Source organism: Cajanus cajan, chromosome 6, assembly GCF_000230855.2.
Source record: "Cajanus cajan strain Asha chromosome 6, NIPB_CcT2T_4, whole genome shotgun sequence".
NCBI classification, from domain to species: Eukaryota; Viridiplantae; Streptophyta; class Magnoliopsida; order Fabales; family Fabaceae; genus Cajanus; species Cajanus cajan.
The window spans coordinates 53,985,412-54,046,359 of record NC_138522.1 but is presented as its reverse complement, the minus strand read 5'-3'; the positions used below and the strand labels follow the sequence as shown (position 1 = coordinate 54,046,359).

Here is a 60,948-nt window from a genome sequence, read left to right as displayed (position 1 = left end):
TTATTAACTATAACTATCATCTATGTTATTTAATTCCATGGATATTTTTATAAAAAAGAATTAAAATTATGATATTATTAATTAAAACTAACTAATTTAACTAATTTCATTAATATTGAAGAATTAAATATTTATTTCTTACATATAGGAATAAAGTTAGTACACTCATATTGTATTTTTAGTTGTTATTGTTCTTTAACAATAAATTTATTTTTTATAACTTTGTTTTTATATTTTCTAATAAATTTTAAAGTCATTTTTTAAAATAAAAGGATAGATAAAAAACAACACCATCATAATTACTATATAAGGGAGTTATATATAGAGAGAGGAAAAAGAGAGAGAGAGAGCCACAATAAACATAAAATATTGATAATCAAGGTTATCAAAATTGTCACCAACTTTAATACAATTAGTGTTACCTTCATGCTTTATAGATAACTTCAAAATAAAGAGTCTTTTAGCACGTTTAAGAAAAAATAAATAAATGAAAAACGAAAATAAATTACTTTCGAAAAAACTGAATTATCAATACTTTTTATTTCTTGTCAACCCTTAATCCATTATCATTATTTTCGCTATGTGTGTGGTATGTGAAAACTAGGGGTGACAACGAAGAGGAGGAAAATTAACAACGAAAAATTAAGAGAAGAAAACTCCCAGAATCGCAATTATTTTACTGACAGATGTTATCTAGTATCTGGATTAGTTGAGCACAAATTTGAGATATATTTTCCTCCAATCCAATCAATTTTAATTAGTTCAAATTGACTTGATTTTACTATTTTTCGGTCATCAATCCAATCCAATCATCATTTGATTTAGTTTAAATCATATCATTAGATATATTATTAAAATGATAAAAAAATTATTAGACAATTTGTAATGCACACTTGTAATTGAGTTTAATCTGATACAAGTCATTTGAGTTCCAAACCATAATGATTAAATTTGCAATTTTCTAATCTGAACCGATCTAGAATTTTACTTTTTAAGTTTGGTTGAGATTCATTGGATTGGGTCGAATCTGTGTCCACCCATAATTCAGACTACCATGTCCTCGGTTCTTTGCCTACTATTATCGTGAGATACGATAAATACACCAAAACCGTCTCTACAAAGTGATATAATTTTAACACAACCACATCAAAGAGCAATTTTTGCCGCAAAAATCTATCTCAGCATTAATATATTTTGAACACTACGTAATTTTTTACCCGGGTACAAGAGGAAAAAGAAACAAAATTTGTTAGACCGCCCTGTTGACCAGTTGAGGCAATAAATTCCAGTATAAAGGACGATCAAAATTTAGTATGGAGTGTGAAACTGGGTGGGTACCCTTGGTATGACTACGGTATAGCTCAAATGCTATAGAAGTAAATCATCGATCATTATCCTGCAAAAATAGAACAGATCAAATCAAATTACTACCAAAAAATTAATCACACGCCTTCTAGTACACAATTGAAGCTTTGAAGTATAAACATCAAACTATAAGACATCCACTAACATCAGATAATAGGCCCTACCAAATTGATGATAGTTGAGTTCTCTGATAAGCATTTGGCATGAATGATGGGGCCCACATTTCTACTTTCCATCTCACTATTGATATCTGAGTAGTTCATGTAAACGGCCCCTTTGAACATCCACTCGTTCCTTTCCTGACAGTACACATCTTCAAATAGCTCGCCACACAAAACACACAAGCATTGGTTTTCATCTGTTACAATCATCGTATCAAATTCACTGCTGTCTGTTTCCTTGTCATATACACCAACAGAGTCGGTAAACTCAAGCTCGGGTGAATATTCTGCCTTGCCAGAAATCCAAACACTTGACTTTGGATACCAACTTCTTGATGCATTAATTAGACCATGTTGTTCTCTTGAGGCATGCCACTCCAAGTGTCTATTTAACTGTTCTTCTAGTTTAAGCCTAATACCGCAAATTTGGCAGTGATGAGGGAAATCATCCAATAATTCACTAATTACAAGTGGATGGAAATCTCTAATTACATTAGGTCTAAAATCAAAGCCAATGAGATTTCTGATTTCCATGCTAGTTGATTGAGGTAATGCAAGAGGGGGTTTTGTAGCAGCGGCTACCTCATCTATGGAAGAAGATACCAGGCCAGCTACAGAACCAGAAACTGATGTAACTGGTAAAGAGCTACAGGTGGTACTGATTTCAGTTTGATCTTTGGAACCCAGCGGCACCTCACTTCGTACCACAGTTGGCGATTCTGTTTCGGCAGATATCAAACCCTTTGCAACCAATGAGCTTAAGAGGTTTTTAAATGGATTTAAGTTATTATTATTGGTAGCATTTAAGCTCGGAGCTGAGGAACTGCTCACATTAGAGGACGCAGGTGGTTGAGTAGAAAGCCTTCGTGGTGGTTGCCCAGCCTTTCCTTGAAGTTTTTTTGGCAGTGCAGATGATTCGTTATGCAGAGGATCTATTGAAGATGGTGATGCAACTGCAGATCCTGAAGAAATTAATGGGGTAGAAGACCTACCAGACCGAGTAGGCTGAACCCCAGACTGAGATGGAAGATTCCTTGGATCCAGATTACTGGTAATTGATTTCTTGGGGATAATTCCACTCTTGTTAGCTGCAGCTGGCAAATTAACTGTGGTCAACTGTTCTGAAGTTTCTCTGGCTAAAGAAATTTTAGACTGGGGCAACTTAGTTTTAGCAGTAACTTCAGTCGGAGAAGGGCCCAGCTTTTGTTGCTGAAGCTTTGGTCGAATAGAAGTTACAGAAGATAATGAGCCCTGCGAGTCCTTTTCCTGTGATCTTCGCAAGTTACTAACCTGAACAATGGGACGAAGGGTAGGTGATGGATCTCTAATATGTTGACTTCTTGGACCTCCCAAAAATTGAGATGTTTTGAGATTCTGGGGCATTTCTTGCTCAACCAAATTTTGCATTGAATGATGGTGTACTGTTGCCGACAGTGATGGAGACTGTTGTCGCAAAGGTGACTGCCCAGAAGGGGATTCAGTATCCCCCGAATCAGATTGTTGTCCCACAATTTTGGCCGTTCCTACTACTGCATTCGGCATAAAAGATTGGTTTCCCTTTTTGGCAGCCAATGAACTTGCATTGGTAGGTAAACCACTGAGAGTAGACACAAATCCTTCTGAGTAACCTGGCTTCAGATTCAGCTTATCAACCGAGTGTTGCCTCTGCAATTGCCATGATGACGGTGGATGGCCACCAAAACCAGGTACTTGTTTCTTAGCGGTGGGTATTTCTCTATCAACCTTTGCCCCAAAAGGGCGTGTAATTTGGATCTGATCTTCACCTTCCTGCACATGGTAAAAATAAATCAATCAAGTATATCCAACAAAATATACATGTAATTTCAAATTATTGAATCAATTTATGATGCATTTACAATTTAAGGCTTTGTAATTACAGATGAAGTGTTTTAATTATTAGGGTTTGAATGTTTGGGAACTGGGGGATATCTTACGCCAAATTAAATTAGGATTTTAATCCTTAGTTTACATTAGGAAGTTTCGATTGCTTGGCTTTGATAAATTAGCCTGTTTAAATAAAAAAATAAAATAAATAAATATATATATATATATATATAAATAGAAGAGGGATTTGTTTATTTCAGGAGTAAGTTTACTTAAACTTACTCCATTCAATAACTCATGTTGTACATCAAATTTTAACGATTCAACCGTTGAATTTAAGATTTTTAATGCATAAATCAAGTCTATAAATTTCATTAAAAAATTGAAAATCATTTGATACTTCATTTTATTAATTCGTATATATTATCCATCTTACAGAATACATCCCTATAACTCATTATTCAAAGAACATTTGTTTCCAAACAATGTTCCTTTAATATGATTTTCTTTAATGTCCCCATCTTTCAAGATAAGGATTGACTAACAAAATTAGAAGAAGCTTACACAAAAATGACTTTTTAAGGGGGAAAACAAGGGCTTTATATGAAGTTCTAATTGTGAAAAAAAGTGATAAGCATTTATTGTAAGTGGAGTTTTATCAAAATTAGACCTGGTTAACTGCTCTTTAATTTTTGTCAAAAAATTACTTGCGGGAGAAATGCTTTCAAAATTAGCAAGAGTCACTAATTTGGAGGGGACATGAGGCACCATTTCAAGGAAAATCATGTTAAATCAAAGTGCAACTGGTCATTTTAGCAAGCTTACCAAATTTTCGTCATCAGCCATCCACGAGTCTGTGCTCAAATTGCTTGACACATTGGGACCATGATCAGTCAAACCAGAGTTCATTTCATCCCACGTGAATTCCTCCTCTTCAGAATTTTTCCAGTTACCTGACGTCACATTGCTCTGTATGTTAGTTATGTCTTGTCTTGGCTGACGATGTGCATCCAAATTAATGGACTTCGGTGCTTCATGATTTGAAAAACTGCGCTTGAGACCGATACCATTTCCTTGCCCAGATATGGTTTCTACATCATCACCTGTTTTGAACCATGGTTTTTCATTTCCTAAATCAACGAGCCTACTTCCAGTTCTTCCAGCCCCTGAAATCAAATTACTTGAAATGCCAGAACTATATTCACTGCCCCCACATGATCCACCAATGGTCTTTCCGAGAACAGAATCACTAAATCCATCTCTATGGGTGTGCTGATTATTCTGCAATATTCACTGCTACATTAAAATATGACCACTGGTGGACTGAATAGTATAAAGAGGAAAAGAAAAGCTACCTAACCTACCTGCATGTTGATCCTAGGATCCAACCATGGTCGTGACGGACCCAAGGCTCTATCTGGCCTCTCTGAATCCTCATTTGAGCTTAAAATAGCTCCAGTCATATCATTAACTCCTTTACTCTTTATGACATAAAAAAAGACACGGCAAATAACTAATAAGTACAAGAAATGTGACATAGAAAAGGCAAATATTGGTATCAGTTAAGTATGGAAGATTAAAAGAATTGAATTGTGAATCAGACTTTAACATACAATAACAAAGTCAAAGCAGACATCTCAAATATGTATATGCATATAAAAACAATATAAAGATGGCATTCAAAATATTACTTTTAAGTTTTAACTAGAGTCTAACAAGGTTAATCACACATATACCAGATGTCAAACCATAAAACAAAACCACAAAATCAGGATAATTCATTATTAAGAAGAATAAAAAAAAATCAAGTTAGTTTAATGGAAAATTCCAATTCAAATACACTTATTGCAAGAATATATATAGTGTCTCATAATCAACATGTCTTCCAGTCCTGTTTCATCATCCAAGGAACACATGACTGCCAAATTTAAATTCATCACACAAAAATTCTGTAACACTGTCCAGCCTTGATTGATTCCTATCAAAATCGAACACTTCAAACCTTTAAAGGACAACTTTTCAGTGCAATGGTTTCACCTACCCCACTTGACTGCTGAAGACGCTGCCTTTCTAAATACTTGGGATTCACATGGATACTATGTGGCGGGCGTTGTGACTGTAAATCACTCCTGACTGTAGTAGCAGATACCGAAGCTGAACCATTGACGGCAGGTGCAAAGCCAAGTTCCTTCTCAATCATCTGAAGGGATTGAGGAGGAAAGACTCCTTTCCAAGTTCCAAAAAGATGTCTCATACTTGAATGGACAGAAGGATCAACCTGTCTGTATGCCTTGCAGAATACCTAAAATGTAAAGTAGTAGTACCTAGTTAAAAATAGGTGTATAAAATTAGAAAACATATAACACAGGAAAAATGCAAAGGGAATTTCTTTTTCAATTTCTGAATAATTAGATTTTACTCATTTTTTAAGGGAAATGCAAGAATTCTTGCAATCTCATGATTCATGTAACCAACTTCTATCAACCGGAACAGTTCAGTATAAAATAGCATAGCTTCAAAATCTGAAGGATTCATCATATACAACAAGAAGTATATCAAAATAAAGGCATGAAAGTAAATGGATAAAGATAATAAATATCTAACCTCAGGCAGTCTGGCAGCAAAATATTTTATATAATCCCACCCGATATTCTTAACAATACTGTCCAAGAGATAAAGAGATGGCAGTTTTTGGTCACTTGGAACCTGGAAAGACATTAAATCATTTCAATTAAACAAGACCTTTTTTTCATAATACAAAGACACAACGAGATAAATAAGACTTCCTTGGAAGATGTAAAAAAAAGGAAAACAGCTGAAATCAACAACATATAATCCAATCAGAAGTTAGCATCAAATTTCACAAAACATGGACTCAAGTACTGATTGACATTGGAAATTGTTTAGTGTCCACTTCTCTCCCCATGTCGTAAATGAAAAAAATAAAAAATAAACATGTTTAACAAATTGTGGATTACCACTCCCCAATGGCACTGATTATTAGTTGCAAATATAGTCAAAATTGACCAACTACAGTCATTTGGCAAAAGGATAGTTTTTTTTTTTCTTTGTAACTCAGGTTGGATAACTAAATATGTTTTACATTCTCTTAATAACCAACCTACATATACAGGACCGTGAAACGAGATTAAATTCAACAAACTATGGATGCCCTTTTTCGAATACAAACTAATTCAATTCATCAACACGTAGCATGATAAACAATAATACCTCATCACAAATCAGACAAATTAAGTGGAATTGTTCTTTCTTTATTCCAAATCCATTAAAACTGTGGCTCACCTCTAGAATGTTAGCACAAACAATTGCAGCAATTGCCTTGGCAGCAGATTGATTCTCTCCGGCAATAATAGTCAAATTGGTAATTATGGGCTTCGAATTGAAAGTTAGCTCAGCAAGAGCGGTCCTGTACTGAGCCACAAGTTCCTGGTGTGGCGGAGGCTGAGGGTGGTAGCCGCCAACGCCACCGCCACGACCCAAATCGCTGTTTTCTGAGTCTCTGTCATTGGTTCGAAATCTCGCAGACGCCAACGTGGCAACTGCCCCAGACCCTTGTTGGCGTTGAGGTAACTGTCGTGAGCTGAGTTCGTCGATCAATCTTGGCTTCTTGGGACCCGGTTCTCTCGATCTGTCCAAGGATCTGCGCGTACTCTCCATGTTCTTTCAAATAAAATGCAAAAGAATTTAAAACCCTAACCCTAATGCGTTCTCAATTTATTGTGAGAAACCGGATTAGCAGCACGAAAAATAGCTTCCCTATTATTGCCACAGCGGGGAGAGGGAAATGAATAAGAAAATAATTTCTGGTTTAAAATTGTACAGGGCGAATTGAGAAAAACCCTAATCTTGATTTACATGAAATAATAAAAGAGAGAAGGTGGAAGGATGTAGAGTGTTTATAAGCTGAGATTGCGATTATATGTGTGAATGAAGGCCAGCAGTGACGAATGAAGCTCCCTTCCCGCATTCAACTGTAATCTTTGTTGAAACTTAAAAAGTTAAATGGAGTTTGGTTTTACTGTAAATGATACTAAAATAAATATTTTTAATAAAAAAAAGTATCACCTTTTTTGTCTACAGAATTTATCGCATTTAAATGTTTTAAATTAACATTAAAAATTAATGTTATTTTTTAGAACTGTATTGATTCAATTCAGAGTTGTTTGTATATAATTTAGGATAGGAGTAAAATTTAGATTCAATTCAAAAAAATTTACATAGGATTTAGGATAAAAGTAAGATTTGAATTCATCATATTTAATTAAATTATTTTAATTCACAATTTTAATATACTAATATTTTAACATGTGTAATGCATAGATATATATTATATATAATTAAAATTTATAGTAATTACATATATATATATATATATATATAATATTATATTTAAACATATGTATTAGGTTTAAATGTATTTTTAATCTTTCAAATTTATAATAAATTTATTTTTAGTCTCTTAAATTTAAAATTAATCTTTTTAATCTCAATAATTTCAAAAAAAATTATTTTAGCCTTTATACTCATTTTAAAAAAATATATTATTACACAAAATCTAAGTGTCACTGTTAATAAAAACATAATGTTAAACATAGTTAATGTTGCATGATTGTCTAAATTTATCACTTTTATGTGTTATTGATAATTTAAAAAACTAAAATAAGATTTTTAAAAATTATAAGGACTAAAAAATAATTTTAAATTTAAGAGATTAAAAACAAATTTATATTAAATTTGAGAGATCTAAAATATATTTAAATATATAAATTATATTAAAATAATTATAAATAAACAATTTTAAACTTATTTTTAGATTTATGATAAATAGTTTATATTATATGAGAAAAAATATTTTTATTTATTAATAATTTATTTAAAGTATAACATTTAATTCATAAATAATTATAATAAAAAAAATTGAATTTAATAAAAAGTTAAAAAAAATTCATAAAAACTCTCTCATCAAAAAAAGTCACTAAGTATTTTTCAGACAATGTAAAATAAATAAATAAATAAATGTAATAAAAAATAATATTAAGTCAATCTGGTTTTTTAGGTTACACATGCATGAATATTATCTGATTATGTCAGAAATTAATCTCTTTGGAGATCTTTAAGTTCGAACGCGTACCACAGTAATCAAGGAACGTTGATAGAACCATATCATTTGAATTATTGAAATAATTTAATATAATTTTTTAGGAAGAGATATCAATTGACACCGGTGTTTTAGTTTGTACATTTGATAGGATAAATGTTTATCGTATATAATTAAGATTTATAATAAAGTAGTATTTTAGTTTATGCAAATATTTATTATATAAAAATTGAAATTTATAATAAATATACAAATAAATAAAATGTTTGAATATATAAATTATATTTAAAATTTAGATAAATAGATATTTTAAACATATAAATTATATTTTTTATTTATGATAAGAAATTTATATTGTGGTTAGCGATGAAAATAAGTCGTGTGACTTTGAACATATAAATTAAACTTATTTTATAAAATTAAAGTCTAAATCATATGTATTATTTATGATAAAAACTTTTTAAATATTTTATATATTTCATTTGAAATATTCTAAATAAAAATAATCAACTATGAAAATGAAGGAAAACAATAGATAAAGATGTGATTGTTAGAATTTTTATTTTTTATTTATTGATTTGATACGAAATATTTAAGTATAGTGAAAATATCAAAAATAGAGTTTAATTTTTTTAGTTAAAATTTTATTTATTTGATTATATTGTTGATATTTTGATTTAATTTGTATATTAATATTTATTATATTATATAATCAAATATGTAACGATCCACTATAACCATCATTTATGTATCGTAACTACTAACAGTATAATTATCTCATACTAAAGGGTTTATATTTGAAATAATTAGATACGCACATTATAATATGTGTATAAATGCAAACAACTAAAAATAATTATACAATTATATATGGTATATGTACATTTAGTATAAAAATAATATAAAATCTTAAGCGTCAATCAAGTACAACTATACAAGCTCTCTAAAGGTAGGTGTTGACTACATCGCCACCTGTGTGACCCACACTCACTCCAAGAGCTCGCACTAGTTAACTCAACCCTACTCTCATGAAAAATCATGATCATCGTAGTTCATATTACATGAAAAACACGTAAGGGTAAGTTAGATTTCAAAAACATACAAAGCATGGAAGGAACATCTATATTACTCCCCCAACATATAAATCAACTAAAACACGCCACATGATTTACAACATACAACAATCGACATGTTTGAAAGTAAAGCACCTAAGTAATTCAAACATTCACCATAATTATACCATACAACAAGGTATTTATTTAGTGCATATAAAACAAATATCAACTCACACCACATCACGTGCACACACTACAACTAATGCATTGTCACGCATTCACCTATGAAGATCTCTTAATATACATGTGCAGTCTAAGTGGTTTAATCTCGTTGAATTGGCTCAATCACTTTCATGCCCAATGTGCCCATTGGATTGACAGCTAAAATGAGATATTAATCTCTACCTCTGATTTTTTGGGTGTCGTTATTTATGCTAGGAAAATTCAGTTTCATTGTCGGGGCTAGTATAGTTAGGTATAGGCGTACCACGACCTTAACATGAATTACCAAGTCACATATAAAACTAGTCCACTGACTATTCGTAAGGAACCACACAATTAAGGGTCATGACTCTCTACTTCATATTTTACTCCACATTTACTAAGGATCTAAAGGAGACTCAACAAAATCTACTCTAAGAGTTTCACACCTACGTAAGAAAGGTTTTCAACAATTGGCCTCCTATAACATCAAAACAAAAAATTTTGTATAGGATCTTCAACTTTCAAACAACACTTTCTCCTTTAGTCCTAAGTCAACCAGCATACTTTAATACCTACAACATTCCCAACATCAACGCCTCAACATGCATCATCTATATGCATTATCATAAGTCAACGCTTATAAAGATCAAATAACACCAACCATAATTAGCATACCAATGTTATACACCTCATGCGAGACCAACATATCAATGTCAATTTAACACTCCGATCATGCAATTTATAGCATATTGATCCTATATATAAAACATATCAATGTTCGTCATCGTAATATATCATATCACATATACATATATTATCACATATCAATATATATAGACTCAACATTTATCATACATCATACAACATGCAATATATTTAAATGTTTTATTCATGTTCACCAATTCACCCATCAACACAATTCATGTTCATCAATTCATCCATCAACCACATGTATCATTAACACAACTTATGCCTAGTGCAACTTACCTCACGCTCGCGTCATTAAAGCAAGGAGTTTTTTGTCTCATCCATGCTTAACACCACTCAAGCTGTGCCCAATGTGATTAAGGTAGGGAACCCCTAAGACCTCACGCTCGACCTCATATCAGTTAGAGTCTCTACCTCACTCACATCTGGAGTCACCTCACCAATGCCTGACATTGTCTAGGCATAAAATCTCTATCTTAATCACTCTTAGCGCCACCATATTTGGGGTCCAATGTCACCAGGTCAAAGACTTTCAAATGCTTTCATGTCTGACACCATTCAAACTACACTCGACGTCATCCCAATCTAAGACAAGTTTCTCTCCTTACACTCGACGTCATTGATCTTGTGTCTCGCATGAATAAGACAAAGACTCCTGGTTGGAACTACAACCGACACGATATTAGAAATATGCAAATGAAGATTTCAAATTTTGCCCAAAACCACCTGAAAATCAAAAGACTTCCCAACATAAAATGTATCAAACATGAATATACACAGTGACGGATCTAGAAAATGTATTAAGTGGGGGCAATAAAATATTTTATAATAATTTTTTAGAAAAGTATATTTTTGTGACAAAAAATTTAATATATTATTTTTTATAAATTAAAATTTTCATGAATAGAGTAATAATTCATCCTTTTTCTATTTTTTTGTCTGATATTATATTTAAGTGTGATTTTATAATTTTTAGTGACTTATTTAATATTAGAAGAACAAAATGGTATAAATTATTAAGATAAATATGATATAGTTACTATTTTTTTTTTTTGTATCTCTCATCAATTTCCACGTTCATTTAAACCAAAAATATTTTATGAGAATAATGCCTATTTTTATAAAAGAGTGAATTTATTTTTTATTAAAGATGTTTAAATAAAAAAAAATTATGCAGTAATTACTCTCATTCTTCTTAATTTGGATCTTCTCCTACTAACACACAATATATATATATAAGATTAAGACAATTATGACATCTTTAATGAATAAAGTAATAAATCTTTCGGTCTAAAAATAAAGTATATTATAATAATAAAAATTAAGACAATTTTATCATAAAATGAAAGAAAATACACAATAAAATAAAATATTAATATATTTTAACATATTAGATATAAAAAATAATCATTACAATAAACGTTATATATAATCACATATAAAAAGTGTTACCATAATTTATATTTACTTTTTAACAACATATCAACATATTATATCTATAGTATATATGACAAATATCATGTCTCTATAAAATGTGTGTCATTATTTAATAACTTTTTTAATAAAATAATATATAATTAATATATATATTTTATAAAAATAATATATATATATATATATATAAATGAAAAATAGAAAAATTTTAGTGGGGGCAAGTGCCCCCACTCACTTAGTCGTGGATCCGTCCCTGAATATACATCAATCTCATCTCATTTCACACCAAAAATTCAACATGCAACAAAATTTGTAATCAACCCATTAAATTGCACTCAAGTACTCAAAACCCACTCATTTTCATCCAAGCATCCAAAAATCCATCAACATGCATACAATACAAGTGAAAGAAACTAACATAAAATACAAATAATCCAACACCAATCATTCATAGTTTCCCTTATCTTTAGAACTCAAAAATTAAAAAACAAGAGGAAGGAACAAGGAAAGACATTGCTATGAGCTTCGAGTACAAGAACTCCACACCAAACACTTTGATTCAACTCACTAGGGACCCAAATCAAAGTACACAAACACATTAGTGATTTCGGAAAAATAAAAGAATCATCCAACTAAGAGAAAGTATAGTGAAGAAGGAAACACACGGGCCCAAAGCACCTATCTATAGTTTATCTCTCTAAAATTTGCAGAACATTAACTTGTGAGACTCAATTCTCAATAGAAACCTTATATACTTCCTCCCCTCAAGGTCAACTGAATCTCTGATTAGAGACTCTCAAAACTAACTAGACTCATAAGGGTTCATCAACTCTCAAAGCCCCACAACACACTTCAAACACCATATAGATAAGTAATTTTTTTTTAAAAGACAATAATTAAAAACTTACAATGACCAAAATAGGTTGGGAAATTCTTTTATAAACCTATGTCCAACCTTTTCAAATAAATAGGTTTATTTAAAAGTCCAAACCCGATATTTTTATTAAATAAGTTAGGGTAGGTTAAGCTTTAAACAAGTTATGCCATAGATCCCTATTTAAGCTTTGACCTATTTTCATTCTTAATTGTAGTATAAGATTATTTTTATTTATTGATAAATTTATTTTAAATATTAAAATTTAATTCACAAATAATTATGATAACTAAAAATTAAATTAAATAAAAATTTGAAAAATCCTAAAAAATTATTTTGTCGAAGAAAAACTCGTAAAAATATTCTCACACCAAGATAGTTGTTTGTGTTTAATATATAAGAGCTGATTACTAGAAATAGTAATCAAAAGATAATAATCCTTTACAACGATCAAAAAGATAATATTTTACAATGATTAAAATCAAAATTTATTCATTTTATAAGAGTCAAAAACAATGTTTATAAACATTAGAATGATGAAAAATAAATAATTTTTTTCTAGGAATCAAAATCAAAATTTACTTATATTATAAAACTAAAAATATTTTTTAAGCATAGTATTAATATAAAATATCAATTACAAAAAATAATGATTAATCTCTGTCGAAGACCGTAAACACATATAAGCTAAATATTTTCAATATAATATATTTTATACCAAAATTAAATATGACTTTTATTAATCCAAATGTTAAATACTTGAAATATAGCGGCTTATCAAAAAAAAAAAAACTTGAAATATAGCTATATGTTATCTTAATTTTCTCATCAATTCTAGCTTAAAGAAAATAATAATAATAATAATAATAATAATACAATTATTTTCATGTTTAAAAAAATTAATAGGTTTTGTACGAATATGGACATAACAACTAAAAGTAGGGGTGTGCAAAAAATCCAAATTTATTCGAATCGATCCATAACTGATCTGATCCATTTTGAAAAAAAATCCGAACCGAACCACTTTATAAAACCGGTTCAGTTATCCGATTCATTTTTACAAAGTGGATCGGTTCGGTTCGATTTGATTTTCTAAAAAAATCGATCCATATATGAGTAAAAAAGTGGATAACTGCACCGCACCGAACCGATCCAATTTAAAAAAATCGATCCATATTTTAAGAAAACCAAACCGATCTACTTTATAAAAAATAGATCGATTAACCGATCCACTTTTATAAAATGGTTCGGTTCGGTTTAGATCAGTTTTTTGAAAAAACCGATTCATGAACACCCCTAACTAAAAGACCTATAGTTAGTCAGGCTAGTATTATGAAGCGGCCTATGCTTATTTTTCATTAATTTTCTTATATTGGTCATGGGGTCAACTTGTCTAGTTGGCCAACCAAAGTCAATTTTATTTGGGCCTATGATTTTAAGGTACGTCTTAGTCTTATTTCGTAGGTTGCTAATTCTAAATATAAATAAACTATTTTAAATTATAAAATATTTATAAGCTTTGTTTTAATGACGGTCATTGAGTACATAAAGGGGATGCCTTTTGCCGCTCATACAGCAAGTGTTATTCAACAGTAATAGATGAAGACATGCAAACGAGCATAAGACATGATAAAAAAAAAGTTAAATATAATATTTTAAAATTTTAATTTAGTCTCACTTTAATTTTTAATTTTAATTTGGTCCTTAATAATTTAAATTACTGCAATGTTGGATTTTCTATTAAAATTTCTTAAACGGAATTTACTGTTGGCCACGTGGATGTCAAGTAGATGCATAGGTGGATGCCAAATACAAGCGATTAATGATTATAGTTCACGCCTGTGATAAATCACGTTTGTGAATCGTGCAAGGAAAAAAAACCAAGGTACAAGACATTTCAAACACTGGATTTGACAATATTGTCAATGGGGGATTTATAACTTTAATTGCTAAACATTTGGGCTATACACCATTTTTGGACCAATTGCAAGATATAGGAGTTCCTATAAGTATTAATTATAATACTTGTTATGCAATGCAGTGTATCACTAAAGACAATGGTGACAATTTTTATTTCATTATTAGTCAAACTGGAGTGAACTACTTACTACCAAATCGGCACTATACAGTTAAGGATGAAACGGCATAGTGTTTCCCCTTGGAATCATTGACTGATGTACCCCAACAACAAAAATATTTCAGTCTTTGAATTTTTATTTTCAGTCTCTGAACCATATTTCAGTCTTTGAATTTATGTTATGTTATGAATTTTTGTTTTCAATCTTTGAACCACACTGTTGCATTTTGTTGAACACACATATGTGGTTGACATTTTGGAACGACTCATTCTGAATTCAGAACAGCTCGTTCTGCTACACTCGTTTGTGTGTTAACTAATGCATCTGGAACGGGCCGTTCCAGATGCAAAATTAACACACCACGAGTGCAAGCAGAACATGCCGTTTTGGTTCCAGATGCATTAAAGAAATTTGGCATCCACTTATGCATCTATGTGACATTCACGTGGCCAACCGTTAACTCCGTTTAAAAAATTTAGACGGAAGGTCCAACATTGCAGTAATTTAAATTATTAGAGATCAAATTAAAATAAAAAATTAAAGTGAAACTAAATTAAAATATTATAAGAAATCAAATTAGGTATTTAACTTAAAAAAAATTATCTCGAGAGATGCGACAATAAGGAAATGATATATTATTAATTTTTTTTTACGAGATGTAACATTTATGCCATAATGAATATAGATTTCTAAAAAAAATGTGTAGAACTAAAACATTGAAAAGATTTTTTAAAAAATAAATAAGTGAAAAATTTGATTAAAATAATATATTATTATGATTCAAGAAAAAAATAAGAGTAATTACTCGAAAATTACGATGGAAGTGTGTTGAATAGAAAATAGATAATAAACACTTTATTCTATCTCTACTTATAAAAAGTCAAGCCAATATAATAGACTTTGTAATGCGAATTCCTTTATTTTCTTTTGGGTTATACCATGATTATTTGTGAGTAGAACTCTTTGGTCTATTGCTTTTGCTTGAATTAATTAAATTGATTTTATGTTCATTTGACTTATTTTTTTATCATTTTATTGGTAATCTTATTTATGTGAAATATCTACAACTATTTTACATAATTCTAAACATTTATTGGCTATTTGATATACATAAAGTTTTTACTTTTCTAAAAATCTAAGGTTGGAAATATTAGGAGTTGTGTTGGTTTTCATTGAAAATATATATAAAAAAATAGTGTTGAGAATATGTTTATTTAAATTTTAGAAAATATTTCCTTAAAAAAACATTTCATAAAAGAAGCTTAAAACTGATAAATAAGAAAAGTCATTTTTACTTTTCTTTTTTATAATGAAAATACAGTGACATTAGGTAATTATAATCATTTTTGGATTTTGTTGTTTTTTTTACCAAGTTGGTTAAACTACTCTGGATATTATATTGCAATTTAGGGACCAAAAGTTTCTACCAAAACTTTGTTTGCGGTCTAGGATGGAGGCTCTGATATTTTGTCGAAACTGAATGTTGTTTATGATCATTTAGTTTCGAATGTTAATAGTAATTTGGCTCATTTAATCTTCTAATTAAGGTTTACTATTATACGCAATATTTTGTACAACACGTTGTTGTGGGAATGGAGTTGGCTGCACATTACCCTGCGTAAGACTTTAATGATGATTTATTCCGTCATACCTATACCTCTTAAAGTACGGATTATAATATTGATGTTATGGAAGATTATACCTATCAAAATATGAATCATAATATTATTATTGTGTAGCTTCATATTGATGATCAAAATATAAATCATAATATTATAATGTTGTTGATAGTATATATTCTAATAACATTAGTACTAATGACTAATTGTTTTTATAAACCATTTTTTTAAAACTGAAAAATGAATTAGACAAGTATGAGCTCATGCACATGAAATTGAGTCAAATGGATATCATCAAGTGTAAAATGACTTTTTTTTTTTCTTTCTCTCGTGTGCCCAATAATAGACCCTGTAGACTTATTATATTTGTATTAATTATTTTAAAATTAATTTTGAATTTGTATATTCGCATTAGAAATTTTCAAATTTTAATATTAAAATATAAATTTAAGCTTTGTTACATTTTTTAACTTGGCCTTTTGTAAAGGAAAAAATGAGTTTTGAGTGTGTCCGCGTGTGGGATAAGTTTGTGTTATAAAAAAATGAATTTATAAGTTTGTGTGGGATAACCAAATTGCCTCATGACCCTATCAGGCTGATGCCATTCACAAATACACAGAGAAAGTAACGGGATTATAGAACCCCAAATACGAATCCCCTGTACAGTCCTCGGGCATCTGTTCCAAAGGCGGATATGGTTGCCAAATAATCTGTAAATAAAAAATTGTAATTAGTTTATATTAAAATACTAATAACTTACATAATGAAAACCGTTAACCCTTCAATTTTATTTACTTACAGATTTTCTGGTCAACCGATCAAAGAATTTGCGATAAAATTTAATATCACCGCTCATGCTTATTTTAGTGGCTGTGTTGGACCACCTGAAATCAAAATGTAAACAATTAATTTCTGTAACATTTATTCAATAATTTTAACAATGTTAATATTTTGAATTTCATCATACCTTAAACCAACAGGGCAAGCAGGAGGAATAGGTAGAAATGGAGAAGACAGAATGGTTGGGAATCGTTCCCATGCCCATAACTGCAATAAAAGTGTAAATCCACCACAACTTGGCGTTTTGTAATCTGTAGAGGTGCATAAATTGCGATACAAATATCCAAGCACAGCAGCACCCCATGCATACGTCTTAATGGTCTGAAAGTCACCTAAGAACGCCAACCACCTCAATGAGACATAGCTGGAAGATCTATCAGGAAACAGAAGCCCTCCTATAAAGCGTAGTATCCAGGCTCGAGCATAAGGAAGCAACTAATGTACCTCCTGTAGATCATCTGCAATGTCATTAAAATATGTTGCCAACCAAGATAATTTCATCCGATGTCCTTTAATTTGTGACTCAGGTGGAACAACACCTAAAAGATCATGAGCTGCAAAAAATAAAACAAATCATTTACCGATTTTTAATATTATAAAACACAATTACTTAAACAAAAAAATACAACTTAAAGTATAATTATTTTAGTACCTAATTCGAATATATTACCACTGCCTCGACTTAACAGTGCTTCACCGTCAACTAGAAGACCAACAATCATACCAACATCTTGGAGAGTAATTGTGCATTCTCCAAATGGCATATGAAATGTGTGTGTTTCTGGTCTCCATCGTTCTACCAGAGCAGTTAATAAACCAGGACTCATTTTGATATAACTTAACCGAGCAATCCATCCAAATCCAGCCTGGTCTATTAACGGAACTATTTGATGTGGAATTCCGTCAATTCCATTACGTGTTGGAGCAGCACGTCGTGCTAATAATCTCCTATCTTCTTCTCTATTCCAAACATGTTGTGAAACATGTATGGATTGCAATGACAATAAATCATCCTCAACGGGTCCACAACTCACACGCATAGATGTAGAAGATGATGTCATCTATAACAAAATTTAACACCACATTATTTCATCCATTATATATATAAATTCAAAAATTATATATCTATTTTTAAAATAAATATAAATTACATAAAAAAACATTTAATTCAATTTAAAATTTAAATAAATTTTAATTAAATTATATTTTAATAACACGAAATTAAAATAAATGAATTCAAATTTTAAATATCAATTTAAATTTTAAATAATTTTTAATTAAATTAATTTTAAATTAGACGTTATTAAATTATATGAATTTATAATTTAAATTAATTTATTTTCTAAATAAATATAATTTAAACAGAATTAAAATAAATGAATTGAAATTTTAAATAACATTATTTTTTAAATAAATATAACTTACACAGAAATAATTTAATTCAATTTAAAATTTAAATAATTTTTTATTAAATACAATTTAAATATATAACTTACACAGAAATAATTTAATTCAATTTTAAATTACATTATTTTTTAAATAAATATAACTTACACAGAAATATTTTAATTTATTTTCATAATAAATATAATTTAAACATAATTAGAATAAATGAATTCAAATTTTAAATATCATTTTTTTTAATAAATATAAGTTACACACAAATAAATCAATTCAAAATTTAAATATCTTTATTTTTAAAATAAATATAACTTACACAGAAATAATTTAATTTAATTTACAATTTAAATAAATATTTTTTATTTAAATTTAAATAACACGTTATTAACTTAAATTAATTTTTATTTTAAATTAAATTCTTTTCTGCAAAAATATAAATTAAACAGAATTCAAATAAATCAATTCAAAATTTAAACATATTTATATTTAAAATAAATATAATTTACACAGAAATAATTTAATTCAATTTAAAATTTAATTAATTTTTTTAATTAAAATTTAATAACACGTTATTAAATCTAATTAATTTTTATTTTAAATTAAATTCTTTTCTACAAAAATATAAATTAAACAGAATTCAAATAAATCAATTCAAAATTAAAATATCTTTATTTTTAAAATAAATATAACTTACACAGAAATAATTTAATTCTATTTAATATTTAAATAATTTTTTTTAATTAAATTTAAATAACACGTTATTAAACAGAAAATAATTACACAAAATAAATATAAAAAATTCTAACTAAATTACAGTAACTATGTCAAATGACGTAGCCTACAACGACTTTCAAATAATTACACAAAAAAATATAAATAATTCTAACTAAATTACAGTAACTATAAAAATTAATTAATTAAAATAAATTCTAAATTAAAGAAAATAATAAACATTAAAATACCTGAAAGCTTCAATAAATCTGGAATTCTAGAGAAATTCACAAAATAAAAATTACCCTGAAATAAAAATAAAAATATCTAAACGTTAAACAAAATTTAAAAGTAAGTAAATAATTTTTAAATAAATTAAGCAGATAAATAAAAAAAAAAAATTTACCTGATGGAGATTCGTCTGGAAAGCAAATTGAGAGGGGGGACCATCTGAGGGTAAAAACCCTTATATAGGCAGTTCTTTTTTTTTTTTAACTGTATAAAGCCACGTGTCAAATTACTACTGGTTAAATCAGCGGTAATTTGACACGTGGCCACTGTAATAAATTTCTCAACCACCACCTGTGTCACTGTGGCCTACAGTGCCGCAGTGTCGCTGTAGGCCACAGCGCCACATTTTTTTTTTTAAATTATTCAAAAAGTAGTTTTTTATCAACTTTTAATTTATTTACGCATTTCATAAAAATATATATTTATATATTTAGCTATTTCTGATTTTTCTTTATTTTATACATTTTTAATTTTCTATTTACGTTTTTTAATTTTTAAAATATGTGTCGCTGTGGCCTACAGCGCCCCTGTGTCGCTGTAGGCCACAGCGCCACATTTTTTTTTTTAAATTATTCAAAAAGTTGTTTTTTATCAACTTTTATTTTATTTACGCATATCATAAAAATATATATATAATTAGCTATTTCTGATTTTTCTTTATTTTATACATTTTTAATTTTCTATTTACGTTTTTTAATTTTTAAAATATGTGACGCTGTGGCTTACAACGTCACTATATTTCTGTTTTTTTTTTTTAAATTATTAAATAAATTCTTTTTTATCACATTTTAATTATTATAATTATTTTTTTTTTAAAACTGGCGCTGTACATTCTGTTTTTTTTTTTTTTTTAAATTATAACTTCTTTTTTATTTATCACATTTTAATTATTAAAATTAATTTTTTATAAACTGGCACTGTGGCCTACAGCGCCACTAGTTTTCTATTTTTTTAAAAAAATTATTAAATAATTTGTTTTTTTATGACATTTTAATTATTAAAAATAATTATTTTTTTATATATGTGGCGCTTTAGGCTGTAGGTTCTGTTTCCTTTTTTTTTTTAAATTATAACTTGTTTTTTTTTATCACATTTTAATTATTAAAATTAATTTATTATTAACTGGCGCTGTGGCCTACAGCGCCACTATATTTCTTATTAAAAATAATTATTTTTTTATATAGGTGGCGCTTTAGGTTACAGCGACTTTATTGAAACTGTTTTGTGGCGCTATAGGCTGTAGCGACACTATTAATATGACTTTCATGGCTTTCCTGAAGTGTAAAAAAGGTCACGTGGCAAACAGCTCCAAAGGCGTAAATAAATTCAAAACAGCCCCATTTAGGTAAATAACTTGGTCAACGACCCCACTTTGGTCAAAAAGCCTACATCCTCATCATAACTATGGAAATGGTAAACTATCAAAGCAAAATTACAAGATAATTACAAAGATGATGCACATAACCCTCATAGGACACTAATGATGATCTATCGGACATTTCGTAGTGTGTTCGGATAACGTAAGAATTTATTTTATCCAACAAAATCACGGTGACGTCATGAAAAAATAAAAGCTACCATTTGTTGCTTTAACTTCCCCCATTAAAATTTGATTTTTTCTTCCCGTAAAACTGTTCTACACATCAATCTACCCTTCTCGCGTCTCAACAAATTCCCTAATACATGTATTAATAATCCACAGGAAATTGCCTGACAAGTCATTTTTCTTTTCATCCTGACTTTGCTAAATTTTTTGTTAAAGACAAATGTCTCTTATATTCTGCATTTCACACATATCTTTCATATTTATTACATGCTTTAACATTAAGTACTAAATATGAATCTACTCATAAAATATGAAGTTGTGGAGAACAATATTCGAATAAGAGTTGGGTAGCAATATATATTACCATTAAACAACTAATACAAAAGAATGAAACCTGATGATCAGTGAATGAACTCCAGTTACGAATCAAATTATTCAATAATTGGACCCCTGAGAATTAAACACAGCACAATGTGTGCAGAAGTAGATGAAGCCCAATGGATCACATTTTTATTTCTATTATCTTTTGACTGATGATCACTGGTCAGCTTGACTTTCTAGTTTCTATTATCTTCAAGCGTTGAACAATCATTTCTTTTTGTTGTTTACAAGTGAGCTAATATCCCACTTGTCTGACATACCAGTTGTGACTCCAAATTCTGGCACTTCGTAATTGATAGGATTCCCCCAAGGCTCATTGTCAGAGCTTGAAGGAGCACCACTAATATTAAAGCTGGTGTTCCATTTATCTTCAGTTCCAAGAGGAGAAAACTCTGGAAATTCTGCCTCATTGGTCAAATCCTTTGCAAAAGAAACAAACTCATCTGCAAGAACTTCTTGATTTGAGCTCGTGACATTTTTCCCTTTGAAAAGGGTATCTACAAGTCTAAAGCTTGATGACTTTAACCCAATGGTGTCAGCAGCTGGCACAATCTCATGCACTATGGCCAATTCATCTGATGTCAGATTCTCAACGCCTTCACTCAATTCTCTTGCCAATGCCTGAGAAAGGTATTTTGGAGACTCTTCAAGTGAAACTGGATACACTTCTAGTACTTGAGAAGAGATGGATATATTTCTCCAATCAGGTTGGTATCTTACAATCTGCCCTTCATTCAAAGAATCTGATATTCCTGTTTGGCCTTGGTGCTGCTTGACAATTCTCCTGACTTTAGAAGACCCTATATCTCTCTGTTCCTTCTCATTTTTCAAATAACTTGGCCAAGAAAGAAACCATTTATTTCTGAATCAGCTCTGCAGATTGGAGCCTCTCATTCACTTGCCTCGCACGTTGAAGTGTTGTTCTCTGCTGTTGCTTCAACTCAACCACCTCTTGCATCAAAAAACTCCTCTCGTTCCTTAGTTTTTCTATATCAAATTCAAGCCCAGCCTTAGTTGCATCAGAAGGAGGCCTAATATAGGTACCAACTTGTTGGGATTGAGGTGGTCTGCGCCTTTGGATGTTGTTGAGAAGATGTCTGTTTCCTCGCTGGAAAGCTTCATTGAAAAACTCCCATTTATCAGAGTCAATCTTGCGAAATCCCTGGATACAAAATTACAAATATGCCAAGTGACTTGAGGATGAATGGATCAGACCAAGGAAAATAAATTTTGGTTTAGGCACACCAGAGTTTAAGTCATTAGGAGCAGATGAAGCTGTGTTGGAATTTGCAATCTGTGAATACAAAACAAGCTTTACACAGACAAAAGGAAATGATCAAGATCATGACATGAGTTCTGGCAGCATACAAGTACAAACGCCCCACAGAAACATAGAACACTACCTGCTATAGTAGACACTCAGAGAGATGTTCCTTCTGCGTTCTAAAATCCACAAAGGAAAAAATCTGAACCAAATTCTTATCAAACAGCTCCATCAGAGAAAAGACCATAACATGGATGTTGAATTATAACAAGCGACAAATAAGAAAACACACCGAAACCACAAACAACAAATAACTCAGACACAGTGAATCTTCCGCTTTCAGCGTGTTCTCATACTTTGAGACCAAGATAACTGTACTAACCAATCCTCTCCAAACACAGTATTAAACTTGATTTTTGATTTCGAGACTCCTGGTCTCTATTGCCCGTACAACCTGTTTTGGTTAGGCACTAGGTATGTCAATGCGGTGAGACATGTTCGCTTTTCAATATCTTCCTACCTTTTCTAGGACTTTGTTATATTTATCTTTCTAGTCTACGATAATCAAATTTGTGTTTTATTCTCATCTTGATTGAGCATCAGACATACAAGTATTTGTATAAAAATTAATTAAATATTTTTAAAAAATATATAAAATAATAATAATTTTATCATAGAATTGAAATTTATAAAATTATATTAAGTTTTATTTGATATAAATTTAAAATAAAATAAAAATTATATAAATTTTAAATAAATTCTGAAAATAAAATAAAATTTTAAAAAATTTAAAACTGGGAATAAATATGGATACGATATACTCATACTCTTCCCTTTTTTAAATTTAATAAATAAGATATTACACGTAACTAATCAAATAAGATATTTTTTTTGTCAAAATTTGGACAAATTTAAACATTATTTGTGAGTATGAATTTAATTGTTATCTTTATTAGAGATTAATAATTTTTAATTATAATTTGTTACTAAAAACATGATAATTTATAAAAATTTATACTATTAATGATGATGATTTTTTTAAAAACATTTTTATTAGACATTTTTTCATTATATTATAACTAGTGTATTGGTTAAACACTTAACAGTTTTTTAGTCACTATTTTTTGTAAAATAATTTTTTTCCAAAATTTACACATAAGTATAATAATTATCATTATTTCTTTTTTACTTTTTCAGTACTATTTTTTCTCACTTATCTTGCTCTAGTCCACTACTCACATTATATTCACATATTATGAAGTTGTTTTCTTAATGTAATAACTACTCACTCCATTGTCTTTTTTAATTTTAAAAAATTTAAGAGATACTAAATGTCTTTTATTTTCTTAATAATTAAGATGATGAAGTTGTTTTCTTTTCGTATTTATACTTTTTTGATTTATTTGCTCTTCACACTAAAAATTAATATTGTAAACCATTTACTTTAGTTTTTTCTCTCTCATTAAACTACCAAAAATTGAAAAGTAAAAGGGAAATTCAATCAAATATGAAGTTCAATTTCAAAATAATTTTTTTAAAAGTAAAAGGGTAAATTTCGAAATCATAACCATTTGATTTATGCATGACATTCTGAAACATTTTTAAAAATTTGATATATTAAAAATTTATCATTGAAAATAAATTTAATGAAATTATGATATGACTTCAATGTGTCTACCTCCTAAAAAGATAAAACCCAATAGATTACAAAAAGGTCATACAAGTAAATTGGAATGGTCAATTAAGCGAGATCCATCTTATTTTGTGCATATAGATCCATTATTTTTTGTGCTACAAAAAGACATTTTGAGTTACAAAACTTAAAAAAAGAAAGAAAGAAAAAGATGTTCAACTGCTAAATTAATTTAATATAAATTTGTATTTATACACTGCAGACATTGTTTATATGAAAGTTGGTTGTCAGCATAAACACCATGCACTTGAGGCCTAACTAGACATGAGTGAAGACTCTTCGCTTGTGCATATAAATTTGTTTAAGAGCTTGGTAGAGTTTAAAAAGATATGAAGAGTTAAAGCGTTTTCAACTTGTTGATGGTCTTGATATTGTTTTTTAATTAGAGGAAGGTCTTCATATGATATAATGTTATAAATAGTTTTTGTTATGTATGTTGATAGTTTTTGTTGAAAATTTTTATTATTAGGGTCTATTTAAGTAATATTCTCCAAAAAAGCACTTTTAGGAGAAAAAAAGAAGAAGAAAAATATGAAATAAACTTCTTCATAATTTGTAAAAGCTAATTTATAGGAGTTTTATCCTATTAATTTTTCCAAAATCTTATTTTTAACTTATAAATAACTTATATTAGCTTTTAGAGAATATTTATTTTTAATTTTTTTTTTATTTTTCTCTCCTAGAAGTTCTTCTAAAAAAAACTTTTTAAAATAAGCTTTAATACACAAGTACAAATGACTGGATCAACATAAGAAACATGACATCCTTTTTTTATATAATTTTTTTATGAAACAAAGTGTGTGTATGTAAAAATTTGAACCTTTATGACTTTAAGTGTAACATGTATAAGATGAACCCGTATGAAAATAAAATTTGCTGACTCTTATGACATGTTTTCATTCTTTTGAAATAAAGCCATTCTAAATGAGTGCTCTAGATCAGTTGCATTTCGAATTAGGTATTCTAGAATACATGTTTACCATTCATTCTAAATTGAGTATATAATGCTCTCTCTAATCTTTATTATAAGATATTTTTAATTAATAAAAGTAATTATATTAATTAATTTTATTAAATTTATAAAAATAATTATAATTTATTAATTTTACCTTTTTTACTCACAATTAAATTTTCACGAGATGAAAATCTTATCCCATGTCAAAGCTTATATACTAATACTAACAAAAATAGCAAATGCCAATTTAATAAGTGAGAGAAAAACACTTTCACAATCTTTAATAAGGACAAAGAAAGAAAAAAATAATTTAATATTTTTTAAAAACTATAAGATGTCTTATAAAAAAACCAAAAATTTATTTTAAATTATGACTTATTATAAAAACCGGAGTATAACACTTCCTTATTTCAAAATAAGTAATTTGGAACATATCTACGAAACAATCATTTACTGTTTAAAAATAAGTTTATTAGAAAACATTTAACATACCGACCATAACACATTTTATACATCCCAAATTAGAAAATGTTGAAGCAAGATTACTTTGAGAATTTTTTAAAAAATGACGGGTGCATGAAACAAAGGCCTTGAAGCAAATGCATACTGGTAGATAGGTGAATTGAGTTTTTTTTTTTTTTTAATTGTTGATCAAGTCCCAAGAAGCCGTTAAAGTTGCTTACCATTAACTGATTATAATTACAATTACATTGATAATAATTTTACATACAAAATTATGGATAGAAAAAATATACATCAATTCACAAAATTATAAGATAACCTAACCGAACAATATTCTGTTGGAATAAATATGAAGTATCCTGGAATGTACAGCTGTGCCTCTGCAACCAAAGGCCGAACGAGTATTAGTTCGATCAAAGAGCCAGTGAACTATACTAACTTTTACAAGCAACAACCATCAAGGACAAAGAACGATAACGATTCTACTACCCCAACCAACCAATTGAGTTGCAACACATTCAGCAAATTAAACTTTGAAAAGAATCTATGCTTATGTATAAAAGTGATTTTCTATTTTGGCGTAAATATTATTTTTGACAATTTTAACTCTATAAAATTGCATAATAATAATTAATAAAGGTTATAAAAGTCTTTATATAGAGTTTTATTCTTAAAACTGATGGTAACCGCATATTATCTCAACTAATTTCCACTAGTGATAATAATAGGGCAAAAAAGGTAAATTACCCCTCCATTCATAACAAGGGCTGTGCAATAAAATATTAGTAAAGAAAATTAAATGTGTGCTTTTAAACTCATAAAAATCCTCGTAATCACCCACACATGTGCCCCATCCACCTTACTAAAGCAGAGCACCGGCACTAATGGAGTGATGGTTTTATGATAGACTCTGCATATTATTTTATATGGACCTACACCTTAGAGAAAAAAACATTAACAAATCCTCTCGAATGAAAATGTATATCAAAAAGACAAAAACCATAAGTCCTAGTAATTTCTTAAAATTCTTTCTTGAATTGGATTGGATGAAAGCTTAGTAAGCACAAAACCTACATTCAGTTTAACTCCTTGAAGAATGAAGTTGCCTAGTTTGGATTTGGATTGAATTGTTGGAACTTGGAAGAGGCATCCGAGTCATGCTTTCCACTAACTACAACACTATATGAGCCTATCACTTCAGCAACTCTTGTCCTTCCTAACAGACCCAAAAGTTGGTCTCTCCCTCTTGGAGAACTACTTTTTGGATCTAGCAGATAACCTGGGTTTACAGGATTTAATCCTTTAGGATATTTGCCTTTCTTTTTCTTAGACATTGTTTTATTCTTTCCTTCCTCATATGTTTCAGCAACCCAAACATGTGAAGGCCCCTCAACATATTTCATTCCAGAACTGTGCTCCAAGCTGGGAACATATTTGGACAATTAAGACAAGGAATGGCCATTTGTCGTGGTTTCCATCGGTGACGTAGAAGCCCTAATGGAATCATTTTGGTTAATATGCACGTTTGGGTGACCACAAGGATTCATTTTGGTTAATTTATAAGCACGTATTTTTTGTTTGTTTTGTTTTGCAAAACCTCTATGGAGCCGATAATTTGCATTTTGCCCAAATAATAATAGTTAGAGATGTTATAAAAACATAAAACCATTTCACTCTCTTTACCTTAATAGCTTAAGTTTTCCAGCTAATTATTTCATGAAATGGTATCAAACTTCTATGATCATGTAATTGCTATAAAGTTAAATCCTTCTCACCCCTATTCTTCCAAATAAAAAAGGTCAAATGCCCGATGTAAATTGGTCTATGCATAGTTCATACTTAAAAGTACAAAAGGCTAGAGTGAGGTGAGTTAGAGATGTCATTCTTAAAATGTGAGTTTGGGTCTAATTTTACCCTACAAAATCGACTTGTAAGATGATGATTGTTCTCCCACTTATATACTATATTTTGGTCGTACCACTAATCGATGTGGGATATCCAACACACTTCCTTCACATCGAGGACTAGACATTTTGAGTATGAAGTTTGCAAGACTGAACATCTACAGATAATCTGATAATAATCCGATAGTGAGTGGTCCAATAGGCCCAACAAGACTCACTAGAATAGACTCTAATACCATCTTAAGAAAGTCATTATGAAAGGTTAAGTTAGACTTATAATCTACTTTTTTTAGTATAACTTCACCTCATAAGCCGATTTTATAAGGTTGAATTAGGTCAAAATCTACATTTTAAGATGGTATTAAAGTCTATCATAACAATTCTTGTTGTTGGGCTTATTAGGACACTTGCTTTCGAGCAATTATTGGGACCATTCACAATGCCCAATCCTACAAACTTCACGTTCGAGATGTTCGGTCCTTGACGTGATGGTATGTTAGAGATCCCACTAGTGGTATGACCAAAATGTAATATATAAATGTAGAACAATCCCCATCTTATAAACCAGTTTTGTAATGTTGAGTTAGGTTAATCTTAACTTAGTCTTACAAAATCGGCTTGAGGATTGATCCCCACTTATATACACTAAGTCACTAATTTGGCCATACCACTAATCATTGTGGGATCTCCAACAATTATAAACATAAAATAATTCATGCACCTCTACCTAAGAATTGTAGCTTTTAATATGATTCATAACACAACATATCTCAAAGAGTGTCCCCACTAGAAAATTGATAATCATTCCTTCCCCTTAAAACACAAAATAATATAGAAAAATACTAAGTCCAAGCAAGATTTAATGCTATGCAAAGTCATTATGAAATTTGGTACGCACCTTGGACTATTGAAACAGTGTATTCCGGACATCAAAACTAATAAAATTCTGTAGTATGTGCATGAATAACAACCATGAATCAAACTATTCAGGTAGTAATGCCATGTTTGGATGACCAGGTTGAGGTGCAGGGGGTTTGAGTAATACTTTCAAAGAATCCATAATACTTGAAAAAGAAGGGCGTTTCCAGGGTTCACTGCACAGTAAGCCATGGACATCAATAAAATTCACGCAGAATATTGAAGCAGACTGCATATGAAAGATGTATCTGCACTCACTTGGCCCAGCAAGCCTCAATTACTGAGGCTAATTGAGGATTTAAATCACGTGGTATCTCAAGTCTTTTTCCCTTAAAGCCAACAGCCGCCACAACCTAGAAAACATTACAGATTTGTGAAGACTATGTAATACAAAAGGCCCTGCATCTAACACATTAGTGATAACCTGATAGTCCAAAAGTCAAAAAATAGAAACAAATATTGGTGCAAATTTTAGTCACAGTACAATTATATGTTGATAACAGGACAACATGAAACAGAATAACACTCCAAAAAGCACACTTGGGCACACCATTGAGACACATCTTGTTATCACTGGCCATTGTAAAACATGCTTTGACCAATATACATTTCTTGCAGTCATTTTTAGATTTCTATTACCAATAGCATTCTATTTGATGTTATATATTTACAATCATCAGATCATAAAAATCAAAGCAATATAATTGTAATAGAAAATCCAAGCATAAGCACATTGAAATATATCAAAGTTATATGGCGAACGCGAACCTGTGGTGGATTCAAATTACTCCAAGGCTGTTGCAGTGTTGCAAGCTCCCACAAGATGACACCAAAGCTGTAAACATCTGACTTCTCATTGGATGGCTCATCACGAAGAACTTCTGGAGCCATCCATTCAGGCTAGTAGAGAAAAAAGAGTTCAACTAAATGTGCAATAATAACAATGACCTCTGAAACATAAGATACAAAAAACAGATACATGTGTTTTTAAAGTAAACTCACAGTCCCAGCAGCTGACTTGGATGAGAGAAATGTGTTTGCCTTTAGTCTAGAAAGCCCAAAATCACCAACCTAAAGGCAACGTATAATAAATAAGGATCTGTGACAATTCAAATTACTCCAATAATGCCCGAGCACCACCACCAACTCACCATCCCATAAAATAAAATTTGCTAAGACGCTGCACATGTAGCTCAATTATTAAATTGATTGTTGTCAAATTTGAATCAAAATGATAGATACCCATTAATAGTTAGTTTCCTGTTAGTGAGGGAGTTAGTTAAGTTAGTCGGTTGAAGAAATAAGCTATGTTGCCTATAAATAAGAGGGAATGATATCTAGTCATTTGGTAAAGAAGGATTGAGAATGGGAGAGGTCATGGATCTCTCAAATATCCAGGGAATTCCATTGTGGAGATACACTTTATGAAGTACTGATACTTCAATTTGTTTCACGTATCCGATACCGATATTCCTATTTCCTAGATACCTTACCAATATGTATCAATGAAATATCCAAGCCTTTAAAAAACTTATGAGAATCTTATCTATTATCAATAATCTTAGATACTTCAGCAATACACCTTATTGATATGTATCGGTGAAGTATGCAAACATTTAAAAAATTATAAAATCTAACATAGTTACATAAGACACATAAACATGTGTAATATGGAAACATGAGGGAATGATATCTAGTCATTTAAAGAAGAATTGAGAAATGGGAGAGGCCTGGATCTCTTGAATATCCAGGGAATTCCATTGTGCAGATACACTCTATAAAGCACCGATACTTCAATTTACTTCACGCATTGATAACGATACTCATGGATGTCTCACCGATACATATCAATGAAGCATCCAAGCCTTTAAAAAACTTATGAGAATCTTATCTATTATCAATACTCTTAGATACTTCACCAATACACTATTTATATGTATCAATGAAGTATCCAACCATTTAAAAAATTATAAAATCTAATATAGTTACATGAGACATATAAACATGTGTAATATAGAAACATAGAAACTGTTAAAGATATGAAAATATGAAAACTGTAAAGCTAAAAATTTGGGATTAGGTATCCTTTTCTTTATTGTCCTTCTTTATTTACTTAATTGTAATTCATTACTTGATTATAGATAAAGTTGAATGTGTGTGGATCACATACACAATCCCCGCAATTCCTATATGGTATTAGGGGTTCTAAGGTTCTTTCCCTTCTTTTTTTCCGAAACATTGTCACTTGATGAACCAAAAATGGAAATTATCTTCTTTCAAGAAAGAAATGAGATTGATAGTATTATTCCTATTTGTAAATAATAGGAAGTTATTTATGATAATGAATTATAATTTGTGAAATTGCTATTATATATTGATTATATTTTATGAATTTTGATCAAAATTACAATTATATTTTTATTATGTTTTGTGAATATGATACATATCTAGACATGTATTTTATATGTATTGTATGCTATATATTCTAAAATAATCATATCATTATCATATCTATGCAGCATAGGATACAGTTAACCAACAAAGTTTAATTTTCTTCCATTTCTGATCCAGTTTCTATCACAAATTAAGCCCATCTAATTAGCTGAACGTTGAAACTTCTATAAACCATGTATAGACCAAGTTTTACTATATTTCTTTCACAAGTTCACAAAAAGTTCAAAACAAATGATGGCTAAACAGTGTCATTCAACATGGACTATCTTAGTGCTTTCATGCTAGCATACACAAATATGATTTGAAGCTTGATGATTTAATTTAGGCTCGTGATTGTAGAAGGGAACTTGTGTGTGCTGGAGAAGTGGAACCCCATACTGCCAAAGTTAACTGATGGATTAAATGAAACTCTCAACAATTTTTCAGACATGATAAAATTTCATTCTTACCTTCACTGTATATTTCCTGTCAACAAGAAGGTTTGGAGATTTCAGATCTCTATGCACAATGGGAGGATTGCGTTTATGAAGATAATTCATCCCCTTAGCCTACACATGAAAATGACTAATACTCAACCAATGGATACAAATGTTATGACACCATATTTATTCAAAAAATAAATAGAAACAAAAGCAATAATATTTATTTTCTGAAAGTTTACCACATCATACGCCATACTTAGCCTACGTCTCTCATCCAACATCTCTGTGGCGCCCGGTTTATGCAACAGCCTATACAAGCTACCCCTACACTTAGTTCAATCAAATATTTCAGATCTCAATTGTAAGATATCTTATAGACATGAAAAGAGATCCACTTAGAGGGGGGAAAGATAAAGGAAGATGAGATATTATAAAACCTTGACAAATATTCTGTGACAATTGATAAATTAGGAGGCTTAGTGACTGCACCCATCAATAAAACGATGTTAGGATGCCGTAAGCCTTTCATTATTGCAACCTAGAAAAAGGTGAAAATATAGTTCAAATCAATAACAAGCAAAACTTGATATACAATTGGTGTTTTTTCTGCACAAAACAAGATAAGTATTTTTTAGTATACCTCCCTTAGGAATTCTTTGAAGCGTTCACCTTTGAAGTCTTGTTCCATCAGAATTTTCACAGCAACCTCCTGCAGTGCTTAACATTTTGACAGATGTAAATACAACAAATTAACAAACACATGCAACAAACAGGTAGAGAGCGAAAGAGATGTATTAAACAAATGTAAGTATTAACTTGTATTTGGTGGAAGAAACCCCAAATTCTAACTTGTATTTGGTGAATCTATGCTTTATAGGTTTATTCTATGCTTTGTGAATGATAATTGTATTGTGGATGTTGAAAAGTATAGATCAATTGGTGTAAATTGTTAACCTATGAGATCTCATAGTTCCTATTGGAAACCTTGTTATAGAGTAGGTTGAAGATTCATGTTATTTGAAGGATGCACATGAAATTGTTGTTTTGAGTGAATTGATGGTATAATTGTATAAGAGTAGGCTTTAGTTGAGGTTTTTATCGATTGGATTGGATGTTTTGACTTTTGAGTATTGGATTAACCTTGAGCGATTTTCACTCTTTCTACAAGTTCTTTTGAATTGGTATGGCATCAAGCACCATTGTGGTGTCACTAGGTGTGATAGAGCAATAGAGAGCATAGGCTGTTCTCTACGGCTCATATGTCAAACGTGGGAGCTCCAGGGGCTCCGTAGTGCTAATTTGTTAGGCGTGAGTGTAGCCACGTTGGACGAGGGACCTCTAAAGAGCAATGTGTTCTCTCTGTGGGTCTTGCACCAGGCATAGGATGTTCCTTGTTGGGCACCACCCTATTTAAGAGTGAGTGCTTATAATTGAATATGTTGGGGTTGTTTGGAGGTATCTAACTAGAAGTGTGATCCTTGATATTAAGCGAAGAAAGATAGTGATTAAGTGATGAACTTTGAGTAGATTAAGGGTGAATTTGATTATTTTGCTTATCTTTTGAGATTGTTAATGGAGATGTATGATATTTATATGTGTGGACCATGCGATGATCATGTGACGTGAAGTTTAAGTTGAGGCTTAGTCAGGGTAAAGTCTCGTTGTGATGCCTAGTAGTGAAATGTGTATTGATGATATATGAATAATTTGACTTGTGATGAACACATGTGATATGAACTATGCATCGGGTCTTGTGTGCGACATGTGACATGCATCATATGCATAAAGTATTTTGTGTGAAGGCTGTCAAGGAAAGTCCCCCTTGTGTAAGCTTTGAGATTCATGACCTTGGGGACAACTAGGTTTAGGAGCCCCGATTCCACGAGTTTGTGTGCATGAAGTGAAACTTGTGCAACACTGTTGTCTCGATGCATCCTGGTGTATCTCCTTCTAGTGTAGATTGTTGTGATGGCTTGACCCGACATGTTCTCTTAAGCTACTCTATGCATGCCTTCATGCAGGGATAAAGTGTTTTATTTACGCCACATGCATGTAGAATAGAGAAGTTCATGTCTATTGCATCTGCGTTAACCATGAACTTGTTGATATGTTAAGTTGTTCTTAAGTTACAGTTGCTTTTAATGTTATGTTGATCTAGTTGATATGTTTATTTTATGTTACTATTTGTGTTGCTATCTAGCTATATCTCACAGTGATAGTCAAAGTGAGATGTTTCTCACTCCCCTTTTTCATTATTGTGGTTCTTTGTGTGCTTTGTGGGTGAGGATCATCTTGATGATGATGTTTATGATGAGAATTAGACCTTGTGTTTTGCTAATGGGTTGAGTTCTGGTAGGATGTGACATCAAAGTTCATAGTTAGGATTTATGTTTTAGTTTGAGACTATGTTATCTTTAGGACCTTATGTTAGTTCTTTTGCTTGTAATGACTTTGGTTAGTCACTTGGTTTTAGTATTTCCTCCAGTTTTGGTTTCATGTTTTACAAATGTGAATTCCTCTATCAAAGAGGTTTTGCCAACTATTTTTCCATTTATTAAAGTTTATTTAAACCCTTTTATTATCTCTTTTATATTATATGAGTATATTAGCATTCAAGATAGAGGGTGTCACATCAATGATTTTATCATTCCTTCCTGTATATAATCTATAAGCATCAAATGCTTATGAAACAAGCTTTCACAAATCACAAATATTGAATGGAATTAGAAACCACTTTTAGAATTTGTGACTATTGTATGGATATAGAGACAGAGATGTTATTCACATATCAATATACTAACTGCACGTGATTTAGTTGAATTTGCAAGATACAATGACATGGATGCTGAAAACACAACTAATAGAGACATGGAAAAATAAACAACCACGAGTTAATCTTATTTTTCATACAGCCTCAATGAAAGAAAAAGAGAGAGAGAGAGATGGGCTTACCGAGCCATTCCACTCAGCATGATGTACAGTTCCAAAAGAACCTGAAAATATATCATATCAAATTTAATTAATGACAATTGATACCAATTGCATATCATGCCACAGGAAGCATGTAATTCTAGTAATTAATTAAATATTGTGTTCTTAACATAAACTCAGTTTTTTATTGGTTAACTTCAAAAGGATTTGGTGGGAGCATTGGAAATTTTTGTGGTGATGTGGTAATTTTGCAGTTCTCTAGTGTATTTCATAGGGACACAACGCTCATATTTTCAAAGGCACGTTGTTATGTAATGAAAATAGGATAGAACTCAAGGAGGAGATATCTTTTATAATACAAGGGAAAAAGTATTGCTCAATGAACAGAAAAATGGTTAATGGACAGAAATGCAGAAAATGCAGCAATAGAAGATTACAAACAGCTGATATAGAGACTCTACCTTCCTCGGCCTATGCTACCAATTCAATCCCGTAATTTTGTTAAGCCTCTCCAGTCCTCATTATTTTCAAACCCCTTCTTATTAACGTTTCCCATCATTGCACATGGATTTGGATCCTTTCTTGCACATGATATGGACTTGTTGGAGAGTGAAAGACACAAGAAAAGAACCACCATGATTGATTATAAGACCCACTAATTATATTTTTTCCTTTGTGTCATTCTCTACCAACTGGACCATGTCCTGTTATTTAAGAACAGAAGAGGATCCAAGTTCTTGCTTATTATCCCCCCCAATACCTTGTTGTCGTGTGTACATTTTATTACACTATCCCACCAATGTTGCCTCCTTACCCATAGCAACATTCCTACTTCTCTCATAAACAAGTCAAAGGATCATTATCCTAAAGCTATGAGTCAAATGACTTCTCTTTGATACACTGAACCATGACTTCTTTTAACAGAAGCTCTTCCAGTTTGATAGGCAGAGGGATTGGAGAGCTTTATTGCATCGATAAGCTCACTCTTTTTTTTTGTGTATGTGTGTTTTTTCATTGGTACTACCTTATCTTCCTTTTTATTTATTTTTTACCTTGACTGTGCTCTCTATCTCAATGTTTTTCTTCTAAATGCTCACCCACCCTACTTGAACAACAGAAAAAGAAAAAAAAGAAAAAAAGAAAAAAAGCAAGACCTTAAAACAGTATTCAAATTATAGAAGAGCATACATACCTGATCCTATTCTCCCTTTTAAAACAAGATCAGTCCATGGTATGTCCAAATCCTCCATATCAAGGGCAAACTCTCTAGTTGGTTTTCTAGGAATCAGTAGCCGGGTTTGTGTATCTCTATGACCAGGGCGGTTTTGTTTTGAAGGCAATGAATCCTTGGCTGTAATTGTTGGAACCACAAATTTCTGAGGAGGGTTACCTGCTCTATATGTTTCAGATCCTCGATCATGTGTGCTTGAATGATAAGCTTGTGGATGCAAAGGAACAAGAGAACTTCTGTTATCAACTGGAATTGGTCCAGGGTTCTGGTCCCTGTGCTGCCTTTCATACTGTTCTGGAAAGGAAAATCCAAAATCTCCATCAATAACAGGTACAGTTTTACAAAATTCAGAGTCTCCTATACTTGCATCTAGTTATAAAAATTATTCAGACATAAGTAGCTTTCAGCATGTGGACAAAACGGAATAGAATGTTAAACTACAACTAAGATAAAACTAACTACATAAAAATCCATACATGGTTCATGCTTTTTGGTATTATTCTAGACATTGACCAGCTCAGAAGTTTATTTAACATCAAATTGATCAGACGTTATATTATATGTATTTAAAGAAATACTATAATGACAATATTCAAGTTTGCAAAGAAAAAAATTTGACATGTTTAGCCCCTCTCTTCAGAAAAACTAAACAGGAATTGATAATGGCATTCAATAGGCTCGACTAAGCCACTTGAATTGTTCTTCCAATTCCAGATTGAGAAATCAAGTTAAGTATCCACAATAGTATAATAAACATGGAAGTTGGAACATCATTGTAGAACCAAAATCCTTTTTTTTTAACTTGGACAACCAAATGCTTGGGATTTCTTATATTGAAAAGAAGAAGAATTTATTACAGTCAACAAATAATACAAGAAACAAATATAGCAACAAGTGCAATCTGTTCACTTAGTAAAATTAAAAAAAAAAACAGCAAAGGGATACAAATCATACAATTCAATTGAAATAAGAAAACTGAAACACATTATTAAAGTCCGTACTGAATTAGGAGGTTAGACAAATTGATCATGGAGAGTGAGCATAAAAATTATTCCATCATTAAAATAGAAATAAATAAAAAGAACAAGGACGAGTTGATCAAAAAAATTTGAACAGTTCAACAATAAGCATTAAGTAGACCAAGACACATGATAGCAATAATATCAGAAGCTCAGATTTAGAGCATCATACATTGAATAGGAAACATGAATATCACCTGCAGGAACACTATCAAAGACAAGCTTGGCAGACATACAATCCGAGAAATATTGTTTGGCCAGTGACCTGAAATCAATGGTAGGTTCTGCTGGTTTAAGTCTTGAAAAGCGCAAGGGTGAAGAAAATGAGATGGAAGATGGACCATTGAGCAAGGAATCAGGCTCGCATAAGCAACCTGGCTTCCCAATTAGATCAACCATGTATTCCCTGTATTTATGTGGTTTCAGCAGGTGTCAGTTCACAAAATGTTAATGGAAAATACAATGCATTCATAATTTTACACTTTATCATTCCATGGTCACAGGTCACAGCTCATGGAAAACAAGTCTCTAAATTGCAGAGCTATTGTAAACAGAATAGTGGACACGCTAAGCAAAAAAAAAAAAAATATATATATATATATATATATATATATATAGATCTATATCGATATGGATACCTATCAAGCCCAAATCTAACAAGACATGAGGAGGCATCATCTCTTGAACAATATTTACAGCCCTTTGCAATGCGACATGGTAAATCAATGGTGTCAGCTAGTACCTGAAGATATAATGTATAAAGCATGTCATCACAAAAACACTGCAAAGACTGTCAATTGTATTAAACTATTGAACACCCCCCCCCCCCTCTTTCTCCTTTAATTCTTTAAAAAGATATTGATATAGTAAAAATGCATAATCACAGCCTTAACCGTCACATAGAGTTGGAGTATTACTTTGAATAATACAGCACGATGCCTGCAAAGTCCAGTAGATAGACTGCCAATTGGAACAACAACAGATCCTAAGCAATCTCTTAGATCATTAATGCGCTCCCTCCATATGGGATAAAGGTCATCTTCCCATACAGAAGCTGAACCCCTTGTTACAACAATAAAACATAGTTAGACTGGTGCAAGCTAAATAGTTCAAAGCCAATAATGCCAATGAGACTCACCCCATACAATTGCAAACCAGCTTCGCAAGCTGGTCTACAACATCTGTTGTTGCTATGCAGCGACAAGGGATGTCATGTACCTTGTTTTGCAGTTCTTTTAAGATAGGATCACTGCGTCTATCCACCAAAACTACTTCAAGTGAAGAATCACAAGAGGGATCTAGAGATTTTAGTGTCTCAATTGAAGGAATTCGACCATTTTCCTGCAGATCAGTGCACACAGTCCATACATAGGGATCCATCCCATGGATTAGATAAAAGCCATCAGGAATTTTGTCGAAGTATAATAGGCAGCCATTCACCTGGTGCACGTTATAAACAAAATAGCTATCAATTGCATGCCTACTAATAAGTGAAACAAGTAATTCAAGATGGAGCTACTTCAAGTTTCCTCGCTGAATTTTTCGTAAAACTAGAGCAAATTATTTATAAAAGAAAAAAAAAAGTAACATAATAAAAGAGAGGAAGGGTTTTTTCCTCCCTCTTAACTTTAATTCACACATCAACTTAACAACCATAAGTTAACTTCTTTCCTCAAGAAAATAGTAATTATTCTCTCCAACGACAATTTCCTCCAACAGGCAAAGCATATTCTGTCATCCACAATAATGCCAAAATATTAAACACATTTTCACAATTTATCCAAATCCCTAAAATAGTATATTTTCCAGTAAATATGTATATATCATCCAAAATATCAAACATATATTTTTCAAGATTTTACCAACTCCCTAAAACAGTACATTTTCCAATTAGTAAGTAGAAATAGGAAAAGAGTAAATATTTAAAACAAGCTAAACAAACTTCAAGAAGCACCATTTAAGGAACATAGTTACAGGACAATCTGCCCATCTGGGAAGAATGAACAAATTTAGTACAAATTTACGGTGAAGAGCCACAATTCAAGGAGTTAGTTTTCTGTTGTCAATGAAAAAACAGTAGTTGGAAAGAAAGCATATCATGTCATCATCGATAAGGCCAAATTTTCAATATTTGCTCAATTCCTTAAAACAGTTAAAATCCCACTAAATGAGTATTACAAAGTACAGAAGTGGGGAAATCATTTCTTTAAGTAATAACAGTTTCACAAAGCGACATATATGGAACATAATAACAGGACAATCAGTACACAATGCTAGACCAAGAATCATGATTCACGACAAACTTCATAAAATTTAAGAGTGAAATGCCACAATTTAAGGAGGAGGATTTTCTAATGTCAGCACCACAACAAATGGGAGTAAATAATGAAAACAACATTAAATAGGGTTTTTTACTAAAGCCGTTCCCAATCCCATCCAGTCAAGCCAAATACTCAGAATTCATCCATTAACTTAAAATTATCCATCTGTCAAAAATATTTCATAACCCTATCAATACAATCAAGAAAATCCAAACAGACATGTACAAACTCAAAATTGTATGGATGCATGTCATGATATAAACATAGAACACCTGCAGCTTTACTTGACAAGGTAAAATGAATTAAGCCCCTCTCATAAGTCATAAGCTAATATCAACTTATGTACTTAACTTTTATAGAAGCTCTCTCATCCAAGTTCTCCAAAAGTCAAGGCGCATGAGTTGATCTTAACAAATGGGAGAAGCTCAATTTTATTTTACCTTCTTGTTTTCAACTCCAAAAAGTGATTACACAAAACTTTATCCAAACAGGGTAGTAATTTACTAATAAATACCCTCAAGCTGCAGTCGCGAGAACCAGAAATCCAGAACCATTCAATGACAACGTCCATTCACATGTTTTCTATCGCTTACTCATTGAGTTAAAGATACGGCATATAATATATACTAACCTAAAACGCAGTCCCAGGCTCACAAGTTCCCAACTATCACCGAAACTTGGCAACCAACCACAATTGGAATAGCATAGAACAGAAGGCGTAACATAACAAAAAACAATTAACATACCCAAAACCTATGCGACACTGCCTCTGCGGAACACGACGAAGAGAACCTCGAAGCGGATTCACCGGGCACGGGATCCAGAAAATTGGGATCATCAGCACACGTGGCATCCGAGGAAAGCCGAAGAGCCAATGCAAGCTGCAACTGATAACTCTCCTCCGTCTGCTGCGCCCAGCTCTTGCTAGAGGACCCGCCGCTCATCGCCGCCGCAGCGTCCGGAAACCTGCCTCTGGCTTCGCCGAATTTGAATCCGTCTAAGCCGAAGACGTCGATCTCACTGGCGGCGGCGGTCGACAGAGTCGGCGCGTAAAGCTCGCCGGAGAGCGAGCTCCCGCCGAAACTGCTCTCACTGGACTGGCGCTGCAACCCGATCGAGGAGTACAAATTCCCGATCCGATTCACCTGTCTGTGATCGACGGAGTCCCAATCAGAGGCTCTCTCCAGCTTGCTGTTGTTGTTGTTACCGTCGCCAGAAGAGGAACCCAACAACGTCGGCGAGTGGTGGTCGGAAGTTTGGTTGAGGAGGGAGTAGTTGGATCTTCTGGCGGGCATTTCCATGGAGGCTGTGTGCGGTGCTCACAAAACCCTAAAACCCGCCATAACCCAATGGTTTGGTTAGGTTCTGTTTGGCTACCCTCCCTTTTGCAGGGTGAGACTGGTTTGGTTTGAATTTTTCTCTCTTTAGAATTCGATTGCCGGAGGGAGAGGTTTTTTAATTGGTGGCGCGATCGTGAGGTTCTTTTTTTTTTTAATTACTAGCGGTTTGGTAGACTTTTTGGAAGCGTTGCGCAAACAGTTTTTCGTTCACACGTTGGATCACCCGGTCCCGCGGCATTTGATTTCTCCTCCGGCCTCGTACCATTTTAATTTCCCTTTTTCAAGTACTAATGTTTGACTTAAAAAATATAACTGGTGGACACAACTTGAATGCATGCTCCAGTCTTTCAAGGAATTAATTATGTAAGGATGCATGTACGGGTGAACGCCTCATTAAGTCATTATATTAAACATTTCATTAATTATTATTACTTTTTTTATCGTTACATTGTTCCAATGAAAAATAAAATGTTTGATTTAAAAAATATATAAAAGTACCTGTTTGCCCACCTAAAAAGCCTTTCTACGCAGTCCCTTCCCATGTCCTTCCCCACAACAGCTTAAATATTGTTCACTGAATTTTCATTCAATTTCTCATCATTATTCATTTTGTGGGGAATTTTTTTGGGGTAGGACCATCACTTTTTAAATCTCTTTTTCACTGATTTATCTCGATCAAATAATTCAAATTTTTAATCTACCTTGGTTCTCCTTTATTAAATAAGTAAATTACATTACTTAAATAAGAGATAAAAATATTATATTATTTTCTTCTTTTATATTAAAATATATAATTTAATCTATTTAATTTGATGTCATTAATGTAAATTAATCTTTAGTGATGTTAAGTTAATATAATAAAAAAATAGTATTTATATTTCTAAATGATAAATATGTTATTTATTTGATATTTTTTAATAATAGAATTTTAACATAAATATATTTATTTGTAAAATTATATACTTAATATACATATTTTAGCATTATATTAATTAAATATAATAAATAATATTTTATCATAAAATACTTGTTTATATAGATATTATTAAAATATTGTATTAGTAACATCAATTAAATAATACCATAATGTTTATATTAAATTTAATATATATATATAATAAAAATAATTTTATTTAAGTATTTATAAAAAAAAATTACGTTAACTACATCGATTTCATAATATCTATAAAAAAAATTGTGTCGATATTTAATTTTATTTTACTTATATCAATATTTTTTTTATTTTAATATATAACTTAAAAAACATTTTGTAAATATAATCATAAAAATATTTTTTTAAGATATAAAGTTAATTTTAACAAGATTCATAATAACTTTTTAATCAAAAATTAAATATGTAAATCAAGAGATAGATTTTTAAAGTGTAATATGTATAAATTAGTTAAGTGATGGTGGTGTAATATTCACATCTCTAAAGAGATTTTAGTGTAAATGATGTTTTAGGATTTTGTTTTTTTTTAACAAAAGTTAACAAAAAAAATTGAAAATTTGGTAAAATGTTTATATATTGAAATTTGTTGTGAGATATAATTGTAATTTTAAACATAAAAGAAAAATGAAATGTAATATTTATATCTCTCAACAAATAAGAATGTAATTTATTCTTATTAAGTAAAATATTTGTGTTTGTTTGGATTTTTTTTAGCATTATATTAATAGAAGTATTTATCAGCTTCATTGAAAAAATCTCTATGAAAACCTGCATTAAAGTTATCTTTGTCTTCTTTTTTTTAATTTGAGATCTTGAGACTTAAAGACCAATCTTAACACTGGTTAAACCAATGAATATTGGTTGAATTTGTTTGGTTTGAGAGAGAATGAGGGAAAAAAGGTCAAAAGAAAATACTACATAAATAAGTGAATCACTATATAAAGAAAAATATGTAAATGGAAAAAGAAAAAAAAAGTTTCAAGAGTTTTTTCCTTAATAGTTTTTGTTGAATCACTATAAAAAAATTATTAGATTTTCTCCAAAGATTTGTAATATAAGAAATAATCTATGTCATTTTTCTCGAAAACACACAACAATAAAATTTAAAAATTATCATGCAACTAAAAGGGGAAATTTTATGAACAACAAAGAGAAATAAAAATATTGCAAACATAAACAAAAAATTTAATACTGAAAATCCAATAAAAAAATTACATCAATCTAAGATTTTAAAATCTAAATGTAAATCTACATCTATATCTATTAAATTTTTATCATTCGGTAAAGAGATTCGAAACTCAAATTTTATCATAATTTTTAAAACCTAGAATCGGATGAACAAATTAATCACACGTCTTCATAAAGACTTTGTAGGTCCTTTATGTATAAAAATGTTAAAAATAATAATACTTAATTTAAATATTTTGAATCATAATTTAAGGATTGATGTTAAAAACATGTTTTTTTTAATTGTGGGAAGTTCTTGAAAAAAACTGCCTCTTTGAAGAAGAAAAAAAGTTAAGGTAATTTTAAATAAATTAAGTTTTTCATGTTATTAGCAATTTTTTTGTGTATAAGCTAAAATTAGCTTATAAGTTGGACGAAAATCTTATTATAAGTGAGTAAGAAGCTTATAAATTATAGAGTTGAAAATTTGAAAACTTATAAATTAATTGATTGAATTGAAAACATTTGATAAAATTAATTGATAAGTTAGTTTGTTAATTTAAAATAACATAATTATTTATTCAATAAAGAGAGTCAAATGCTAGTATAAAAGGGATAATTTACATCGGTTATTTTAAGTTTTTTACGTCAGAAAAAGGTCTGACGTTAATATGGGAGACATAAATTTACGTCGGTTGGTATAATCCGACGTAAATTTACGTCCAACATCGTATAGTCCGACGTAAATGTAAGCATTTTTTTTAATTTGTATTATTTTTTGATACACCCAAAACCCATACAGTCCAAAATACAAAACTTAACCCAGGCAGTCTAGTATACAAATTCAAATGTAATTTATATTTCAAAGTTGAATGACAAAAAGAAAATAATATATAAATCATAAAAAGCATAAATTAAGACAATGTAAATCTTATTATCCTAAAAAAGTTATAGAACATATGTTTGTCAATGCTATCAAACTAGAAATATAATATCCAACTAACTAAACTTAAAAATTTAACTATTATATACTTTGAAGAAAAAAAGTTGCCCAATGTTCTCTTATCTTGATGATTTCATCTTCGGGCAATGGAGATGGATCTTGAAAGACTTGAAACATTAATTTAAGTGTCATTAATATGCAATGTTAATTATCATAAAGGTAAATATACTTAAATAAATTTTGATATGAATTACCTGCCCCCAAGAATCAGTAATACCCGCAGAAACTATGGCTCTCATCCAATACATGATGTAATAGCCACATTCAAACGAGTCTTGTGACTTATTACACTAAAATGAGAAATAAATAACAATTATTTCCAAATTCGATAAATTCAAATATTATTGCCTCTATTAAATAAGTTGCTAACCTTAGGGTATATGAAGTACAATGTCTTTGATCTGGCTCTTCCACTTAAAATATTAGTTCCAGACACGATTCTAATTAATTGAAATAAAAATAGATGTTAGCCAATATATATAGTTACAGTTTTAAAACATAATGAAAATTATAGTTACCCTTATAATTGGCATTTCATTTCGTGGCTTGGTTTTCGATGTAGTGAACAAAATCACACCACGGTGTATTCCATAGGAATGATTAAAATTAACTGCCAATTGGACTTACATTGTATGACAAACAAATTCGTTATAAAATTACCATGATTAAAAAAACTAACTCTTTAATGTATGGAGCCATGTATATATGTCTTCCTCATTTACTCATCCATGTTTGCATATATTGTTGGATCTGGACCTGAGTGTTTCCTGATTTTTGGATGGATTGAGGCTCAATAAATCCATATACTTGTGCTTGCTCCACACTCAATTTGTCCATGTATCTAACACAATTAATTATTATAAGTTAAATATAATTATTGTAATTTTAGACTCATAAAAAAATATCACTTACATGACTCATAGTTGTATGATAGATATATTTAACATGGAGTTTTCCCCAACAATCTCTAATGCGTCGGGCAGGGATGTGTATAGTGGAACATTAGAGTTATCAACTCCAAAAACTCTAATGTCCCACTGCAATTGAATTGGTTTCTTCTTCAATCGTGGTAATATGGTTAGAAGCCTAGATATGGGATCATCCTTAGCTTTTGCGATATCAACATCATCAATAACAGGTCTCTCATGACCTCCTTACCACGATTGATAAAATCCTAAAGAAATAATCAAAATTAGTTAAACAATAATAGAATTATAAGAATATAAAAGAGCAATAATAGAATTACATTTGCCTGTGCTGAAAGCGGCATCACCAAACGTTTTGGCTAAGTTAAGAATGTGTCGGTTGTCTGCCCCACTAGTTGAACCTCTGTATTGGGCAAAGGCACTGAAGTAGCAGCATCTTGAACTTGGTCAACCACAACCCGTGTCCAGTCTGGCTCTAGAGGGACACCATGGATGGTTGAGCCACCCTCAAGTACTCGACCAATAGCCACTAACTGTGGGGGTCATCCTCAACATATAACTCACACTAGTTTGGTACATCAGTGTGAGTCTGTTCCCCTGAGGGATCTAGAGCAGCACAATTCCCTTTAGTGCTGACTTGAACACCATCATTAGCAACTATAGTCTGTTGCTGAGAACGAGTCAAAAACTCAAACTTCAGTTCAAACTCTTGTCAAATGTTATTCAATTTTTTTTCAAACTGCATCTCCATTCTCTGCATAGCCTCTTGACTGCAAGAGTCAACAATACTGCTCCTCGATGGTGGTGCACCAAAGTAATCTCGGTGACTCTAAGAACCACCAATACCACGCACATGCCCTGGGTGCTCTGGCCTTCCTATGGCCGTTGTGAGTATATCATCCCGACCATGGGGAACAAATGAGCCCTAGGTGGTCTGCTGAACTAAACCCTCATACGACATATTAACAATAAGTATACCCTAAACTACACTTATGAATTGAATGAGTTGAAATTAAGAGTGTTAGTTTGTATAATTTTACTTACTATTTTTATCAGCAATGACCCTTGCAGACTCAGAAGTCATTTGCCCATCTGATTTTGTTCGAGCTGCTATCCACATCTCATAGCGGGGAGGTGGATCCAGAAGGTCAGCAGACTCAACCCCTGATGCCTCTGCCCTAGCCTTCATCAATTTTTTTTTTAATTCATATCCCCCTCTTGACAATAGATGGGGTGCATCATTCTTGCTCTGTTGTTCTTGAGCAACTACTCTTTTGGCCTGCAATAATACAAATAAGAAAATGAGATTAAAATATACCTTAAGTATTTGTGTAAATGTAATAATTATCAATAACTAACCTGCCAATAAGGGTCCAATCGAGTGACACGAAATTGCATCCACTATTCATCAGTAATCTGGTACTTTAGACAGGGAGTCTCATTTTGTCGCTCTCCAAATACATACTCCTGTGTCAAGAAAGTATTGAAATCTCTCCACCTGGTGGCAATGGCAAATAACATCTTCTTCCTCGTGATCTCAATGTTGGGAATGTCAAAATTTTGCTATCAAAATAACAACAAATAATAAATAACGTATTTAATTTATATAATATTGAAGGGATTTTTTGGTATATACCTGAATATCCTGCCACATGAGATTCTTGTTAGCCTCCTCAACGTCATCCCATGATGGAATGATAATAGAAATATGACGTCGAGATAGGACTCCCAAATAGCTCCTAAACTTTGCAGCATTTGGGCCTAACGCCTTGCCAAAACGAGGATCCACCTCAACCTGTGTCCTCTCCTTGGCAATGCGTCCAACTGTCAATCTAGACAATCAGGTGACAGATCTACCTTCCCTCTTTCCACTGCCAAACCCCGAATCTGCCATAACCCTGCAAAAATAAAACTCTCATTATTAAAACAATGAATTAACTAAATAGACAAATAAAGTGAAAAAGATAATAACAATATAGCAACAAAATAACTAATAAAAAAATGAATAATACATAAACACAAACCTATTAGGTTGGTATGTTTTCCCATATTCCTTCATCATGATCACTTCGAATAGCATGCATTTCGTCAACTTCATTGTTCGCAATAGGACCAAATGATCTACTTGAGAAAGACAGTATCTCATGCATATATAGAGACTCATTTGTGTGAGTTCCTTGCATGGTTCTTCCTTTGAGGACCACTGACCATTTCTCATTACATGGATCCCTAACATAAAAAATTTGTCTTGGTTGATATGCCATAGTAAAAGGTTCATCCTTATAACCGACCTTGTTCAAATCTAAACCCTAAATCATCTGTCTGCACACCCGTATTGCCATCAACCCATTTACACTTGAACACAAACACTCTAAACGTAACATAATCAATTTATCATATGTCTGGTATGACTCCAAAATAACTTATGGATGCTGTAATGGGATTTGTATCTTTAGAACTAGCAAAGTGCACAACCTTCAGCATGAATTGTAACCTTACTATTTTGTACTCGACTTTTGTCATCTTCTGTCTTTGTATAGAAACAATATTTGTTAATGCCATACCCACCAAATGTAACGACATCATTGTTAGGCCCACGAACAAGTCTCAAAAGTGTATCAAAAGGATTAACCTCACTGTAAACCTTTTTCTTAAACCAAGCTAAGAAACTCTTGTTATGTTCATTTAATACTTGTAACAGCCTGATTTTCACAAATTGTTTGAGGGCCCAAAGGCCCAATAGAGGTGATTTAGTAGACAAAACTCAAGCACAAAGCACAATTGATTGTTGCAAAATATGACCTAACCAAGAGGCGAGTAGTGAATCGATTGCCTATTTTTTTGTGTGTAGCCTTTTTTGGATTTTGAAAAACTTTCTAAATAGGTATATTGATTTATAGTTGTATATAAGATTTTAAGTTCAATTTCAACACAAGTTTAGTTCACTTAATTCTATATGCAACGTCTGTGCTTCGTATCACATAACATTAAGCACAAATCAAAATTATAAAAATGTAAAGTGTAGAGAGAGAGAAAAAATGCACAATCAATTTATGTTGGTTCAGTTACATTTACCTGTGACTTTCATCCAGACCCTAATTAATCTGATTGAGATTTTTTACTAATCTTTAATGTCAGAAGTTTTACAATCATAATATCACATGCAATGCACTTATACACTAATAAAGAAATCACTTTTTGTACCCCAAAAAGCATTCACTTACAATACCTCACTACAAAACTTTCCTTTCTTAAGAACCCTATTTAAGAAAAACACAATACATAAATCAAGGAACAAATTCACTAGGTGTACAAAACAAATAAGAGTAGGTGAATCAATCAAGTAGCTTATGTTTTCACTTAATGAATATGATAATCAATTCAATTCTTTAAATCTTTCTTAAGGTTACCACAAATATAATTGAACCTCTTTTTGCAAAGAAAAATGTTGCTCATAAAATGTTATTGAAAAAGATATTAAAGAGATTTAAGTCTATATGTTTTAAGTGTAAAAAGTGATATATATATATATATATATTTATTTATTTGTTGACATAAATAATCAATTTTTTTATTTTTAGAAATTATAAAAATCAACAAAAAATAATTGAATCGATTATTTTTAATAATAATCGATCTTACCATACACCAACTTTTTGAAATAATCAATTATTTTGTCAAATAATAAATTATTACATCAATTACTTCTCGAATTACTAAAAAAATAGGACAAATAATCAATTATTTACTTAAGATAATCAAATATTTTAAGTGAAAACTTAACATATTGATTTTTCATATAATTTTTCTTTATAAATCAATTTTAAAAGTTATTTTCATCATAGATCATCATCTAGATAGAGATTTAAGGTTAAGTTACTTATCAATTACAATTTATAAAGCACACAAGTACTAAAACTTTAAACACACAAATAATATACAATTTGCATTTTTTCTTTTAAGAGACACAAAATAAAAAACTATAAGTTACATTCTTATTTTTTCAAGAGGCTTATTTGTAATCATCAAAACTAACTAATATCATATATTTATCTTGAACTTGATCAATAATGACAACTATACAAAATCCCCTAATTTAATCACATAATAACCCTAAATACATACAAAAGTCTATCACAAATCAATAAATAACCACCAAAGGCACACAAGCATGTTACCAACACATGGTTCAAGTGTTCACAACCCCTTCAATTGCATAGATTAAAAAACTTTAAAGAGATTTAAGAATCATCTTACTACTTATAATATTTATAGTTTATGACAATTTCATAATCTCCTAAGTGTAACTTTTATATATATATATATATATATATATATATATATATATATAATTGTTATGCAGTTTTTTTTTCTTCCTTGTTTCTTATTTAATTGGGCAAGTTAGAACCATAATTGTGGCTTTATAAACTAAATAAAAAAACATCTCTCACATGCTTAAAGTTAAATTGACAAATGTAACTAAATTGCAAAAACTCGATACTAAACATTAACCAATATAAATATGATTTTTTAGTGATGTAACATGACGTGTGCAAATTGAAAAGCGTAAATATTGCATTCAAATTAACAATTTGATGAAAATTAATGTTCTATTTCGGAGACTAACAATATTTTAGAATTTTCTTTTCAATTTTTCTTATAATAAAAACAAGTTAACCTATCATATACCGGAGATTAACAATTTGTATGAAAAATATGCGTATACCATATAAACAAATTATTATTATTTTTAAATATAACCTAACATTTATTTCCACTTATACTTTAATGTTAAATTATTATATAGTAAGTTATGAAATAAATTTGTAGACCAAGTTAAACTTTTATGTAAGTTTGATCTAACCTTTAAAAATAACTTATAACAAGCAAAGAAGATATGTTTGAATCATATATTTTTAATCAAAGTTAGACTCAACATAATCCAGCCTACTATAACCTCTGACTAAACTTTATAATATAACCAAGTAATACTAAATTAAACTTTTCAATAAATATATAAGTCACACCTTAAGGAATGTGACAAGGTAGTGAGACTTTTTGAGAGATTTAAATTGATTATGTTTATTATGTAATTTTTGTATCTTATCTTGGTCTTGGGTGAAGAAATTAATAAGAGGAGTAAAAGATAATTATTTAAAAATACTAATTAAAATAAATAATTATCATTAAAGAATTAAAAATACTTTTGACTTGAATTACAGTAAAATAAAAAAATTAAAGACAAAACTTAAGAAAAATATAATAAATTTTCATCATATCAAAATCAAACCAACTCAATTTAAATAAAATAATTTAGCAAAAATTAACTGAAAAAAATTCAAAACCAAAACAAAACTAAATTATATATGATTAATTCAAATTAAATTTATTTTCGAACGAATCTAATAGGTAAACAAGTCACTACGGGCGGATAGGGATGACAAATATACCCGTACCTGCGGGTAATACCCGAACCTGTCCCGACTTTGACGAGAAATATCCGGTTTGACCGGGTACGGGTACGGGTACAGGTAAAACCCGATATATTAAATCGGGTACGGGTACGGGTACGAGTATGTACTTACCCGTCCCGTACCCGTACCCGTCCCCGTTTCCATTTTTAATTTAATACTCACTTTTAATTTAATTATATTAAAAAAAATTAATATTTTTTATGTGTGATTATTTATTATAATATGATATAGAAAAATAACTTAATTATAATTATAATATAATAAAAAAATATTATTCTTTTTACAAAAAATAAAAAATAAAAAAATTGACGGGTACGGGTATACCCGATACTCGACGGGGACGAGAATGGGGATAAAAACCACATACCCGACAGGTACGGGGACCGGAATGAATTTTGACTCGCGAGAATAGGGACGGGTATCATAAAATCCGTACCCGCCCCGCCCCGTTGCCATCCCTACGGGCGGAACCACCCATCCAAGGACAAAATAAAAAGGTAAGGGAAATGTATATGGAATGAAAATGACGTAAGCGGCAAAAGGAAAATATAGCCAAAATTAACAAAGAAAATGATAAATAAAAAGGAGAGGGAAAAATGAATCATATATGAAATACGAAAAAACGGTAAGGCGGCAAAAGAGGGAAATATATATACTGTACATAATTATTTTCAATCTCTTCTTTGCTTGCATATATTTCGCTCTTCTCATTCTCTCTGGAAATCTGTTTTTTCAGGTTTTGGTTCCGAAAGCAAGACTTAAAAGGTACTCTCTCATATCGATCTGAAATCTCTCTACTCCTTCAGCTTTTTTGTTCCTCAATCCTCATTCTAAGGCTTCGATTTGATAGTACTGCGCTAGGATTGATTTAATTTATCTGTTAATCTTTTTGATACGCGCTGTGCTAGGGTTTACTATACTACTAACATTGTTTAACAATTTTGGATTTCTGACTATAATGCTCTTGTTGCTAAATCACAGGCGTGCACAATTTTTGATAAGCTACACGATCTTGGTTTGTTGCAAGTAAGTTTATAATTCGGAATAATACCTTACTATGACATTTTTCTGCAAATAAAAAACGGAATTGCTCAAGGTGAAAAATAGATGGATTCTGCAGACGGAATTAGTCAATTGAAAAAAAAGGCATAAAATTCAAATCTAGAATAATATCGATGAGTTTATCTATTCTGAGCATTTTCGCAAGCAGCTTCGACTCACCTGGCTGGTATTCCTCTTCAATCTTCACGGAGCTAAAAAAACACATTTGCTACCGTTATACTGTCTTGGTCCTAGTCTTAGTCTGAGAAAACTGCTCAATATTTGAGCATGAAAATGGCTTTGTTATTACACATACAGAGTACAGGATGAATAACAACGGTATGTCTTCAGGGTCCACCGGTCTCCTGAAGGTTGTGATTGTTGGAAAGCAATTCTGGCTGTTCTGTATTTTTTTTCTTTCTCAATCCTTGTGTTTTTCTCGATTTGGACTCTTTTTTGGTCTTGTCCTTGTTCTTTGGCGACTTACTAGGCGAGAAGTGTAGTCTAGCTAACAGAGGACGGGGTGCACACTTTTCCCTGTCAAATCCTCGTACACAAACATATCCTGCAAAACATTTTCACTAACTGTTTAGATATGTTAAGTTACATGGTTAGTTGTTTTTCTTGTAGATTATCGTGTGTTCCTTTTATCAGGATAGAGTGATTTTTCATCATTGATTTTGAAATAAATTCTAACTAAAAGAAAAACAAGAAATAAGAACTGTGTAGCACATCTTGGTAATAAGCATAGAGGATTTTGTTCCGTACTTCTCCTTGATTTTGTAGATGAACTTAAAAGTAGTATGTCATATATTACTCCAAAAGAATAAAAAGGAATCACGATAGCCAGATATACAAATTGGTATGGGAATTAAGATGATTGAGATTGATATGAAATAGATATTGCAAACATTCTAACGTGTACTTGTGAATATTCCAATGTGAGAAGAGCATGTGTAAGACTAACTAAGTAATGACTGAACTGATGAGGAGAAACGTGGTAACTTGCTGGACTACTAAAATAAGTCCTTGCGGTTTAAGATTTTTGGCAAAACGGACTTGCTACCAAGGAGAGTTACAATCCACCATGGTTTTAGAATTTCTGTTTGTTCTGATTAAGGAGTGTTGCTGCCAAAAGTAAACTACATGGGTGGCTTTAGTAGTAAGTAGAACTAGAAATTGCCGTACAGACTTGACTGGGTTAAAAGTTGTAAAATACCCCATCAATATGCATTTAATATATATCATAAACAATATGCTGTATTTCACATCTTTCTCATCACTTGTGAAGTAAGTCATGTTTCTAATTAATTGGAATGGTGATGTCTCTGGCCTTGTTTGTGTACTGTTATTTAATGTGCTACAGATTCAAACTTCAGTAGCATTTATAAAAGTGGGCGTGTGGCACATATAGGCGATTAGTTGTTTTAAACCTAAGACCAATACATAGCTGGTGCACATGATGGTGGCATCCATCATGTGACAAGTGAATCAAGTTGTACAAGTGGTAGGTTTTATTTCTTTGAACTCTTAGTATGTCTACCAAGTCTGCGAACCAATGAAAGCTATATTACACTGATAAGAATAGGTTGAACTATACGTTATGGGAGCTCAATCTTACCTCTCCAAAAGCATTGTTGAATTTCTCGTGTTGATAAACCTGGTTGACAAAAAACATACACTCAATTTAATTGCTTGATATCTATTATAATAGGTCATTAATTAAGTGATTACCTCTAAATATGGATGTTACGGAGGTTCCAAAATACACTGTTCGCCTTTCAAGGTTCCATATCCAACTCCGGGGAACACTAATTGGGTTAACACTTGAGTAATTGTCTGCGAAAACCTGCTTCAAATGACATATTTTTAGTACTTCTTAAATTAAAAAGTAGGGACCAATTTAGAGCTTTACTGGATTTAATATGGGATTCCAAACTGTCTTACCTCGTTGACTTGGAAATAGGTGCCATTTAGTGGAAAACTCCCTCTCATAGCTGTTCGACATGGTATCTGTTCATGAATTATTTCAAGTCAGCCTATAATACTTGCATTCAGATGCAAATTACTCCCCTACCCAACTCTTTGTTCTAATGTTATTAATGTATAAGAATTATTAAAAAATGCATGGTTAATCATTCAGACCAGGAGTGTCCCACGAACTATCTGTGAATTTGTTTCACGGAGACTGTTGCATGAAAAACATTGCTTCTCATTACAGAGCTGGCCACAGTCCTGAGAACTGCATTTTCTTTGTGGTGGCTGTATAGAATCCGCTGTCTCCCCTGTTGTACACATTGTGTTTGGCAAAATGAATTGTAAAACATCAGAAAATGAAAGCCAAACATATATTGTAAAACATCCCAACTTATGCTGTAGGATGCCAACAAAAAACTTTACAATCAATTCAAATTGATTTAAAAAGGGCATGGTGTTCAAGTTATTTTTGTTCACCTGGAGTCCATATAGCTAGAAGGTATTTGCCTGGATCATCAGGTTCTCGCTTGTCCCACTGTAGTTTATAACTAATTAATAGAATTGGACATATAGCAAAAAAACAACTATGGTTAATGGGTGTAGCAATAACTAACCCCATTCAGAATAGGATGTGAATCAGGGAGTTCATAACTGCATGTAAGGGAACAGAATATCAGTATAAATTGCAAGAACATTTCACTAATATAGGATGATGGATGTGTGATGCTCATTAGAACTTTGCCAATTCTCCATATTTGTATAAATGCTTATTTATCAAGTCTAGATATTGATGTACTTTTTTTTATTTGTAGAGAATAATTTTTCAAGAGGAACTTATTGTATTTTTATTCAGGGAGAGCAATGTAATACAAAAATACCAATAGAAACTAAAACATGATAAAAAGACCAAGGGTTAGACTATTTAAAACAATAATTAAAAATATCAATAGAATATAGAACAACTATTTGAATAAAGAGAATAGTGCAATTTAGAATTTAAGGTTAATATTTAATATTATAATATAAAATATTTTATTTAAATAATTATATATAAATAGTGGTGCAAGGTGTGACTTGTGAGATTCATATTTTCTTTGTCATGCCTGTTAACTCTTCATCTTTGCATGTTTCAACGTTAATGTGATTCTAATGAAAACCATATGTCATGAATTAGTGTTTTTTAATTAATTTGCCTCTCGTTCATAAGTTAGGCTGTTTTTAGTATAAGAATTGTGCATTCCAGTTAATTAGCCTGAAATGAATTACTTTTCTCACTTACACATAATGCTCTGTTCGCAATCGGCTCACATTCTTCAGCTTGGGTGTAGGAATGCATGCAACATCTGGATGTAGAGCGACCAAGGCCTTTGACATTTCGCCTTCTTGAAGGCCCATGTTTTTTTCCATATAGTTTTGCACGTTCAAAGTGAATTCTTCCATGTTTAGTCTGATGGTGGGAATTTCGTCCGACTCCTCATTAAAGGTATCCTCTATATCATTTTCTGATACTTGGGAGCATTCTGGCTCTGGAGTTGTTGGCTCTTCGATAATAGGTTGGCTGATATTGATTTCAGATTTTGCTTCTAGTTGCCTGGTCAATTCTGTCTGTTGAAGTTCTCTTTGGTTTGTATTTTCAGGGAGAAGCAAGGGCAGCTGATTGGTGACTAGTGATGGGTTCTGCTCAGTTGCATTGTTTCCAGTTGCGATAACTATACTCTTTTGCTCTGGTCCTGGTAGGGCAAGCCTTGCACTGCAATATTTAAGATTGTTTATTTTTGAATTGGTCTGTCATAATTCATAACTTGCAAGACATGCATATTATTTAATCTTGAAAGTGGTATCAACATCCTTTTTGTGAGTTTACTTTCGAGGGAAAAATGCAATTAGAGTGCTGTCAGTATAACAACTAATGAGATATTAGGCATAATAATACCGAATCTATGAACGTCATATATTTAACTTCCAACTTCCCTCTATCTTTCTGACAATGATATTTGCAGTATTTCTAATGTATGTGAAAAACTGTTGCATTGCATAATGGTTTTTACACCCGTTTATTGTATGCATAATAGGTACGAAGAATATTAATTTATCTAAGACATACCTTGCAAAAGCACTTGCAAAGTGTCTGCATTCCCCTCTCATTGGGCACGCATTGCAATTTGGTTTGCTTTTAGTACAGAAGACCTGCATGAATTGATTTTAGTTTCGGTTCCAATCACAACAGGGTTTCACTTAAGTATGGTCAATCTCCAATATATGAGAATATATGAGAAAATGCAGTTTACCTTTCCAAATGTAATCAGCTGGTAATGCAGCTCATACCTGTGATAAATAGCAACAAAAAATGAAAAAAAAAATCAATAAATATAGACTTTAATTTTTGATCTTGCTAATGGAGAACTTTTAACACTATCATCTAATTATGTAGTGCCAAATAATTAAGAGTATGTCATCTCAGGTAGTTGTTATCATAATCAAACTCTTTGAAGGACGTGGCTTTGCATGATCTAGTGATTTTGTGTAAATGTTTAATTTTGGTCATTGATCAAATTTAAATCCATAGACAAATTAAATCAGGTATAAGAAGATACTTGTAATCATTTAAGGTAAGACTTCAAATTGAAAATAAATCATTACAATGTTCTTTGGTCTAGCTTGCAGAGTCGAGGCCAGAGATATTTTTGGATGGATTCCAACACTGGGTACCTATACAGTCCAATGATGTTAGGTTAGCTCTTATTTTCTAATTGAATAACTACCTTATACTATTTATTTTGTAGTACTCACAATTCTAGAAGATGCAACTGTAGCGATTCTGGCAGTGGCTGGAGAGGTACCCATCCCAATCGAACGGCTATACGTCCAACATTCGTGTCCACCTATTGTGTAGCAATGAAATGTCAAAAATATATTCCACATTCCTCTAATTTCATACTTCTGTTTTCAACTTACCGGGAAAGCAAGATGGTGCAGTGTTAAGAGCCGTACACACTCCACACTTTTCAATCCCAATCCTTTTATGCTGAGCAAGAATTCTCTGGATGCATGAATAGAATATACATTATGCCGGGTAATTTGAGGTTTACTGCTTGTGAGTGTTTATATATATTATTTGTGTTGGTAGGTAATTGAGAGCTCAGGATGTTGGTTTTGCCAACTAAACCATCATGAAAATATGATTTCAATGAAGTAGTTTGACTAATTTCTAGACTTACTTTGCTTGGTCAGGTGGGACATCTCTCAGCCACTCAAGATCTATGGCCCCATGCTTGTCAACCAACAGGTTCAGGAAATTCTGCATATTAAACCATTTGATGTACTCTATGTTAAAGGTTTTCTCTGAAAAATTATTGAAGATAAATACTATTTCAGGGATATTAGATTCTACCTGAATACGCTCAGCAAGCATGTTGTTCATGCCCCTTTCTTTGATTACTTTAGCAATTTCATTGACATCTGCCCGTCTTACAGCATCCCAGTCCATTGAGTCCATAGTGTTCTCTGTCTTTTCTCTTTTCCCTGCCTTGGCTTGTGCTTGTATTCTTAAACTATCCCAATCAAAATCATTATTTTTCTCCTTTTTCTCTTTCTTCACTTTTTTCACTTTTTTCACTTTTTTCACTTTTTTCACTTTTTTCACTTTTTTCACATTTTTCACTTTTTTCACTTTTCCACGCTCCCTTTTCCTCGATTTTGCAGGGGCAGAATCCTTCTTACTGTTTTCATTCCTTATGGCATAGTTGTGGTCACCGAAATCCAGTTCCCTGGCTTTCTGCATCGGACCTTGAGTTTGCCCTGAAATGTGAAAAACATTATGCTTCTTGTGATTATTTTGTTGCTGAGGATGGAGTTGAGATAGCATACCTTGAGAATGGACAATTGCAGCTTGGCTGTCAGATTCTGTTGGAAAATTGGATCTTTTGTCATTCTCATCTTTATTCTTTGAGGAGCCACTGGATGGGGCTTCTATGTTGAGAGGATCATAACAGTTTACTTCAACTACTCCTGAGTTTGGGGCTATTTTCAAAGTATATTCATTGATGGATGCTTCTAAGGAGCCTTCAGTAACATTTGATTTTTCCAAGTTTTCTACCAGGTTGTCATGCTTCATGTCTATAGATGGACCGCATGTATCTCTTAAGTTCTCAGTGGATTTACTTCTTTGACTGTTAACTTCATGCAACAAGGTTGAACTTGCCATTTCTAGAAGCTCACTGAAAGAAGTTCTGTTATGATAAATGTTGTACTTGGCAGCACTTGACAGGTCTTCTATTTCTGAGTTGCTATCTGAGAATGATCCTATCTTTTCAGGATTTTGATCTATTGAAAAATCCCCTGACATTTGAGATGTAACGGCAGAGCATTGGGATGAAAATACATAATTTAACTCTTTCCTAGCACTTTCATGGCATAAATTTTCTTGCCCTTCCCCAGTCATGGCACTCATTGCTCCACTCTCCACTGGACTATGTTCACTGTTATGTCTTTCAGCTGATTCCATCAATTTGCTGTTTGATTTATCTGTTACACCAATTAAGCTGTTGGTAGATCTGCAGGAATCATTGCTGTCAACAGCTTCTCTTTCTTCAGAATGCTCGATGATGTCTATTGTCAAAGAATTCAATTCACAAACAGATTGATCCAATATTTTCTCATCTAGTTTTTCATTTTCTTCTGGCTCCACAATGCACACTTGTGGTTCGTTGACTATCACACTTGTGCTTTCCTCCTGGCATGTTTTGTACTTGCTGCTTGACCTTAGAGGAAATCGAGCAGCAAGGGACATGAATGCAGAACTGCCAACAGAAAAGGGATAATTTTTTTTTAAATATAGTATTGTTTTTGTTTATTTTAATTGCATGCTTCTCAGTAATTAGCTTTGAACGATTTATACCTGGAAAGATGGTCCGAGACATTTTGAGTGAGGAAAACACCAACCACGGAATCCACAACTGATCCCTTCCATTTAGAAAAGCGTCTGTCTCCTGTTGAATATGTGCTATGTTATTAGGATGTAAACTGTTCAACTGAATGATGCAGGATGAATAAGCATATTTAGGTTGATTTGTGATTTTGTTTTTGATTATTTAGTATTTTTCTTTATCCTTCAGATAATTTTTAGATTTTGTATTTAGTCTAAGGGGCTGTTTATTTTTGTTTTCATTTTCTGTTCACTTTTTAATTATAAAATTGTTATATTGTTTTTCAATCTGTTTCTTGTTTTTTAAGAAGACCAAAAACCACTGTAAAAAATCCCCCCCTTCCCCCCTCTCTATTTCTTGTACAAATCTTTGAAAATAAGGAATAAATTAAAAATAATATGACAATTTTGTAATTAAATTGTGAAAATAGAAAATGAAAACAAGAAATAAAAACGTAACTGCCCCTAATCTATTGTAGGATTGAAACTACCTAACTGGACGCCTTACCCCTTGGTTTATCTCTTTCATAAACTATTATTATTAAAGATTGTTTTTTATTAGTGTTCATTGTCGCTTGGTTTTCTGTAAGTGGGGTTTACAGCTGGTTTTTTGTAAGGCAGGAAAACAGATATTGTTAAATTTATTGATATATTCCTAATGAATAGTGTTCTCACTTCTACCCCCTTTAAGCACAACCACAACTAGGTGAGTATTTGTCAGGAGTGTGTGAATAGTGCTTAGATATTCCTGAAAGTTTATAATTGATACCTTGTACAAGATGCATCCGTGCAATAAATGAGTCTGCTCGTCCGTGAAACATATTTCGTTCCTCTTCCCACCATTTGACCGTGTCTTCATCTGTTCCATCAATCCCATGACTGTTTATATCCAACAATAGAAGCCTCCAAACCCTATTAGTCTCCTCATCAAGGTCAACTTTAGGTCGTGCATGCTTCTTTGTGGGATCAAATGGGCCTTTATAGGGAACCATGGTGCCATTTTCACTGACAAGTCCTTTGTTTTTTTGATTTTGCTGGTTATAAGGGACAAGCTCTGTAGCTTCTCTGTATATGTTTAGGTGTCTAAATTGCTCTGTTAATGCATCCACAGTATGTATGTTTTTCCATATCTCTTCACGAGCAACACCTGCATCAACAGCTTAAAGCCTTAAGATAAACAGCTTGGCAGAATTGTTTGTTCTATAACAACCATAATGTTAATTGACCAAAAAAAAAATTAAAATTATCAGTTGAAATACCTAATGATATTTGTGACTCCAACATGACTTTATGGTGCTGTTGCATTGCATTTGTGCAAGCATATGCTGAGCTGACAGAAATACTTCTCTTTCTAGTTCGTTTCTTTTTTGTGAGTGATGCCCGCATCTCTGCAACTAAAGCATCGATGCATGTCTGTGGTCTTTCGGCATCCCCAAATGTTGGTCTGTCAGAACTGCATGTTTGTTTTCTGGTACATGCTACTTTGGCATCACACTTTCTAGCAGGGACTCTCGATCTTCTTTTGGTTGGCCTCCTCTGCCCTAAAGATAAGTTATACTCAAGTGATTGAGGTTTATCATGAATAGCCCTTTCTGTAACTGTATTTATGACTGGGACACCAGCTGCATTATATTCAGAAGCAGAAGTCCACAAAGTAGGACATGATGCATAAAAATGTGATCTAGCATCTTGTAGGCATGTTGCTAGTGATGCATCTTTTGTGGCAGTCACGGAAGATGGGTAGGGTGTGTTTGAAATTCTGCCCTTTCCACTTCTCCTTTTTTTCTGGACATTTGGAAATTGGACACAATACTTTTGGCTGTATGCCTGCACTGCATTATATTGTGCTCCAATCAGATTAATGCTGTTATTATCTAGCGGTTCAATAACAGGTTGTTTTCTCTTGGAACCAACTGCATGTAACTGAGGTGACTCTCTGCTCAAATTTTGATTGTAATCTTGAGCAATCATCCAATCCCTCGAGTCTCCTTGTAATGCCACGAGGTTATTTAAGGCTTGTGTTTCCTCAACCACTGCACTGATGTTTCTGCCAAAATGTGTAATCACATTTTCTCTGCATGCAGAGTTATCATTTCTTGGTTGTTCTTCTATGTCAAAATTCAAGGACCTTCTACATGTCTTTTTGGCAGATTTTGTGCATTGTGTCACTTCTGTTTGAGGAGTAGAAGTTGTGTTCAATCCTTTCCTTCTTGCCTTCTTTTCAGTAGGTTTTTCTTTTGATGGATCTTTTGGGGGCTTTGTAGCAACTTGCTGCCTTTTGGGTTTGATTTCTTTGATGACCTTGGGTCGGTGCTTTCTTCTTCTTGGTTTTGGCTGAGGTGTTTTATTCAGATCAAAATCATGGCTTATTTCCTTATATGGTGTAGATAGGGCAGCAACTTCTTTAACAGACTTGCATGGTGTGGGTGAGACATTTTTCTCCCCTCCCTCTTGATTCCTTTTTTCAGTTGTTATTTGTGTTTCTGCATCTTGTCTGGCTTCTGCTGTGATGTCATTAGCTGGGGTTGGGGCAATTTGGGGTAATGCCTTGTTATAGTAAGCAAAGTATGGTGTGCCTGTTGCAAGACATTTTATATATGTGAATTAGAGTCATTGATCGAGCATTGTGAAGAAATGAACAAAATATTGGATGTGCAAATGGTGGATGTTGTGCCCACAATTGTCCCAAGATTGATCAAATGTGTTGCAAAAAAAAAATAATAATAAGGAAAGGAAGATCCTGCAAATAAGCTGATTTTATAGAAAACTAGTTTGTAAATGAGATGTTTTAAACAGACTATTAGCCTGGCCATGGTGTCACCATATTTTACCCTTGTGATTTGGAAAAAAAAAAAAAAAACAAGTGTACTCAGGTGTAAAAATACAATGTTAATGTTCAGAGGTGGGACAAATAACTGAACCTAACATGATAGAATTT

At 31.6% G+C, this 60,948-nt stretch overlaps 5 protein-coding genes and 1 long non-coding RNA gene across 10 annotated transcripts in view; 1 reads left to right on the top strand and 5 right to left on the bottom strand.

The window, feature by feature from the left end:
* Nucleotides 1-1,043: 1,043 nt before the first annotated feature.
* LOC109796801 (polyadenylation and cleavage factor homolog 4) lies at nucleotides 1,044-7,367 on the bottom strand. Of its 2 annotated transcripts, XM_020356606.3 has the most exons (7): nucleotides 6,675-7,367; nucleotides 5,976-6,077; nucleotides 5,413-5,673; nucleotides 4,736-4,852; nucleotides 4,197-4,652; nucleotides 1,530-3,314; nucleotides 1,044-1,396 (listed from the first exon to the last, which is right to left on the bottom strand). In XM_020356606.3, the coding sequence occupies exons 1-7, from the start codon at nucleotides 7,047-7,049 to the stop codon at nucleotides 1,382-1,384; spliced, it is 3,111 nt and encodes a 1,036-aa protein (XP_020212195.1). In that variant the 5' UTR covers nucleotides 7,050-7,367; the 3' UTR covers nucleotides 1,044-1,381. The 2 variants fall into 2 exon arrangements, with proteins under 2 accessions (XP_020212195.1, XP_020212196.1); XM_020356607.3 differs by lacking the exon at nucleotides 6,675-7,367 and having other exon boundaries at nucleotides 5,413-5,695.
* A 9,700-nt stretch (nucleotides 7,368-17,067) lies between these two features.
* Nucleotides 17,068-18,363, bottom strand: LOC109796392 (protein MAIN-LIKE 2). The gene is made up of 5 exons (XM_083076304.1): nucleotides 17,973-18,363; nucleotides 17,747-17,856; nucleotides 17,430-17,623; nucleotides 17,262-17,346; nucleotides 17,068-17,172 (listed from the first exon to the last, which is right to left on the bottom strand). The coding sequence occupies exons 1-5, from the start codon at nucleotides 18,361-18,363 to the stop codon at nucleotides 17,068-17,070; spliced, it is 885 nt and encodes a 294-aa protein (XP_082932430.1).
* Nucleotides 18,364-21,839: 3,476 nt separating this feature from the next.
* LOC109796393 (heat stress transcription factor A-3) lies at nucleotides 21,840-27,409 on the bottom strand. The gene is made up of 4 exons (XM_083076303.1): nucleotides 27,203-27,409; nucleotides 22,876-22,926; nucleotides 22,535-22,794; nucleotides 21,840-22,467 (listed from the first exon to the last, which is right to left on the bottom strand). The coding sequence occupies exons 1-4, from the start codon at nucleotides 27,407-27,409 to the stop codon at nucleotides 21,840-21,842; spliced, it is 1,146 nt and encodes a 381-aa protein (XP_082932429.1).
* Nucleotides 26,209-40,853, bottom strand: LOC109796211 (serine/threonine-protein kinase CTR1). 2 transcript variants are annotated; one of them, XM_020355889.3, is made up of 16 exons: nucleotides 39,953-40,843; nucleotides 38,024-38,325; nucleotides 37,803-37,947; nucleotides 37,524-37,627; nucleotides 37,083-37,291; nucleotides 35,828-36,160; nucleotides 34,657-34,697; nucleotides 32,345-32,413; nucleotides 32,142-32,242; nucleotides 31,944-32,028; nucleotides 31,732-31,830; nucleotides 29,831-29,899; nucleotides 29,597-29,728; nucleotides 29,087-29,181; nucleotides 28,809-29,004; nucleotides 26,209-26,386 (listed from the first exon to the last, which is right to left on the bottom strand). In XM_020355889.3, exons 1-15 carry the CDS (start codon nucleotides 40,505-40,507, stop codon nucleotides 28,893-28,895), a joined length of 2,451 nt encoding a protein of 816 aa, XP_020211478.1. In that variant the 5' UTR covers nucleotides 40,508-40,843; the 3' UTR covers nucleotides 26,209-26,386; nucleotides 28,809-28,892. The 2 variants fall into 2 exon arrangements, with proteins under 2 accessions (XP_020211478.1, XP_020211479.1); XM_020355890.3 differs by lacking the exons at nucleotides 26,209-26,386; nucleotides 28,809-29,004; nucleotides 29,087-29,181; nucleotides 29,597-29,728 and having other exon boundaries at nucleotides 29,869-30,008; nucleotides 39,953-40,853.
* Nucleotides 40,854-50,647: 9,794 nt separating this feature from the next.
* Nucleotides 50,648-60,873, top strand: LOC114915834 (uncharacterized). 3 transcript variants are annotated; one of them, XR_014434887.1, is made up of 6 exons: nucleotides 50,648-50,693; nucleotides 50,805-50,833; nucleotides 51,050-51,094; nucleotides 54,415-54,819; nucleotides 55,870-56,159; nucleotides 56,318-60,873. It is a non-coding gene; the product is annotated as an uncharacterized LOC114915834 (long non-coding RNA). The 3 variants fall into 3 exon arrangements; XR_003804011.2 differs by lacking the exon at nucleotides 50,648-50,693 and having other exon boundaries at nucleotides 50,718-50,833; XR_014434888.1 differs by lacking the exons at nucleotides 50,648-50,693; nucleotides 51,050-51,094 and having other exon boundaries at nucleotides 50,807-50,833.
* Nucleotides 51,195-60,948, bottom strand: part of DML1 (demeter-like 1) — a 10,583-nt gene continuing 829 nt past the window's right edge. The window contains exons 2-20 of the mRNA XM_020355777.3: nucleotides 59,270-60,586; nucleotides 58,780-59,157; nucleotides 57,984-58,074; nucleotides 56,954-57,885; nucleotides 56,478-56,884; nucleotides 56,305-56,384; nucleotides 56,042-56,126; nucleotides 55,877-55,968; nucleotides 55,727-55,795; nucleotides 55,375-55,411; nucleotides 55,191-55,273; nucleotides 54,366-54,836; nucleotides 53,701-53,737; nucleotides 53,564-53,621; nucleotides 53,255-53,394; nucleotides 53,057-53,122; nucleotides 52,844-52,958; nucleotides 52,731-52,769; nucleotides 51,195-51,674 (exon numbers count right to left, since the gene is read on the bottom strand). Of these exons, the coding sequence (XP_020211366.1) occupies nucleotides 51,457-51,674; nucleotides 52,731-52,769; nucleotides 52,844-52,958; nucleotides 53,057-53,122; nucleotides 53,255-53,394; nucleotides 53,564-53,621; nucleotides 53,701-53,737; nucleotides 54,366-54,836; nucleotides 55,191-55,273; nucleotides 55,375-55,411; nucleotides 55,727-55,795; nucleotides 55,877-55,968; nucleotides 56,042-56,126; nucleotides 56,305-56,384; nucleotides 56,478-56,884; nucleotides 56,954-57,885; nucleotides 57,984-58,074; nucleotides 58,780-59,157; nucleotides 59,270-60,586 (4,715 nt within the window). The 3' untranslated portion in view covers nucleotides 51,195-51,456. The remainder of the gene's footprint in view (nucleotides 51,675-52,730; nucleotides 52,770-52,843; nucleotides 52,959-53,056; nucleotides 53,123-53,254; nucleotides 53,395-53,563; nucleotides 53,622-53,700; nucleotides 53,738-54,365; nucleotides 54,837-55,190; nucleotides 55,274-55,374; nucleotides 55,412-55,726; nucleotides 55,796-55,876; nucleotides 55,969-56,041; nucleotides 56,127-56,304; nucleotides 56,385-56,477; nucleotides 56,885-56,953; nucleotides 57,886-57,983; nucleotides 58,075-58,779; nucleotides 59,158-59,269; nucleotides 60,587-60,948) is intronic.

Coding starts and splice junctions, on each gene's coding strand:
- LOC109796392 (XM_083076304.1), bottom strand. CDS start 18,363: ATGACATCATCTTCTACATCTATGCGTGTGAGTTGTGGACCCGTTGAG. Junction 17,624..17,746: donor TTGCAGATGATCTACAGGAG/GTACATTAGTTG, acceptor GGTGACTTTCAG/ACCATTAAGACGTATGCATG. Junction 17,347..17,429: donor GCTTGCCCTGTTGGTTTAAG/GTATGATGAAAT, acceptor TTTTGATTTCAG/GTGGTCCAACACAGCCACTA.
- LOC109796801 (XM_020356606.3), bottom strand. CDS start 7,049: ATGGAGAGTACGCGCAGATCCTTGGACAGATCGAGAGAACCGGGTCCC. Junction 5,674..5,975: donor TTGCTGCCAGACTGCCTGAG/GTTAGATATTTA, acceptor TTTACATTTTAG/GTATTCTGCAAGGCATACAG. Junction 3,315..4,196: donor TGGCTGATGACGAAAATTTG/GTAAGCTTGCTA, acceptor TACCATGTGCAG/GAAGGTGAAGATCAGATCCA.
- LOC109796393 (XM_083076303.1), bottom strand. CDS start 27,409: ATGAAATATGTTGAGGGGCCTTCACATGTTTGGGTTGCTGAAACATAT. Junction 22,927..27,202: donor GAAGGACAAGAGTTGCTGAA/GTGATAGGCTCA, acceptor TTGTATTCACAG/ATTGCAAATTCCAACACAGC. Junction 22,795..22,875: donor CTAATGACTTAAACTCTGGT/GTGCCTAAACCA, acceptor TTTTGTATCCAG/GGATTTCGCAAGATTGACTC.
- LOC109796211 (XM_020355889.3), bottom strand. CDS start 40,507: ATGGAAATGCCCGCCAGAAGATCCAACTACTCCCTCCTCAACCAAACT. Junction 37,292..37,523: donor GTTAGATTTGGGCTTGATAG/GTATCCATATCG, acceptor ACATAAATACAG/GGAATACATGGTTGATCTAA. Junction 32,414..34,656: donor ATGCTGAGTGGAATGGCTCG/GTAAGCCCATCT, acceptor TAAGCACTGCAG/GAGGTTGCTGTGAAAATTCT.